The 62278-nt window shown below is 45.3% G+C and overlaps 9 protein-coding genes and 1 pseudogene across 13 annotated transcripts in view; 6 read left to right on the top strand and 4 right to left on the bottom strand.

Moving 5' to 3' along the window:
- The first annotated feature begins 1921 nt into the window (after window positions 1-1921).
- Window positions 1922-8587, top strand: LOC133913791 (26S proteasome non-ATPase regulatory subunit 12 homolog A-like). The gene is made up of 11 exons (XM_062357057.1): window positions 1922-2073; window positions 2256-2453; window positions 6098-6205; window positions 6293-6397; window positions 6515-6571; window positions 6655-6851; window positions 7232-7331; window positions 7397-7509; window positions 7607-7760; window positions 7848-7925; window positions 8109-8587. The coding sequence occupies exons 1-11, from the start codon at window positions 2071-2073 to the stop codon at window positions 8325-8327; spliced, it is 1332 nt and encodes a 443-aa protein (XP_062213041.1). The 5' UTR covers window positions 1922-2070; the 3' UTR covers window positions 8328-8587.
- A 519-nt stretch (window positions 8588-9106) lies between these two features.
- LOC133913792 (monothiol glutaredoxin-S7, chloroplastic-like) lies at window positions 9107-11389 on the bottom strand. Its single transcript, XM_062357058.1, has 2 exons — window positions 10794-11389; window positions 9107-9328 (listed from the first exon to the last, which is right to left on the bottom strand). The coding sequence occupies exons 1-2, from the start codon at window positions 11263-11265 to the stop codon at window positions 9273-9275; spliced, it is 528 nt and encodes a 175-aa protein (XP_062213042.1). The 5' UTR covers window positions 11266-11389; the 3' UTR covers window positions 9107-9272.
- Window positions 11390-11669: 280 nt separating this feature from the next.
- Window positions 11670-16079, top strand: LOC133913790 (elongation factor Tu, mitochondrial-like). The gene is made up of 12 exons (XM_062357056.1): window positions 11670-11943; window positions 12095-12170; window positions 12263-12355; window positions 12455-12529; window positions 12818-12922; window positions 13023-13113; window positions 13206-13411; window positions 14219-14302; window positions 14848-14913; window positions 15000-15062; window positions 15353-15593; window positions 15731-16079. Exons 1-12 carry the CDS (start codon window positions 11756-11758, stop codon window positions 15799-15801), a joined length of 1359 nt encoding a protein of 452 aa, XP_062213040.1. The 5' UTR covers window positions 11670-11755; the 3' UTR covers window positions 15802-16079.
- Window positions 16080-20073: 3994 nt separating this feature from the next.
- On the bottom strand, window positions 20074-22173 carry LOC133913789 (basic transcription factor 3-like). The gene is made up of 6 exons (XM_062357055.1): window positions 22035-22173; window positions 21768-21835; window positions 21529-21677; window positions 21378-21434; window positions 20842-20880; window positions 20074-20429 (listed from the first exon to the last, which is right to left on the bottom strand). Exons 2-6 carry the CDS (start codon window positions 21833-21835, stop codon window positions 20266-20268), a joined length of 477 nt encoding a protein of 158 aa, XP_062213039.1. The 5' UTR covers window positions 22035-22173; the 3' UTR covers window positions 20074-20265.
- A 2835-nt stretch (window positions 22174-25008) lies between these two features.
- LOC133913788 (chemocyanin-like) lies at window positions 25009-26067 on the bottom strand. The gene is made up of 2 exons (XM_062357053.1): window positions 25563-26067; window positions 25009-25393 (listed from the first exon to the last, which is right to left on the bottom strand). The coding sequence occupies exons 1-2, from the start codon at window positions 25735-25737 to the stop codon at window positions 25194-25196; spliced, it is 375 nt and encodes a 124-aa protein (XP_062213037.1). The 5' UTR covers window positions 25738-26067; the 3' UTR covers window positions 25009-25193.
- Window positions 26068-29878: 3811 nt separating this feature from the next.
- On the top strand, window positions 29879-32585 carry LOC133910841 (uncharacterized protein At4g14100-like; annotated as a pseudogene).
- A 2738-nt stretch (window positions 32586-35323) lies between these two features.
- Window positions 35324-39233, top strand: LOC133913787 (uncharacterized). Its single transcript, XM_062357052.1, has 6 exons — window positions 35324-35668; window positions 37771-38029; window positions 38123-38159; window positions 38267-38372; window positions 38559-38669; window positions 38788-39233. Exons 1-6 carry the CDS (start codon window positions 35552-35554, stop codon window positions 38902-38904), a joined length of 747 nt encoding a protein of 248 aa, XP_062213036.1. The 5' UTR covers window positions 35324-35551; the 3' UTR covers window positions 38905-39233.
- Window positions 39234-48907: 9674 nt separating this feature from the next.
- On the top strand, window positions 48908-50583 carry LOC133913786 (uncharacterized). Its single transcript, XM_062357051.1, has 5 exons — window positions 48908-49232; window positions 49305-49668; window positions 49973-50043; window positions 50151-50249; window positions 50353-50583. The coding sequence occupies exons 1-5, from the start codon at window positions 49005-49007 to the stop codon at window positions 50458-50460; spliced, it is 870 nt and encodes a 289-aa protein (XP_062213035.1). The 5' UTR covers window positions 48908-49004; the 3' UTR covers window positions 50461-50583.
- Window positions 50584-51148: 565 nt separating this feature from the next.
- On the bottom strand, window positions 51149-55789 carry LOC133913784 (aspartokinase 1, chloroplastic-like). Its single transcript, XM_062357050.1, has 13 exons — window positions 55313-55789; window positions 55142-55224; window positions 55008-55048; window positions 54262-54416; window positions 53816-53965; window positions 53640-53735; window positions 53391-53507; window positions 53002-53121; window positions 52797-52889; window positions 52593-52709; window positions 51974-52090; window positions 51683-51745; window positions 51149-51600 (listed from the first exon to the last, which is right to left on the bottom strand). Exons 1-13 carry the CDS (start codon window positions 55691-55693, stop codon window positions 51451-51453), a joined length of 1683 nt encoding a protein of 560 aa, XP_062213034.1. The 5' UTR covers window positions 55694-55789; the 3' UTR covers window positions 51149-51450.
- Window positions 55790-60024: 4235 nt separating this feature from the next.
- LOC133913783 (uncharacterized) overlaps window positions 60025-62278 on the top strand; it is a 4075-nt gene continuing 1821 nt past the window's right edge. Inside the window, exons 1-2 of one of the 5 annotated variants that reach the window (XR_009909090.1) lie at window positions 60025-60843; window positions 61860-62073. Coding sequence is in view for 3 of the 5 variants with exons in the window: in XM_062357049.1 (XP_062213033.1) it covers window positions 60102-60839 (738 nt within the window). In the remaining 2 variants the exon portion in view is untranslated. Of the gene's footprint in view, window positions 60844-60952; window positions 61042-61835; window positions 62074-62278 lie in introns of those variants that run through there. The other 4 variants (XR_009909091.1, XM_062357049.1, XM_062357048.1 and 1 more) reach the window with 4 other exon arrangements.

The following is a 62278-nucleotide window of genomic DNA, read 5'->3' as shown; positions in this document are numbered from 1 at the left end:
TAGGCCCGACTTTTATTGAACCAAGATCGTTCGCTTCTACAAACATGCAGTGGGAAAACCCCCATCTCAACCCCAGTGATACAAATTGCTGCCATTGCTTCGAGCATGTAAGCTCCCAGCGCTCCTACTGCCAGTCGGTTTCTCGATATCTAGAAATCAGAACCTTCACCGTCAACCGCTGATGTGTCGAACTAAGTTATAGCAGATTATACAACCAACCTAACATTTGTGCTCACCGCAACTCTCACATGCTATACAATTCTATGTCCACGTACTGAAAGTTACTTAAATCCACCTTACTATCACAAATGCATGACATATACATAGTCTAAAAAACCATAAACTCCACTTCAGTCGGCATCCCTAATTCAATATACAATATCAATATTCAGTCATCTAAATTAACTCTAATTACCTTACCCATTATATAAAATAACTATATAACGGTAAAAAATATTGTGTCCAGTTACCTAATTTCCAACCAACAAATCCAATTTTAAACACACTGTATATTCCTATGTACTCTCTATATTCTATATCTATAATTATCACCAACATCTAGTACCTATTACAAACATTCTCCTCTAGTTTTCTAAATTGTCCTAAATATTATAATCCTATCTTTCTACTAAATTGAAATGAAGTACTACTGCATAATACATTCTAAATAATTTCAATATTTTGAACATACTCCATTGCAATTATTCTACTTTACAGAGTCTATATTTCCTCTACCGTAAGTCTATGTCTCTATTCCTATCTTTATATCTAAATTTCTATAATCCTAATTTTTATATATATTTCCTAATCTAACAAAACCCATAGATCAATAATATATCAATGAATATTGACGTCGTATTCTAGAATCAATGCTACATAAAATTATCAAATCAAACAAAAACTATAAAGTAATAATAAATTGCACCTAATCAATAATGTCTCAAAAATGTTTTATCAAACACTACCAAATTTATCTAAACTCTTAAAATAAATATATGTAATTTACAAATTTTACATATCTTAAATGTATCGAATATTTCTATTATGAAGATATCAAAATTTCCTAAATTATATATTTATCCTATTTCCTATTCTACATGGACCGCAAAATTCTAAACATTATACTAAAAAGTGTATACATATTCTACCTACTAATTCTAGTCTAAAGATTCTTAACATTCAACTCTAAACATTTTATCTATATTGCAAAACATCATACTCTAAATTTTCTATCCATACCACGAAAATCCTAAGTCAAAATTTCTAACCACTTTAAATATCATACTCTAATTTTTCTATCAATTATTCTACTTAACTATGTGTCTAACCTAATTTTAATCTACCAAATTTGTCGCTATTATACCTTTTTTTATTCTAATCTAAATAAAAAAGAAAATAAAATCGACGAATGTAGCTATACGGCACCGTCGGTCCCTCCCTCGCTCGCCACAGCTCCCTCTCAAGCCACAACACTGTAGCTCACTACTGTGTGCTGCCCCTGCACGCCACCTTGCCGCTGGTGCTACGTGCCGCCTCGCCTCCACCTTGCACGCTCGTGCGTGTGGTGAAGATGGAACACCGAGAGGAAAATCAGCGACCGCCTAATTATTATAGATTTGTTGGTGTTTCATGTGCCGACAGACCTAAGCTATCACCTGTCGACACATGGAGCGCCAACATGCCACTACGCTGAAAAAAATCTACGTGGCACCTCTTCAACTGGACCCACTAACTGTCGGCTTACTGCGTGCTAACAGGTCCTCAGACCTAAGTACCAAGTATGATATCGGCATACGGAGTAACACCTGTTGGTACTCCGTATACCGATAGTTATCTATTTTTTAATTTTAAGAATTTAGATATTATTTTTTAATTTTCTAATAAAATAATATTATTAAAAAAATCGTGGCCGTCCAGATGTTCTAACCCAATTCGCATAACGTGGAGGGCGTCGTCGCAAAACGCCACCACACAAGCCCTACTACCTTCTTCCCCCCTCGCAAGTAATCGAAGCAGCCCTCGAACAGATCTCCTCGCCGCCGCCGCCGCCGCCTCCCCGTGATCCCGACCATGGTGAGTGCCCCGTCCGCTTCCACCCCACCATCCTCTCCCTCTCTGCCTCGTTGTCGGCGCGCCGCTCCGTCTCCTATGGTTCCGGCCGCCTGCTCGCTCGCGCTCCCCACCTAGGGTTTCGATCTCGCGCCGATTTACCTGTGGCTTCGCAGTCTGACTCTGCTGTTGCTGTATGGGTGCAGGAGGGCGATAGTACCAACCTCGACGCGGCCATAGAGTCGCTCCTGAACGTCGAGAAGCAGATGCGGCTGGCCGGCGAGGTCGCCGGCACGAGGAAGGCCGTCATCGACATCGTCGAGCTCTGTTACAAGGCCGGTGCATGGAAGACGCTCAACGACCAGATCGTGCTCCTCTCCAAGAGGAGGGGCCAGCTTAAGCAGGTCCGCCTTGCGAGAATTTACCACCCTTCTCTAGTTCTCTTACGTCTCGTGTTGGGTTATGCCTGTTAGACCTTTGGCTGTGGTTTAACAACTGAATTGATTTGTAGAAAACTATAGTTGTGTTCAAACCTCAAATTTGCCGCAAAGCACATGTGGTTGAAGCAACTAATAAAGAAGCACGCACCCACTGTCGCTGTGTTGTTTCATGCTATTGGTGTTAACTATATCTGTGAAGTTTAGGTATTGATCTGAACTTCCGTTAAATGCTTTGACTGTTCAAAGAAGTTGGAGATGAGGAAGCATTAGTGTGTTGTCAGGATTGAAGCTACCTGTTCAAACTATTTACGCTTGAAGGAAGTAGGTGGGAAGTACGGTTTAATTCATCTAAATAATATTAGCTGCATTTGTAAGGTTAGGAATATTAGGAAGACATGATACCTTCTTTATAACACTGTTACTCCTCGCAGCAATCATTGTTATTTCAGAACACCTGGTCTTTAGATGAGGTTAAATTTAACAATACTGACCGGTTTTCTTTGCACCCAACACGTACTACCATTTTTCCACATCATGACATCAAGCATGCATAAAATGTTTTTTCCTAGTGTTATTTTTGCTGTATATTCCTTATTGTTGCACTTTGTAGCCTGAATGCCTTTCTCCATGCTATCTGTACTGATGTTTAGCTGTATTTTATGCGATTCTTTGATGGTTTTTATTTGGTTATTTGTCAGGGTAATTATCATTCATAGCATCAGTGAAGAATTACACTTATAGTAGTATTTTCCTGGGAAGCACGGATACTTCTAAAAATCCACGTATCAATATCCGATACTGTAGGATCGAATATGCGCAAAATACCCAATCAGAGGGGGGGGGGGGTGAATGATTGCGGAGACCAAATTCAAAGATTAACTCACCCAAATCAAAACTCGATTAAAACTTGGTATTCTGCTCGAAACAGATTGCACAAGCTCTAGTAAAAACGATATAGAGAGATCCGCTGGTCGGATTGCTCTTAATTTTGGTCAGCAGAAACTAGATTCAAATACGAAACTAACCCAGCAAGAATCGAGTAAATCAGATATGTGGATCAAAAGTTATTCCCGGTCGAAGCAGACCGTGTCAATCAGAATCGAGTAGATCAAAATCTAGTCGAGTAAACAAAAAACTACTTGAGATCAAACCAAATCCATTCGAATTTTTCTCAGATCAAACACTAGATATTCTAGCAAAGCTTTGGATGGATTAAAACAAGATGAAACTTCATAGAAACATGAAATTAATTGAAAACCAAAACCGATCATGCAGAATATAGAACAGAGAGAAAATTTTGAATCAGCAACTCATCAACTTAAAAAACTTGATTTTCATTGCATAGTTGAGTTTACAAGATACCTCTCCAAAGGATCCAACAAGGATTTCCACGAAATCCCAAAACAGCTCTCTCTCGAGTTTCTCCATCTCTCTGCTACGTTGTGCTGCCCTGCTCTGCATTTTTTACCCAATACAACAGACCTCTCTATTTATAGGGTAGCCACACGCACAAACGTGACCAAATCGAATTATAACTCCCTGTCGTATTCAATCTGGTCTCTATCCTCCTTTAATCACAAAAGGACAAACAACTTTCGCTAATTAAGCTAATTAGTCAACAACTCTTACGTAATCATGCATGCACATCCCCCATGCATACATGCATATACGTAACCAACTCAGAGTCCGTCTCTGATACTAACTCTTGTCTCAAGTCCAGTCCCCACACGACTCCCTCGTTTCTGATCTGACTTGAACACGAATTAGTCTTCACGTCCTTTTACGATCAGGTCGCCTACTGCGTCCATCGCGAAGCCTTGTCTTCATATGCATTGTTTTCTCAGCTCGAACGTCCCGCATGACATCCTCGATCACCATGACCTTAGTTCCTCCTGAACCTAATCGCCGAACCTCAGTTCCTCCCTGAACTTAGTTTGTCGACCCGTCATCGACCACGTTTGCCTTCGAGCAACATCTGCTCATGAATCAAACAACAATCGAGTACGAGCACAAGTCCTTTCCAACTTGACTCAAGATCAGTTCACGCAACACCACGTAAACTCCAAGCAAAACCAACACGCTAACATAAGTATACCCGACTAATGATAGCGCATCAAACAACTATGCTATCCAAGCATATCTTAGCAACTCATGAACATCAACCAAATGTCATTATGTTAAATCGCTTTGCTCTGCCAATTTCATCAATCAAATCAATTTTTCATCACATGATCTCACAGATACTATATCAGATACAGAAACTCGGATTCGTATCCAAGGCGTACCAGTGATTTTTACGATTTTCAAATAAATAAAATAATTTTGATACCTCTCGGATATCTCTGGAATAAAATCCCTTCACATCAGCCCTGCTTCCCCCCCCCCCGCACACCTGCCTAGTGCGTCAGCGCCCCGCATGCCCCTATGCCTCCAGATCTTGTCGCCTCCACCTCCGCTTGTCGCCGCCGCCATCTCTGTCCGTCGCCGTCGGTTGCCTTCGCTCCTCACCAGGCCATCGCCCCTCCTCTGAAGGCCGCCGCCCCCTCCTCACAATGACATCGCCCGAGCACCCCTCCTCAGAAGGCCACCGCCACTCCGTTCCAAGTCCCCACCCCCTCCTCACAAGGTCGCCGCCGGGTCGCCCCTCTTCAGAAGGCCGGCGCCGCTCCTCAGTCCTCACCAAGCCGCCGCCCCTCCTCACTAGTCCATCGCCCCTCCTCACCAGTCCGCCGCTATGCCGACCCTCCTCATGGCTACTCTGTCGCCCCTCATGGCTGTTAGAAGTGCAATAATTTTATTAGTGTTTCTTGCAAGCAGATTTGCTTGTTCTTGTATTTCAAAATGTTTATTAGACTCTTTCTATCTCAAAAGAAAAACGAAGGTTGCTTAGACAGTCACACTTCACAAAATATTAGGTATTAGAAGTTTGTACACACTTTGCAACATTTGGGCATATCTGTTGCTTCTGATGAAACTTGGTTAAATGAAACATGGCTTATTTCCCCCCACTATTTTGTTATTCTTGAATATGTAAATCTGTTTTTTTTAATATATATATAGCCGTATCCCCGTATTGGCGTTTTTGAAAAAAATGGCATATCCAAGTATCGCCGTATCGTGTATCTGTATCACTGTATTTGTGCATTCTAGGTATTTGCATTGGTCCTATGCATTGTTGAACAACCACAGTTTTATTGTTTATATGCAGCATTTTTTTTCTTTATCAGTCTTTATGCCCATGTATTAAGTAGATTGTTAGTTGCTTGCACATACCCCAACCATGTAACAATGGCTTGGTAATCATACCATTGCCAGATTTCGAGTCTTATGCAAATTCACCACTGGACAATGTTTCACCCATGCTCATAATGTTTAGCTCATAAGGTTATATAGTTCCTTTGACACAAAAGGAAAAAGGTCTCATTATGGCAACAAAACAGTTAGAACTTTGCTTCACCCGAACCGGTATCTTGCCTTTCAGATTTATCTGCCATTTCTTATTTATGAATTGACGAATCTCTTAAGCAGTCCAAACTATATATACAATTGCTATTATTTTATTTTAATCTACTATGCACTTACCTCACTGTAACCGTCCTTTATTGCAGGCCATTACCGCCATGGTTCAGAAAGCAATGGAGTACATTGATTTGACGCCAGACATGGACACACGGATTGAACTAATTAAAACATTGAGCAGCGTTGCTGCTGGCAAAGTGAGAATCTTCTGCCTGATATTATTTTTGCTGCTCTAAAATTTATTGGCTTCATGTGTGTAATCTCACACTTGTGCATCACTGTAGATTTATGTAGAGATAGAGAGAGCAAGATTGATCAAATGGCTTGCAAAAATCAAAGAGGAGCAGGGACAAATTGATGAGGCTGCTGATTTGATGCAAGAAGTTGCTGTAAGTTGGCACTGCACTAGAATTGAGGACATTAATGTTCTGTAACGCTGTTTTTGTCATTCTCTGGTGTTGTTTCCCACCATCTATGACTTCATGGACTAACAAGTTGTTTCTCAGGTCGAAACATTTGGATCTATGGCGAAGACAGAGAAAATTGCTTTCATCCTTGGGCAGGTATGCTGCATATTTACGACAGTTAAACTTTGATTTGTTGCTGAATGTCGATTCATGGAAAGTTACTGTTATCATGATCACAGGTTCGGCTATGTCTGGATCGGCAAGATTATGTCCGAGCACAAATTTTATCCAGGAAAATCAGTCCTAGAGTATTTGACGCAGATCCATCAAAGGAAAAAAAGAAACCAAAAGAAGGTGACAACATTGTTCAGGATGCTCCTGCATCTATCCCTTCCCTCCAAGAATTGAAGCGCATCTACTATGAACTGATGATTCGGTATGTGATGCTTCTGCTTAGTGCTCAGTTAGATTAATATAAGGGCAATTCCTAATGCACCACTGGGTCGCTATTCAATTGCCATTGCCGCAGCCTGCATTACATGTGGAAATTCTCGTTCAATTCCTCCCTTTCCCCCATTATCTATCCAATATGTATATTGTCTATTTTTAATGCCAGAGTATTGTTAGTCCACTAGTCCCTGAATGCCATATTTATGGAGTGCATCAATCTATGATTTAGATTCTAAAGGCAAGCTATCGAATGCTGTAGTTTCCCTGTTTGAATAGCTGCATTTCTCATCTTACTTGCTAACATTATGGTTCACAATTATGTTTTGTATTGGAGTACGATCGTAACTTTACATTGTCTTTTTGCAGGTATTACTCACATAACAATGATTACCTGGAAATCTGCCGTTGTTACAAGGCGATCTACGATATTCCATCAATCAAAGAGGATCCAGCAAAGTGGACACCGGTACTCTCTCTCTCTCTCTCTCTCTCTCTCTCAGTAGTTATCTGACTGCCTGAATTCAATTGCAGGTTCTTAGAAAGATCTGTTGGTACTTGGTGCTATCACCTCATGACCCTATGCAATCAAGCCTTCTGAACGCTACGCTGGAGGATAAAAATCTCTCTGAGATCCCAAATTTCAGGTACAGTTGCATATCTTTCAGAATGGCAATCTCATAATTCTGGGCGGGCTTATCAAATATTCACTTACCTTTTCCTATTGGGATGGAAAAAAATTAGATTACTGCTGAAGCAGCTGGTTACCATGGAGGTGATTCAGTGGACCAGTCTGTGGGAATTCTTCAAGGACGAATATGAGAATGAGAAGAATTTTCTTGGAGGAGCTTTGGGTGCCAAAGCTGCAGAAGATTTGAAGCTGAGGATAATTGAACATGTATGGCTTACTTTTTGCTTGGTCTATATTTATTTAGTTATTTTGCTTTATGCTTGTCCATTGAATCTCAATTCTTGCTCTGTTCAGAACATCTTGGTTGTATCCAAGTACTATTCAAGGATTTCAATCAAGAGGCTTGCAGATCTTCTTTGCCTTAGTTTGCAGGTCTGTATTTTCCCACCTCCGTTATATTGTACCTTTCTTCATGTAACTCTAATTTTCTTTGAGAGCTGAACTATGGCATTTTATCGCTGATGTTCCTCTACACGACAAGCACCAAAAATTTGAGGCATTTTATTGATGCGGTGGTTGCTGAGATATCTAACTGGCCGTACATTACTCTCTCAGGAGGCAGAGAAGCATCTTTCAGACATGGTGAACTCAAAATCTCTGATTGCGAAGATTGACAGGCCGATGGGAGTTGTAAGCTTCCGGACAGCTCAAGATAGCAACGGCATACTAAACTCATGGGCCACGAACCTTGAGAAGCTTCTTGACCTTGTTGAGAAGAGCTGCCACCAAATACACAAGGAGACCATGATCCACAAGGCTGTGTTGAAAGCTTAACATGTAAACCGTTTTGGCGTTGGCTGGTTTGCTTTAGGTTCCCTTCGTGGCTTGCTGTGGCCAAATTTCACAAACTACAGGACATGCAGCTATTCTCTGCCCAAGCATCACCTGTTTGCTTTGGAAATTCGTGCGTGCATCGATCTTAAGATACTGTAACAACGGAACGATGCATACTATTTGATGTTGGGGCTTACTGTCCTATTTGCTTAACTCGTGTATCTACCTGAATACTAAATGAATTCTTAGATTTGCAATCAGATACATGCTCTTGAAATCCATATCCGGCTCATTGAATCGTTGGCAGATGATCAGGTGCCTATGTGAGTAAAGCGTTTTCTAAAGTGAAGCAGGTTCCAAGATTTAACAAGTCGTCTTTCAAAATTTAGAGTTGCAATTCGGTAGGCTTCATTCTTAAAAAAAAAGAACGACAATGTTGAACATTATGTAAGTTGAATCAGTGTTCTTTTAAAGCATATGCAACTCCAAGCACTCATATTTACAAAAGAAATTTTGTGATGCAAATTCACAAAATGTTCCAACTCGGCAATCTGAACTTGGTTGGGGGATCTCTAGCTGATTTCCAGGAAGAAGGTAGACCGTGAACAACAAACTATACAGATGCAATGCTTCATGAAGTTGTATGCGATCAATTACTTGCTCCACATACAATAGCAGGTGCGACAAATTTCTACCAAAATTGCCTACACATGCTGGTGGGAGTTCAGAGGAAACAATCTGGTACTAGTACATACTACATTGGGATGGATATAATATGATTGATCACAAATTGCAGAAAATTTATTCCAGTCAAAGTGCACTGAACATTTGGACATGAATTGTCTAGAGCTTAGCATCTCCAGTTCTTTAACATGACTGAATTGTACAGCAGATACTGCAACATTTTGGTTAACTGTATGTCGTGTACTCGGGGTTCAATGGTCTCTAAGAACACATCGCCTTCTCTAGTGTTTCCTGCAGCTCTCCGCTCTTGTATGCTTCTGCAAAATACATAGCAATGTAAGCATTAAGCCCGGCTCAAAATTGAGATAGAATCCATACTTAGGTTGTGTAGGAAACTACATTCACGAACATATCTCATGTATGGAATTCAGTTGTTAAAGCATCTGCAGGGTGTATGTGCACTTGTGCAGTGTGTTGTACTTGAATTGAGGATGCAATGATTGCTTTTGCATTGTAGTGCTTTTGCACATTGTTCTTCTGGTCAAGGTCAGTAGAGCACATTTTACACCACTCACCTTAATTTCAGTACATAAATATCATACATTTTTTTAACACTGACTCTCCCTCCCTCTCCTGAACGTTCAGTATTGTACATTGCCTATCTACATTTATAGAATATAAACATATAACATCAGCTCTACACAGTCTATCCAAGCTTAAAGGAACCTAACTATGCAAGTATCTGTGTTACGGAACAGCATGTTCATCAGCTCCATAGTCTAAAATATTAAACCAGAGGACGTCCAGATACTAACGATACAATGGTTTTGGAGATGGTATTGAGCAAGAGTATGCTACGGGAATGGGATTAGTGCTTATGAATCACTGAACCAGTGATAATTGTGCTGCTCTTATTTACTTATACAGCTGGGAAGGATATACGAATGGCTTGTCAACAATTTCAGTAATGGGATGGGAAATGTTCTTCCTTATGGAAAAACTTGAGGACAGGAACGGTCCTTGATTATCACAAAACATCAGACCATTCTAAAATTTCTGGTTTACAGAAAATTATTTGGTGTTCAGATAGTCAACCATCATAATGTTGGTTTATCCCAACGGTAGTCTTATTTATTGCCATTGGCACAGAGCCATAAAATATCTTCTCAAACGCGATGAACCTAACTGGTTCATGCTATGGCACACTCCAACATCTTTCAAAATAAACAACAGGGATGGCTGCCCTCCTATACAAAACAAATTATAATATACACACAAGAATGCAGTGAATATGGATATAAATGAGAATGTTGAATTGACGTTGAGCAAATAGCAAACACTAGCTGTTACTTTATTGTTTAGAGGATGCCCTAAATAGACTGCAATTAAGAAAGAGAAGGAAGGATTTATGCCAATGACTTTCTCTAGACCAGCTGCCAGAGTTTTCAATTGAATTGTCATTGTGATAGAATGCGTGCGTGTGAAACAACCAGACAGTACTCCCTAGTATGCCTTCAGCATCAGCAAATTATCATATGCTCGAAAATAGGTACACAGGTCTCGAGCTTCAACTGTTCATTTGTGAAATCTATCATCTTAGTGATAAACACCAAAATGTCCGATTAGTGGATTAGCACGTACTGATGCCAGACGAACGCAAATTCTTCATAAAACCGCTCAGATCCCCCATATCATGACATGACGAGTTCAGCAAAAGACTCGATTTTTCAAGCACGAGCGTTAGAGCTGCGGGAAGGTCGGCAAGTGAGAAAGCATCTATACCAACGGTGATGTCGCATCCACCGAAGAACTCGCCGTCGATGTAGAGCTGCGGGAAGGTGGGCCAGCTGGAGTACTCCTTGAGCCCCTGCCGGAACGCCTCGTTGGCGAGCACGTCGAGCGTCTCGAAGGGCACATCCAGCGAGCGCAGGATCTGCACCACAGTGTGGGAGAAGCCGCACTGCGGGAAGTCCTTGGTCCCCTTCATGAACAGCACCACCTTGTGCGACCCAACCACCTTATCCAGCGTCTCCCTCATCTCCGTGCTCAGAGCCGCCAGGCACCGCACCGATCGGCCGCGCCCCGAACCGGAGGAGAAGGAGGGGAGCTGCGCGGGGCGGCCGAGGCTGAGGCTGAGGCTGAGGCGCCGAGTCGGAGGAGAAACCGGGGGCAGCGCGTTGACCCTCGCGGGATGCGGCCACACGGAGATGGGGAGCGGGAGGGAGGCGCCGGCGGCCGGGGCGGAGGCGGCCATCGCGGTGCGGTGGCTTCTGGAGAGCACGCGCCGGCGGCTCGGAGTGGAGTCGTCGGCGGGACTGTACCGGAATTATTCGGCCGTGCCAACCAGTACCTGTTTTTCTTTTTTGTGGCCGTCGCCGTGGCCCGTGGACGAATTTTTTTATTTCTCTATTAAATATTTAAATAAATAGACTTGTAAAATTTGCAGAAATAAACTTCTATCTCATTCAGTAGATATCTATTTTTGTAAATTTTATTATTAGAAGTCTATTTATTTAAATATTTAATAGAAAAATATAAAAAACTCCGAAGCGAGGCGTGACAACAAGAAACCGACGGCCCACCGGATCATGAGCGGCAGTTGGCCGGGCCGCTGCCGTCGGCCCAAATCCCGCGGGGCGGCGCACAGTTGCTCTCACTGTCTCGCATACACATTCCCAGCCACAGGCGCCGCCTCCTAAAGCCCTAAACCCATCTCGCCTCCTCTCCTCTGCCGCCGCGACGCAATGGCCGCCGCCGCAGTGCTCCGGAGCGTCGGCTCCCGCCGCCACTTCTCCTACCCCATCCTCCGTGCCTCCGCGATCTCGGCACCCGCGGTGCTCCCGGATGCACCGGCGGCGGCGGCCGCGCCGACTCAGCCGCCGCCGCTGGCTGGGAGCCTCTGGGCGAGGTCCATGGCCACCTTCACCCGCACGTGAGTCATCCTCACCTCAGATCTGTTCCTGTTTCTCGCTTCAGATTCGTGTGATCCGTGTTTCCTCTATCGGCTCGTGTGATTCGTGCCCTTCGTGATTACTCTATCGGTTAGTGTGATTCGTGTTTTGAATTCGGGTGAATCGTGACAGGAAGCCTCATGTGAATGTCGGCACCATTGGGCACGTCGATCACGGCAAAACCACTCTCACTGCTGCAATTACTAAGGTTGGATGCGTTACATAGAATGATGGTTCAATACTCGCTTGGTTTCCGAATTATTTAGATGATTCGAGTGCGTTTTCCCATCCTCGCTGCAGGTTCTAGCCGAGGCTGGAAAAGCCAAAGCTGTTGCTTTTGATGAGATCGACAAGGCTCCGGAGGAGAAAGCGAGAGGAATCACCATTGCTACGGTTGGGTCTTAGCGCATGATTTATTGTTTGGGCCGGATGGTCTTGTGTTTATCTTCATTTTGCAGCTCAAATGGTAATCCTTTGGGATTGTTTGTGTAGGCTCATGTGGAGTATGAGACCACTAAAAGGCATTATGCTCATGTGGATTGTCCAGGACACGCTGATTATGTCAAGGTAAATAGCTCTGTTTTCTCTATGAAGTGTGAGCTGTTGAGATTGTATGTAGGAGTCTAGACATACTATTTGTTTGGCGTCAGAATGTGGTTGTGCATGTTGAGAATATCACACGTGGATTAATGAACTGAGGAAATTGCTGAGCATGCTTGGAGTAGGCACTTAGATTACTTGTTAGGGTAATATACACCTTGCTGTGCTAAGACACAAACTCATCAAGAGTTATTAGATTACTTATTGTCCAACATGTACATTGCTGTGAGAATTATAATTTTCTGTGAATTCCAGAACATGATCACAGGAGCTGCTCAAATGGATGGTGGTATTCTTGTCGTGTCAGCCCCTGATGGCCCGATGCCACAAACGAAGGAGCATATTCTTCTAGCCCGACAGGTTTCAAATTACTTTATATTCTTGCTTGTTTTCCCGTTCAATGTTCTTTCACATGCTGTTTATGCAGTTCTGTTCAGATGACCATTCCTCTGTTTTTTAGGTTGGCGTGCCATCACTTGTATGTTTCTTAAACAAAGTTGATGCTGTTGATGATCCAGAGCTACTAGAGCTTGTAGAGATGGAGCTTCGTGGTACGCTGGCACTCACCATTTCATTGCATTATTTTTAGATGGTTGTTTGTGCTCCCTGCTCTATTGTAATTTTTGCCTTCCTTTTTCTTCAGAGCTCCTCAGTTTCTACAAGTTTCCTGGTGACGAGATTCCGATCATCCGTGGATCGGCCTTGTCAGCCTTGCAGGGTACCAATGATGAGATTGGAAAGAATGCCATTTTGAAACTAATGGATGCAGTTGATGAGTACATCCCTGATCCAGTGAGGCAGCTTGATAAGCCTTTCTTGATGCCAATAGAAGATGTTTTCTCTATCCAGGTGATTAGATTTTCTACAACAGTACTATGATATACAATTATGATTTCTCATCTTCACTGATTTTTAACTGGTCGTATTTTAACTCGGATGATCTGTCTCTTGTGTTATATTACCAATAATCAACAATCACTAACCATGCAAATCAAATGGATGTAGCATATTATTAGGATGGAAGCTGAAGATTCAGTAACACAGAACTTTTCAACATCCATTTATATCCATTAGCTAATCAAGTTTATGGATGTGTCAATCGATAAGTGCCATGGAGACTAGAAAACCCAATAGCAATTTTCTGTGATAATTAAAACAATGCCTTGATTGTTCAGTCTGTGATATGAATGCACTTTGCAATCTGGTGCAACATCACATTTGGAAGTTATTTCATAGGCAGAGCCATATCTTTCGTCAATTAATATTATGTAATGATTTTCATGTTCAATTTAAGCTGTTCTCCATAATGTGCACTTGATGGGCATGCTGTGGATTGATTACCTATGCGATCCATATTCTGCTTGCCCTTGAGTTATTTCCCAGTTTTAGTCATGAGCAATTCTATACGTGTGGTTTGTGATGCTATTCATCTATCCATCTTGTGGCGTAGAATAGTTGATGGGGTTTTCAGTAAGCATCCTTTTACCAAACTATCTTGGGCTATTCATTGTTTCTTATGTAATCAGTAATCTTAGTACCCTTAGGGTTAATTGCTCCATAAACACATAGATGAAAAATCACACATTGCTCTTGCAAGAACTTTATCATTGTTATTTCATGATAATATAATATCGATTATTTGGGTTTGATGTACAGGGCCGTGGCACTGTTGTGACTGGCCGTGTTGAACAGGGGACAATTAAAACTGGTGAAGATGTTGAGATCTTAGGTTTGACGCAGGTGAGTTATAATCTGCCTTTTTTGTGAATTTATTCTGTCACATCACACAAAATCAGATATTTATCCTACTTTATAATTTTTGAAGTACGAATTTGGTGAATTGTTGGTTTGTAAACTCAGTATGTTAGCAGGACCAAGATGTCCAGAGTTCTAGACCTGTTCAAGGCTTCTTTTCTTCTTTCCTTTTTTTTGAGTCCATTTCATAGACCTGATGGTGCACGATGTGGAGGGAACACCAACATATTGGTTCCAACTCGTTGGAAATTATATTTCGCCAATACGGTGATACATGATTTTTAGAGACAGGACTATGGTAATATAGAGGAAGTATCCAATAGGGAGGTATCAGATACGGATATGCTGTGTTAGTGAAGTATCGGTGATATAGAGGTCAGGAATGCATGCACACATGAGTTGATGTAGGCTCTAGATGCAACACTTCTCAGAAACTGAGCGCGATACTTTCCTAGATTTCCTTTCGCAAATTTAGTACCCATCGCACTGATACTTAGATGTGTTCTGATGAAACATTTTTTTGGTCACAGAGTGGTCCCTTGAAGACTACGGTTACTGGTGTTGAGATGTTCAAAAAGATATTGGACCATGGAGAGGTAACGATGCTGAAAGTACACCATGCCAGGTTCTTTTTTATTGATGCAGAATGCAGAATCTCACGCGTGCAACTTCTTGTGTGCAGGCTGGTGATAATGTCGGTCTTCTTCTTCGTGGTCTTAAGCGTGGTGATGTAGAGCGTGGCCAGGTTAGCATTCCCTACTTTAAGTTTGAACCTAGAGAAGATTTTGCTAAATCAGTAAATCTACTAAACTGCTGAATCAGGAAATTGCCATACATCAATGATGCATACATGATCACCAGTTTATGATTTTGAATGCTTATATTGTTATGGGTCTTTACTTGATTTTATTCTGGCATTTTTTACCATTCAGTTTATCATCTATTGTGTTAAGTTCCACATCTGGTGGTTCTCCGGTAGTAAAATCCTTGTCACCTCTTCTATTGATGTTCTACTTTCATTTTCTACTCTTTCAGGTGGTGTGCAAACCTGGTAGTCTGAAGACATACAAAAGGTTTGAGGCAGAAATATACGTCCTTACCAAGGATGAAGGTGGTCGGCACACTGCCTTCTTCTCAAATTACAGTCCACAGTTCTACTTCAGGACTGCTGATATCACTGGAAAGGTTGAGTTGCCTGGAGAAGTAAAGATGGTCATGCCCGGTGACAATGTAACTGCAGTTTTTGAGTTGATATCACCTGTTCCACTTGAACCAGGTAGCAGCTATATTCTTACAAATCTAGCTTTCCTGATGTAAAGAATTTCGTTTGTTTGCACATTATGCATTTTTTTGGTTGTGTGATATAAAACTTTTTTTTTGTTTGCACATCACGGCTCCTTTCATGAAATGCAGGGCAAAGATTTGCGCTGAGGGAAGGAGGCAGAACTGTTGGTGCTGGAGTTGTCTCCAAAGTTCTGAGCTAATCTGTTACCATTTTTTCCCGTAGCAATTTAGTAAAGAAATGAATGTTGATATTTTTCCGACTGGGCTAGAAACGAGAGCAAAGAGTGAAGGAACCGGTATGCATTTTTCTTAGAATGCATGAGCGAAGGCAGGGCTGGCTGGTCTGGCCACCGTTCTGAACAATCTTTTGTTTCCGTGTTGAGTTGGTGCTGTATAACACTGCAGTTAGTTACATTAACACGGGCATAACTCAGTGATTGAATAAGACAGTATCATCAGCAGCATATTTTATGATTCATACTATTTGCCAAATTGGTCTTGAAGGCATTTTTTTTATCGAGTGTACTAAGTTGTTGTGTGGAACCATGCGTATGCAGCACTTGTACCGAATATCTCTGAGCGTTAGCAAGGGCGCCATGTGATCCCTCTCTTTGACTCTGTTGTGTAAGTGTGACCATCTGTCATTCATGAACTTCGCTGCGTTGATGGATGGATGATTGGTTCGGCCTCTGTGAACAAGTGAACCGGAGTAGAAGTTTGATGCATGCATTATAGGTGATAGGTCAGACGTAATTTAGTATACAATGAGATTATTTGTATGATGATGAATCTATGTCTTTTGTTGGTAGGCTTGGTTGGAGGTTCAGCCATTTTTGGGTTAAGCTGCCATGTCTACTCTGTTTCAAGTACTCCAGAGAAATAACTGGTCGGCGAAGAAGGTAGAAGTATGTGCAACGGTCAGGTGTATGTTGAGTCCTGAGCACTGCACCTGAATGGTGCCGAACTGCCACGGGTGTACGAGTCGACGATGGCGTAGCGACCTCTTTCGATCGCAGACGGAGTCATCGCTGAGGCGATCTTGATCATCGAGCAGACCAAACAGATTCCTACCTACGAGACCAAACAGATTGGGTGAACGTGCCTCCCAACGAGCAGCAGAAGCTCGACAAGAGTCGCAATACCACTGCTGCTGCTGAAGCAGAAAAGTTTGCAGGATCTGATCCGCAAAATTGACCTTTTTCCCCGTTTCCATGTATTTTCCGCGCGCTTGTACCGCCAGCAGTGGTGATCTCCATGGTCGGAGTTTGAGTCACCGAAGAGAACTAGGGAATGAATTCTCTGAAAAGTAGCAGCTGGAGGAATGGTGCATCAAGAAAGGCTCTCAAGAGGAAGATGAGCAGGAGGAGGCAGGAAATTTTAGTTCTAACGCAATGTATTTTCAGAGCTCGGCAGCTCGGTGGTAGGATTAGACAGTCGATTATATATGTTTATGATCATCGATCATCGTCGGTGTCAGGCCACCATACATGCAGGGGGCTCCCACTCCCCTATAGCCCCTCACCCCACTCCTCCCCTCCAATTTTTCAAGAGAAGGAGAAGGAGATGCAGTAGAGGAGGAGGAAGAAGAAGCTCAGCGCCCACCCCTACCCCTACCCCTCGCCTGCCCTACTGGATCTCGCTGCGCCCGCCACTGCATACATGCAGACGTTCTAATTCTCTACGGATAGGATACTCGTTCCCTGCAATCGATGCAGATGTAAACGAGCTGCCACGCCATGGCCTAATCAAGATAATGGCTTATCTCTCACCAAAAAAGGAAAAGGAATAAAATCGAGATCATTGCTGCTTGTGTTTCTAGGAGTCCTGCTATTTAGCGCGCGTAGGAAGCGAAGGAGGTATCACCATGATAGCCTCTGCTCTTTCTGTTTTTAGAAAAAATTCACTCCAATGTTTTTTCGTTTTTGAAAAATTTACACGAGAAAATTTTAATTTAAAAAAGTTTTGAGAAAAAGTTTACACAAGAAAAGTTTTTCTCAAAGTTTTAAAGAAAGTTTTCAGAAAAAAATTGTGTGAGCCTACGCTACAGTTGTTCACGACTTAGGTGTTAATGGGCACAAGCGGAACAAGATTTTCATTTTTTTAGCAATGATGAAACTATTTAACATCTTTGAATAGGGAGCTACTTTGCTAAGTTTATTTGGAGAGTATTTCACACTGTAGTGGGGGTATAAAAAACCCATCTAGTTAAGTGAGAGAATCTGCGGACCTAAGAAAAAAGATGGGTTTGGTATTAAAAACTTCAGAAAAATGAAGATGGCTCTCCGCCGCCAGGCCGCGCCCGCCGTGTTCCACCGTCGAGGTCGTTACGGCGCCCTCGACACCCGCCATCGCGTCGCCGGCCCAGAAGATGGCTCATCCGGCGCCGCAGTCACGCGTCCTGATGGCATCCTCCGCCACCAGGCCGCACCAGCCTTCGACGCCCGCCGTGCACCTCCAAGGTCACGGCGCCCTCGATGCCCGACATCGCGTTGGCTCCCGAAAAGATTGCTCGCTCAGTGGCGCCCTCCGCGGCCATTCGCCGCGACCGTCTTCGTCCAAGATGACAGCATCGACGACGCACGGAGCGAGGAAGCCTGCGGCGCGCCCGGGATCCGAGTTCATGGCGCCGCGCGGCGCCGAGAGCGTGCACCCGGCGAGGCGGCTTGCGCCCGGGACCGCCGTCTACGTGCGCACGAGGTTCTTGCAGTTCACCGAGAAGTGCTGCCTCATGATCTGGCTGCCGGCGAGGGTCGTCACTTCCGACGCTCACCACTGCACCGTCAAGTACTCCGCCGACCTCAACCCCATGTTCGCCGGCAAGATGGTCCGCATGCCCATCCGCAACATCCGCGAGGCGCCTCAGCGCGCCGCCAAGGCCGAGATAAAAGACCCCTCCTTGTGACGAGGTTGAGGATGACAATTCCATCAAGCTGTTCATCCATGGGTGCAGAGCTACCGACCTGATCGATTAATGCTCATCAGGCGCTACAGATGTTTCTTTGATCTTGTGAGGATTATTTGCCGTGCCCAAACTGGCACGCGAATTAATGTTGTCTGTGAGTACAGATTTTGTGTCCCATCTCAGATTATGTAGCATAGTAATTTTGTTGATCGGCACAATATACTCAGGGCTTCAGTTTTGATTTCCATGATCTTGCTGAAATATTCTTGCTCTTCATCCATTTCTGTTAAGCTGTGTTTTGAATTCCGGCCATGATTTTTTCACTCAGCATTGTGTTTTTTTTTCAGGTTCTCTGCGTTTAATTCTGCTCAAGTAGTAACTAGTAAAGTAACAATTTTGATTGTTATTTGTAATTCTGCGAATAATTGTCCAGAACTTCAGCTTATCTCCTAAAAGATTGCTTCATCTGTGTAGAGTATTAATAGATTGTTTACATCAAGTTGCATAGGATTTTTCGATGCAACCACTGTTTAGAATAATGCAATCATATGAGAGAAATAGCAACACAGCGAAATGTGAAGATGCAACCCCTCAAGAAAATGCAAGACATCAAAAATGTGAGAACCCGCAACCTCTTATGCCAAAAAATGCAACTTGCCAGCATTGCCATTTTAGGGCTATTTGGTTCTCACCCTCAGTATTGGTCATACCAAAATTTGGTCATGCCAAGTAATGTTTGATTTTAGGTCAAACTAAAATTTTGACGATCCAAAAATAGTGCAGTCATTTTAGACATCAAAATATTACATAACTTTGCTATAGAAAAATTTAGCCGTTTAAAATTTTCAAGATACAACCAAATTTTGACCTTAAATCAAACAAAATTCAAATTTTCTAAGTATGACCAAAATTTAGCTTGCCCAAGTAGCCTCCTTGTTTCCTGGCCAAAAGCGACGCAGAATATGGTAGCTGGTGCCAGGGAAGGAGGCAATGGAGGGCGAAGGCTAGGGAACAAGTTGACAAAGAGGTGGAAGTCTTGCTTGTGCAAGAGGAAGACAGCAGAGGGCAACAATGAAGCTTGGGAGGTGACGGAGAAGAGGTAGCGGCGAAGAAAAATAATATTAGTGAATTTGCATTTTACTAAAATACTTGTCAATGATATTAGTGAATTTGAACTGAATTACTTTCCGCTGGTATTTTGGCAAATTGCCCAAAAATGGATATGGAGAAACTCATGTAACTGTTTTTTTTCTTAAGAAAAAAAATCTTAAGAACACGAAACATTTTTTCTTGCAACTGATCAAGCCTGTGAATACTGATCTTCCAATCTTGCCACCACTCAAATTCTCAACAAGGAACGTAATTCAGTTCTATTTTGCTAGTTTTCAGATGACCTCGTGATCCCTGCATGTCAGAAATGGGAAGTGAACAAGGCGAGGCACAATTGCAGTATCCTTGCAAATAGCTACCTCACCAAATATCACACGTCAGCACAAAAAATAGGGATGAAGTGGAGAAACTCAGCAAAACCTTGACCTGGTGCTCATATGTTTTGAACTAACCAGAAATGTAACCAAAAAGCAGTTTAATGGATTCCATGGCATTTCAACATGCATAACCTTAGGTAAAAGCTTGGAGAAACTAGAAGTTTCCAACTGCAAATACAAACAGCGGCTGGCCTAAGAGGAGGGTGCAAAAGAGTGCCATCACTGAAAACCATGAGCTCATAACCGTGGTCAAGTAACATTTCACTATTGGAGTCTTATGCTTTTGTCTCCTGAGCTACTTCTTCGAAAGTCTCCCCAGGAACAAGCTCTGGAACGTCATCGTCATTATCTTCCTTTGCCTGTGCAGCAGCACCTGCTGCAGCTACCTGCTTCTGCATCTCTTCAGCAATCCTCTTCAAGTGCTCCATGTTGTCCGGACCTGTAAGAACGAAATGGGTCTTAGTCTTTCATATCCTTTGTAATCAGGTTACAAGAACGAATGCTTATACTTCTTTCGATATCATTATTTTTATGTTTGAAACTAATACAGAAATAGGGAGGCACAACAGGAAGTCAACAAGCATACCCACTACAAAGCAGGTAAAATTATCGCCAACTAGCAGACAGTAAACAGAACAGATACACTTATTTCCAGTGACATTCATTCTGGTGGCCGGTAACCAACAAGAAAATACAAGAGTGGAAAAGAGAATTTGAACATTGGAATTATTCTAACATTGAAAGATAGGGAGCTAAAATCAATGATGAAATAATTAACCAAGCAAATGCCAGATAGATAAAAAATAGAGTATTTAATGGATGATGTCATTAAGGCACAGGGAGTAACATACCCAGTTGGTTAATGATCTGAGGAAGAACATCTTGTAGCTCTGTCAAGTTACACAATATTAAACAATGTCCATAAGCCAACAAGATAAAACAATATTGACAATGCTAGATAAATAGAGAAATTCTAAGGCAGGGGTGAGGTTGACCATAAGTTGGCTTTTTTCTACAAAGCAGGAGCATATATCCATTGCTTAAGACCATCAACACTGGATGCATAAGTATGTAGAATGTGGAACTAGTGCCAGATTTGCAAGTGCTAGTTTGGATGGGATTTAAGCCAATCACTCCTGACAACGGAAAATGAACTAATTTTCTCTGCCAATCCAAAAGGCACTGGGCCTAATCCTACCCATTAAGATAAGGGTACAATTTTATTCAGACTAATGAGGTGCAGAAGTGTGCAAGTGTAAATGATAAACGTGTACTTGGATTCCCAACAAAGGCATAAGAAGAATTTCCACCGATCTAAGAAGTTTTTGTAACTAGTAGCATAAGCAAATGATTGTTCAATCAAATGGAGCAAAAAGACGAGAAATACTTTTCGTCTGTGGAGATCCACTGACCACCCATGTGTTTGCCGCGATGGATGCTTGCACTGCGTCGGTAGAGAAGAGAACGTCACATAAGCAAGTCAATTAATACTAGGCATTTTCAACTATATGTAACAGCAACTATCAACAACGAGAGACCTTTGGGACTCAAGAACTGAATGACGAGATCGTCCTTGAAGATGTTGACCTCCTCGATTGCAGGGATGGTGTTGACCCCCACTCTCTTGAGCGTGCTCTGCAGCCTCTTGTCGTCCGTGGTCGCCGTCTTGTGGACGGCCTTCTTCTTCCTGAACCAAAAGCTCAAGCTTTTACCATTGGCATCGACATAGATGAACAGCACATCAGTCAAGCCACGTGAGCGAGTTAACAGCACGTACCTGCGCATGGTGCCCTTCCCGCCCGTGCGGACGGCGCCCGCCATCTTCATGAGCCTCTCCTTGTTCATCTGCGCAACCAACGAAGCAGTCAAACACCGCAGGTCAAGGGAGGAACCACAAGAGCACGGATCTCTCGCGAGACTGGATCGGTTCTACGGCGACTGGCAATCGTAGTGGACTGATCTAAACCACGCGCAAGAGGAAACCATGCCAAATTCGCCGATTGGGTACGATGATCTCGGAGGACGAGTGGTAGAAAAGAATGACCTTGACGGTGGAGGGCGGCGGCGGCCGATGAGGGACGAGCGAGCAGGGAGGAGTGGAGGCAGACGGAGGAGGAGGCGGCGGCGGCGCAAGAATGGCGTAGGTTTTCGGAGAGGATTATAGGGTTTTCAGTTTTGCGCCCAGGACCCTGAGTTTTCTCCATTTCATGCACTCGTGCAAGCAGGTTTGGATGGGCCGGCCCATCCAAAACTCCTGGGCTCATTTTGAGGTGCATATCGAATCCACTCAACCCGGATAGTTCGAGTTAAACCCGGAGGATCCAGGTAATTCGCGATACTTTTAACTGAGCACTCTCGCTCAGAGCCTCACCTAGATAATCTGCTCAACCTGAATGGTTCGAGTTAATTCGATTTAGATTTAGCAGAGAGCCCCCGTCCGGAGTACAACCCGGAGGTTTCGAGTTCAACCCGGAGTCTTCGGCTTCCTGTTAGCTTTTCGAAGTTGTTTAGATCGCAGAGTTTGCTATTATTTCGTATTTCTTGCACTTTTAGCTTGTTGTTATACATATTATAGTATACATTGTTGCACCTTATTCATACTCATTATTGCATACGTTTTTCTTTAATGAACAAGGAACCGGAGCGTGACGCGGGTGTGGTTGAAGGTGACATCGAGCCACACATGTTTTGTGAATTCTGTGTGAATAGCATCAGACAGCCGTCTGAGCAGCAAGATAAGCATCTAAGCATGTTTCTTCCATTAATTTTGATCATATGTATCTAATGTGATAAAATATGTTTTATGTACGTTATGCATATTGTTGAGTCGACGTCGGGTCTTGTATTGGTAGAACCTATGTTGATACATTTACACCCCGTCTTGAGTCATTGGTGATCTATCTTCGTGTAACCGGGATTTAACTTGTTAATGGTATAGTTTAAAAGTTAATCGAAATACTTAGTCATACATAGATTCTTCGGTAGAAGCCGAGCGGTAGTTCAACTCCGTTCGCAAGCTATAGGATTTAATCACTGACACATTGATAACAATGTTGAGTTGATGATGTTGGTTGGTTGAGTAGTGAGGATGAGGTGAGATGTGAGTGGTGTTAGGGGTGTTTCTCTTGCCCCGATGTGGAGTTCTCCGGGGTAGGTCAGGAGAGGAACCAGATACCGTAGACCGCTTGTGTTGCTTAAGCACCTATCGTTGTTGTAATTGACTCTAGCACTTACTGTACTTAGCACATGTCGATCTAATGGTAAGATAGGTCGAATATCTTTGTAGCTGCGATCATTTGAGGTTGCACATCGACGGTGTGAGCAGACGGGTTTGTAAGAGTCACTTGAGGTTGCTCTGAGAGTTAATCTAAGTGGGCTCCGCACCGAGCAATGCCTGATTCAAACGGTTAGGACTTATTGGGAAATATTGACACGAGTATCCCTTGGGTGGACCTGTGTGGTCACTTAAGTCGTATGGTCCTCAAGTCTTGTGGGTAAAGTTGTACCCCCTGCAGTGTAAAAATATTTCGAAATGCTGTGCTCTCGGTCATGAGCATGCTTTTGTCGATTTGCAGCAGTCATATAGTTTCAAGTTTAGTTTGAGATGGTTGTTAGGTTGAGATGGTTCTTTACATATATTATTACTATAGTTCTTTTACATATATGTTCAACTGATGGTTAATGGTTAGATAGTTGTGTTAGTTAAGTCTAGATGTTTATACATGTTTTTATCAAATTGTACTTTCGCATATAAACTTACCTAATTATATGGTCGTATTCTTGTTAACATCCTAATTTATAATCCTTGGAGTCGGATTATCTATAAGTACATAATATAAATTAAGTTTTGTGAGTATCTTTATACTCACGCTGCTCTTTCAAGTGCTTTCGATCAGGAGGAGCTAGTCTTTAGCTAATTCATGCTCGCTACGGGTAATGGCGAATATGAGTAGTCAACTACTCAGAGTTCGTACTTTTGTGATGGAGCCTAAGGGTATATTATTACATCCTCTTTTTTAGTTTAACTTCTGCTGCATAGTTCTTTTTTCTCTATAAGTTGATTAGTTTCAGTCTTCTCCTAACTCTCTTTTATTGTAAATTATAACAAACTGTGGATGTTTAAGAACTTGTAATATAATTTAATTACTTATTTTTTTATTAAACTTTATTGCGATGTGATATGTTAGGAAGACATATGTTCCAATGTTAAATACAAACATGTGTCAGGACTACTAAAACGATATTTTAATTAATTATTGAAGTTAAATACTATTTTAATGATTTCTTACTGACTTTCGAGACTTTAGAGCGCATGGGCGTACTGCAAGAATCGGACGGCACCAATGGCATGGCCGCATGGGGCAGTCGATTGGTGGTATAAAGGCCATGACAACATACCATACAACACCATGACGTCACCCCAACATTATGCATGCATGCGTTACATTCATTCACATAGCCATTCTCAACACACACACAGTATTGTTCAATGGACTTATGCGTTTATTAATAGCACTTCTGCATTTTATAAAAATCTTTAATTCTATTGGGGCCACGGTAGCTACTTCGGTTCTAATGCTTGTCGGTGGCGGCGGATCTTTTAAGGGAGTAGGATGTGAATGAATGTGTGTAGTGAGAATGGCTATGCGAATGAATGTGACACTCGCATGCATAATGTTAGTGTGACGTCATGGTGATGGGTGCATGATGTGTCGTTATGGTCTTTATACCACCAGTCAATTGCCCCATGCGGATTCGGATTCGCGTACGGCAAAGTCAGAGATGCTACAGTAAATTGCAGTTGGTATTTTCTCGTCTGCCTTTCCGTGAATGAACAGTCATGATTTTAGTGCCACAGTACATTGCAGTTGGTATTTTTTATCGTGAATGAACAGTCATGATTTTAGTGCCACTGTACCACATCTGCCTTTGCCGAAGCAATCCGAATCCCGCAGATTCATATATGCATTCTCAACGTACACAATATTATTACTTTACACAAGCAGCCACAGCAGTCGTGTACACATGCCTTCTTTATTCACAACCATATAAAATTTGCATGAATCACGCACTGTGTACATGCATACATGCAGTGACCATGAAGCACACAACTCAAAACCAAACATTATATATGTAGAGATGATAACAACAGTAGGTGTATATCGATCAGATGTATAATTATGAGGTTCCGGCCGCCGGCCGGTCAGGCGGCGGTGACGGCGATCTTCATGCCGGACTGGCAGTGGCCGGGGATGCTGCAGATGAAGTAGTTGGTGCCGCGCGCGAGCGTGACGCGGTCGTTGCCGGACTTGTACACCTTGGCGCCGCGGGGCCTGGTGCAACCCTTGTACCCCGCTGCGTTCACCGCCACCACGTCGTGCGCCGTTGAGTCGTACTTGAACACTGCATGCACCGTCACAATCAGCAGCCCATACTGATGCATTCATTTGCTAGCTACTCTGGTTGGGGTATTAATGATCGATCGACCGTTAATAATCTGCTGGTGCTGTATCAAATCAACGTTTAGTTTGGTCAAAAATTAATTAAGCTCGCACTCTGACGTACTACTCACCTAGGACGTCGCCGGCCTTGAAGCGCTTGCCGTTGGTCCAGCTGTTGGTGTTGAAGGTCCAACCGCCGCGGTCGCCGACGGTGAACATGGCCGACTCGGCGACCTGGCTGTGGAGGAGCACGCAGAGGAGCAGCAGCGCAAGGACCGCAGCACCACTGCCTCTTCCCTGCGCCATTGCTCGATCTCTCACCACTGGCTACCTTACCCACCTGAATGTTCAGACACAGAAAGCAATTGCACTTGCACTTGCACTTGCTATCTATGTATGAGCGAGAAGAGTGAGTGGACTGGTGGTTAGCAATGGAGGGCGGGGGGTCTGGTTTTATAGGCTCCATGAAAGATGAAAGTGGAGGCGTGAAGGTAAGTAGGCCCGGCGGAGATGGAAAAGGAGAATGAAATGGGGTTCGGCCAACGACCCACAATGGAGGCGCGCCATTACTTTTGGACCGACGACGACGTCGACGCCGGTGGAGGAAGACGAAGACGAAGATGGTTTGGAGAGCCGACAACGTCAAGCAAGTGTGGAAAAACGTAAAAGCTAACGAGCGGATGCTACATATACAAATCACCCCTACAACAAGTCAACACAACATATATACATCTTCTTCGTCACACCGTTTCCCAGCTTGATTGGTACAGTGTATCCGCGTGCGATTACCTGTTCATAGAAGGTTGTGCTGCTCACGTCTACAAAGTATAGTAGCGTTGCCTTGACGTCAAAGCTAGCTAGAGCAATTCGGAGTGGTGCCCAAGACGAGCACATCTACGTCGATCAATATGTCAAGTCGCCGTCGATCGACCGGAACATTTGTGACTAGCTGGTACTCACATCTGATCATGTAGGGTGAAATCCGATCGAATACGAATAGATATTATTGATCTTATATTTTATACTATAACTTTTTTTCGGAGTAAGATCAGATACAGACAATATTAAATAGTGTCGGACACGAATACCAGTTAATTTATATTTGTTTTGAATCCCTTCGGAGTCAGATAGTTGGATTGATAGAATTTTTTACTTCATTTGCATCCTCACACATCACATTAAATAGTAGAGGGGTACAATTAAAATGAGCACAACGAGAGAGTGATCGATAATATATAAAAATAAGAGCATTCAATATTATTTATTTAAGAATGTATGACAGTCTACTTATATATTATCATATTTTAAAGTGAAATCGTACTAGATTTTCTCGTAACACCTAATATTCAGATAAAAATATCGGATTGAATACGGACGGATAATATTAAACACTATCAGACATAAATATCGATCATCTCATATTTAAACCGTGTCGAACGGTCGAAAAATGTCTGTACCATTTGCACCCCTAGTTCATCCATCTGCGACTCCACATTGTATCATTGTATGTATTCAGTACCAAACAGCGACTGTTAGCTGCTGGGTCGCTGCTCCCAACAGCAAGTCAGCAACATCCATCAGATAGATTAATGCACGGGTTAATCACGGGAATTAAATAAGAACATTGTTAAAGCATTAGCACTACTAGCTAAAGCATTGTTGAAACAAGCGTACTCTGCACTATCGCCATTATATTCAAGCTCAGGGTTTCCATCTACTAAGACTCCGACACGTACGACTGACCACTCTTTTCAGAGTCTTGATCACACCCTGGTTATTGCTACTGTAAATTACTAGTACAACTTTCAGTTCGGTCATTTTGAGCAGACTGCTGGAAATCTTTCGTTCCCAAACTCTTCTACTTTCAACCTGGTTGGGGAACCTCCATTGATTTGCCGAACTTTCAGGTTCAAATTTCACCTTATTTTGCAGGGAGTTTTCTCCCCCGAATCGCAGACTTCCGACAGTTGCCTTCGCCTTTGGGTTGGTGGCATCGTAACGCGTTAGCAGGGGCAGAGCTAGGGGTGCGCAGTGTGCCCGGTCACACCCAAATTTCAAAAGGTTTAACAGGTATCAATTCTTCTTTTTACTTCTAGGTCAACTCTTAGCAGTCTATTTGTGTAGCAAGTTGTTTTCGGTTATCTCCTTACAAACTCAAGAAGACCAGAACAAGAACCACTGTGATTAGAAAGGATTGACTGGTATTGTAGTAAATGATTTAGTATTCTTCGGTATACTATGTGTTGTTTTCAGTTATTATCTAAGAATTTTAGAAGTTTAAGGCATTTGCTGATCTCCGTATATCTTTCTAAGTTCCTTTAGGATAATTGTTGGATTGTTCCTTTCTCATTATGTAGTGCTATGTACTAGTATCTACTACTATCTATGATGATGTTGTATTATGCCACCAAAATAAAATTTTATAGAAATATTTTAGAGTTGTTATTACCTCATCAGATAATAACTTCAAGAAGCTGATATCTTAAGATGTTAAATTTGTTATAACTTTAGTTGGTATGGGTTCAGATAATGACAACTAATTAGCTGTAATTTTTCAAAGTAATATAAAAGTTTTGGCACTACTATAGTCAAATATTGACTTAGTTTTACTTGTAAATTTTTTAATATATTTATATTGTACTTTTAGTAAATTTTGTACTTGTATATTGAATTAATTTTTTTTCTACGAGCACATCTAGTGATGAAATTCTAGCTCCACCACTGCATATTAGGCAACTTTACTGACTAGTTTTTTTGAGAAAGAATAAATAAGAGAATTAAAAAAAGATATTACTACTTTGTTACATTAATTGTAAACAAACATCATTGTTCAAACGGTTTTCAAAGCACGCACACAGCTCGAGAGGAAATACGTTTGAAATTAAAAATTCAAACCCACTTCCTACCGACCCGTCCCTCCCCATACAACCACGGAGCGCCACGTGTTAGTGCGATTTGGAAGAAATTTGCAAGCGTGCGATGGAGTATATGGTTTCCACTAAAGCAGACGCTCATCAACTCCATAATCCACAAAGTTCCATGAAAATCCAGTTCAGTACCCCCGTTATGTTCGCTCCATTCGGTTGACTGCCACCACTCCAGTATGCACTTAGTCATACTTTCCAAATGATATTTAGTCGTGTTGTAATTTTACACGTAAAATCAATTTAGATATATTAATTTAAAAAGGTAAAAGGATATAACATATTAGAAGATATATTTTTATATATGAAATCTACAATATAATTATGTAATTTCAGAGGAGGATGGGGGAGAATTACGAGTACCTGGATAGCAGGATGAAAAGATCATATCATCTAGAGTTGATCGTCTGTAGCAACGATGCAACGAAGATCAAGATGATGACTGATTTGTGAGAAAATGAGAACAAATCTCGTATAGTATCTTGATGTAAAGACAGTGTAAGAGACGTGAACTTTATGGTAAATTGTGGTGGAGGCGATGTGCGAATGGTGAAACACTTTCTCCAAAATGTATATCTAGATATGAAGATATATAATGAAAGATTGAATATATTTTTAAAAGAAGGAATGAAATTTATTTTGATATGATAACTGTTTGATTAATTTATGTATTTTATAGGAATGTGTAAGTATAGATGAACAACTTTTTCCCTTTCACCTGACATTTTTTTATTATTTCCGACGCCCATGTGAAATATCCATTTCACTCTTTTTCTTTGTGACATTTCTTCCTCCTTCCACAGCCAGGATCGTGCAGGGGTCTGAGGGAGGAGAGGAGTAGAGTATAGGCAACAAAGGAGCGAGAGGCTGAGCCCAAGAAAGAAAAAGAGGGCATAAGGGTCAGTTTGCATCTGTTGCCATGTCACGAAAAAAAAAAATGCTCAAAGTGAAGTTTCGTAGAGATCCGATGGCATTTGGAGAAAGCACTGCCGTAGGATGGGCACTTGGAAAGTAGTTATCAGGAACTTCCCGGGTGGGAAAAAAAGCAAATTGTCTGCGTATGTTTTAGTTTTATGGTATGCATATTTTTTTTCTAAAAGTATACAAAATTACTTGTGAATTTAAACCAATTTATTTTATTTTTTTACAGTAAAATTGTTCACAAACTGTTCTTCTTTTTTATTAAAAAATATGTAGCAGCTAGATCTGATATAGCTTTCAAATTGTTTTAATTTATTTATAAATAGTTGAACACCCGATTTAAATTGTCTTTAACATATTCTTTAATTTGCTCACAGATCAATTAGAATTTACTTGTAATTTTTTACATAACTACGTTTAGAGCAGAAGAACAGATATATTTTTTTATCAAATATTTTCTTTTTTCATATATTAAAGTATGCCGTATATAAGTGTTACAAATCTAGATAAAAAAGTTTAAAAATAGAATAAAATGTTTATATTCAGATATTTTTGTGTGTAGTTTTTAGATGTGCCAATAAAAAATAATTAACCCCACTCCGACCGATGAGTACGCAGCAGTGCAGCACAACCACCACCGCGACGGAGATGTCGCCCTCCTTCTCCTCTGCCTCTCGGCGGCCCCACACGCCGCCGCCGGCGACCCGGCCCCGACGCCGTAGCCGCTGCAGTTCCACGCGACGCTGGTGATGGACTACCACGGCACTGTCCGACCTCTGGTACGACTGGCCGCGGGGCCGCAACCTGCACGTCACCCGCTACCCGCTCGCCGCCGACGCGCCCTTCTACGACGCCGAGTGGAACAACGGCACCTCCTTCTTCTACACCCCGGCGCGCCGATCCTGCCGCTCCGCCGCCGTCGGGGTCGGCATCCTCCGCCCCGACTGGCTTCAGCCCGGCGCGGCCTACCTCGGCCGCCGCGACGCCGACGGGTTCGACTGCCACGCGTGGGCCAAGGCCGACTTCATCACCCACTACGAGGATGTCCAAACCAAGCGACGCGTCAAGTGGGTCTTCTACACAGGTAATCCATCCAGTCCTCTAAGACCCTAGTTGCTTCAAGCTTAATTCCCTCCCTTCTTGAATTCTCGAATCGAATACGAATAGAAATAGAGAGGGGCATTCGCAATTGGCGTGCTAGGTTGAAGCCGACCAGTGTCAATGTCCAGAGTCCGACCTGCGACATTGGGCTAGACGTGATCTCTAGTTTGGTTTGGGATCTAGGACACGATGGTAAAATTGAGATCGAAAAATTAGATGGATATCATTGCCAAGATGTTTGTATTGAAAAATACCATCGGCCGTGAGGATGACCACATATCATGGAGACACTAATGATATTTTCCAACTTGAGTGATCGTTGCGATGGTATTTTCCAAATTCCCCCATTTGGTGCCAATCGAGTGAAGACAATCACTAACTGCTGCAAATTCTGTCATTCTGAAAGAATATAACTGACGAAATGCCTCCTTAGGTCTTAGGTCTCCACTTGAGTGATCCTTAGACATGCGAGCAAACGGCTCACTGGCAAGGCGCATGGGCGCATCCTTGCCGGTCCGAGGTTCGACCCCTGGGCATGCACCCCCATTTAAGACCTCCAATGTAGGCTCCGGGAAGGGGACCCGGCTGTAAAAAAAAAAGGTCTTATGTCTCCACTCCATATATCCTCCCATACTGATATGTAGTTTCCATTCTCGAACTTTGTTTAGGAACTTTGCCAACAGACCTTGATGATTTTTATGTGCCAATACTTTGGATAACCTCTACTATAGTCTCCCCTAGTTTCCTTCTTACCAGAGGCTGATGACCTATTAGATGTGTCATAAAGGTTGGAGTGGAACTGTAATACCTATCTCACATTGAATTTTTTAACAAGTTTCTACTACCTGAGCCATCATATTTGCTTCTGTGGGCATCCGTTCTTGCAAACATGCATTATCCCCATGAATAAAGGTTGCACCTGTGGGGAAATAAGCTCTTCTACTTCGAGGCCCATCTTTTTATTTTGGCGTCATCTTACCAAGGGTATACATAGGTAGATATAAGGTTTGGATATAAGACAGCACAGTGTATGTAAGGGCATCAACTATCTGTCGTTTCCTCGAATCTGCCACTTTGAGCCTATCAATGGTAAGAGGCAAGCCAGTATCTTTTACTAGAAAAAGTTCTAGCTTGGAGCCTAACATGTTTATGCTCCAGTTTGCTTGATCAAGTCAAGAATATATGTGACGAGCAAGATTATACGGATGCTAGTTGACAGTCCTTTGTTAGCTTCTACTTCTTTTAGTTGTCCCTTCAAGTAGAATACTTCTTACTGTATTGCTTAGTGTATCACATTCTTCTCTGCAAGTTAGCTTGATAAAGGTGGTGTGATTAAAGTGATTCAACTTGTGGATTCCATTAAGTTTGCCGTGCTCGGGAGTTAGGAACAGCTAAACCAATTAAGAATGTTGTTTAGTCGACGAGTACAAGTCAGGATTGCCACACTCCCTGTGTTGTTGCAGTTCCCAAATTAACAAACACTAACTTGCCTTGCAGTTTAGTAAGGTAGTGTTTGGTTGGGTGTACGGATATGGCTCTTTCCTGAAGTCACCATGAGATCAAACCAAGCCCTTGCTGAAAACCATAAATCCTACATACTTGGTGTGAACGGAACATAACAAATGGACACACTGGGGTTGCCAGATTACAGAACATACAACCACTCTTAAGACAAGCTACTACCGAACACATGGCTCAAATTAACAGTTTAACACATCAGTTCAGAGATTTACTTTCATTCACTTGAAGGTGGTTTCCACAAATTTCTACACCTGTCTTTGCACTTGCACTGCCATTTGGTCAACGAAAGCCCTGCCCCTCCACCTTGAGCCGCAACCTCCATTTCTGCAGAGATGATAGAGCTTTGTTTATTACCTGCCTCGGCAGGTTCAGAGAAGGGTTATTTTCTCTATGACTGTATCTGACGTTTAAACATGCTGCAATCTGCAGGGAGGACTACCCATGTGATGAGCTTTGAGGTGGGAGCAGTGCTGGAGGATGCGGGATGGCAGGCGCCTGAGTACTGCTTCACCAAGGATGGTGGGAATGCGGGATCGCCCACATCTCCGGTAGGCATGATGACACCTTTATCCCTAGGAGTGTTATGAGGATTTATCTTCCGCCCATGTGTCTCCGATGTAGCTTCGAGCATACAGGTGCCGTGTAACAGCATGACTACATGTAGCCCGTGTATGGTCTTCTTAGTCACATATGTGATTTTAGTAATTAATAATAATATAATTAATTAAACTAACATGTTTATCAAGTATATGATCTAGTAAGCCTTATAGATGTAACAAAAGAGAGGTCACTGAAGCTGGGATAAAAAGAGAAATTAATTGAACTTGTTCTATGAATTTTGATATGATTAAATGATATGGGTTTATATATAATTATGTAGAGTTACACATCGTTGCATTAAGAAGAGAAGTAGCTCAGTTTATAAGGGAAATCGGATCCAAAACCATAACAAGCAAAGTGATACAATCCGCGGAGCCCAGCTCACGTGCAACACAAGAGAAGAAGAGAAACTCAAACCCCTTGACAACCAGATGACTCGGCACGGAGAGTGACAAACAACTCGACGAACACAAAAAACTGTATACAACTATCCATACCCAACGATGCTATCCCGTCAACACTCGCCCAGCTAGCACCTCAACCAGAACTTCTCGACAACTCTGCAGGAGGAGTCCTGCTCCTATGCCTGACAACTCAACACGGTCGGTAGCCCCCATGTCGAACCACAAGCGCAAAGAAGGGGTCCTGGAATGTCAGAGCGCAACCATTGTCGCGAAGTGCCAAAAGGTGATGGAAGGCTCTATCTAGAAGGAGACAACGAAGGAGGATGGTGTACCCTGCAAGAAGTGGTGTTGATTGTAACAAAGAACATAAAGGTTCTCCAAAATGATGTCTTCAAGAAGGAAGCGGTAGAGGAACTATTATCGCTCGATCAGAAAGCTGGACAGGGTTTTCACCCGATGAAATCTCGTAGGGGAAGTATCGACACAACGCCTCCATAGAGGTTATGACATTCATTGGTGTCACCGTCGTTGGCAATGGCAAGACGCCTGTAAGGGCTTTCGCCCAAGATTCCACAAACCACGGCACAACCCGAGGAACGCTAAGGCTCAACGGATCGGCGAGAATAGCCACCTACAAAAGAGTAACCAGCAGCACACAGCACATGCACAACGCATCGATCAAGATGACCGGGGGTGGAGCCCCATCTAGCAGCAACGAAGACCGCCGGGCAACACCAAAGCAGGGTAGTGCAAATGACAGATCTTCTATCAGACACGCCGCACCGATGCCTAGAGGATGGTAGCGCCGGCCACCGAGCCAACCGGGCGAATCAGCCCACCAAGAGCAGCTAGCCAGGGGCCGGAAGCAGAGCCGGCATCTAAAGGTTGCGTAGAGGCCGCATGTCCACCACCCGCCACCGGAGCTATAGGAACAACATAACAGCAGCAAGGTGAGCAGACGCATGGACCCTCGTGCGGATCCGATCGAAAAGGGTAGATCCGGCGAAGGATAGCACAGATCTAGCCAAAGCAGCGACAAATCCGCCTTGAGCAAGCACAACAGAGGCAGGGGAGGGGAAGGAAGGAAGGGAGGGGGAAGAAGCCACGGCGCCCTGGCTTTGAGGCATCAGCTCACAGCGGAGAGGAGTTAGGCTGGAGGTGGCTATCGCTCCCCATGTCGCTTGAGCGGCCGACGCCGCGGGGATGTTCAAAGCCAAGTCTGTATTCCTGTATCTTCTTTTTATTTGCTTGGACTCGAATCATCGGCCTTTCATGATAGAGCTTTGAACATAGAGATGCTTCATGGTTTGAGCTGTGTCCATTTGGCCCGTGCACGCCACCACGCACCGCACGGCTTCGGCCGAGTTGGGTCCACGACCACCACCGCTCCCTCACTCTCCTGCCGGACGAGGAGTACGGCTTTGGCCGAGTTGGGTCCACGGCCACCATCACGCCAGGCGTCGCATTCATGGGTGGTTGGGCGTTGAGGCTGGATGGAAAACGGCACGAGGGAAATTCGATCGCTCGTGTCCTAATGACCTCGACTCCGAGCGATTACTGTCAGTCTTGCTGCTGTTGGGCCATTACTCGCCGGTCCTTGACAACTCCTTGTCGATGCTACTGAGCTTCGACACTGACGGTTTGGTTGACCTGGCCCCTTGCCCATGCCTGCAAAACGGCACGAGAGGAGAATTCCATCGGCGGCAGCGGCAGCGGCAAAACTCGGTCCATCCCGATCCCGATCTTGCTGCTGTTTGCACATAACTCGCTGGTCAATCGTCAACTGATGATCAATCAACGGCACTAGGCAATTACGGAGTACCAATTTTTTTTTTATCTTGATCTTGAATTCGATCGCCGGTCAATCCAATGAATTCGATGGCCGCGCTCTATCGATCCTGATCTTGCTGCTGCCTGCTGGTAGAGTACTCGCCGGTCAGTTGGGAACTGCTGCTTAACCAATACAGTACTAGCATTAGTGAGTGACCTTCAATTCCTACCCACCCACACTGACGATCTGATAGTGAGGTCCAAGGAGCACTCGAGGACACATGTTTTTTCGATAATGAAAGCTTTATTAGCTCATACTATTATATTATAGTAAGATGATTATAACTAATATAAGCTATTCTCGGCCCTCTGCATGTCGATGCTGCGCACAAACCAAAAAGGAAACCGAGGACATGCGTATGGTGCTTGCAAAGGCGCGCGCCTTTTTCCATGTCCTGTGGCTGTGCTGTTGCCTCCAGCAGATGCGCGAGGGTGACAGTGAAGTGTCAATGTTGAGCGGGAAACTCAAGGCGCTGCAACAGCGCGTTTGTTAGAGTAGCGCGCTGTTAGTGACTGACACTGACACACAGTGCCTGCCCGGCCTCGGCTGCTCCAAGCAATCAAGCTAGCGGTGCCATAAATAGCCGGCGTCCATTTCGCCCCCGGGAGCAGCCGAACAGCTCACCCCTCTCCCCTGGGCGAACCCAGCAATGCAGTGTTACCCCTCTCTCGGTGTCAGCTCGTCTCGGAGCTGGACCCCAGCCTCCTCCTATAAAACCTCCCGGCCGCACCCTCGCTTCCATTGCCAGCTACCAGAATTCTGAACCAACAAGCCACGAGAGAGAGAGAGAGATCCATCGATCGAGGAGGGAGGCGGCAATGGATTGTGAGCGAGTAATGAACAACCACCGCAACGGCCACGAGGGTGACGCCGCGGAGTGGAAGCAGGTGGCCGAGCTGAGGGCCGTCGCCGAGGTGCATGACCCCGCGTGCAAGGTTCGATCGATTCGTCTCCCTCCTCTCCTCCCTGCCTCCCCTGGTTTCGTATTATCACACTGTTTCCCTAAGTTGCAATGATATCAACAGAAGAACCCTGCAAATGATCAACATTTCCTTCTGTCCACAACTGTAGAACTCGTAGTTAGATTATTTACCTCAATTAACACTTGGTCAAAGCGTAACTAAGATCTCAAGCTACCGGAACACCATGTCCATGCCGCCTAGCTCAGAATTTGCACAAAATCAAGAGTGTTATATATGTACAGTGGAGGAACATATCAAATCAAATTCTAATGTCGGAACCTCTGATCGATCGATATGCTGATTGACAGACAAGAGCACCCTGACGAGTTACTACACATGGCATGCCATTTGGTCTAGTCCTCCTGAAAGTGGTTGGTTCCTGGTCATCGCTTTTGGAATTGATGGCCGGCCGGCCGGTCACACTTTCCTCATATGTTTAACTTAGGACGGGTGGTTCACCATCCGTGTCTAGGTAGTTAAAGGTCAGGCAGCAAGTAGTTAGCTGTTGAGCATTGCGTAATGAAGTACGTCGCCGTCCATCCCGGATTTTCCAGTGCAGTTGGACTGCTTGCTGATTCTGCATTGAAATTTGAATCGACTTGTTGCCGTGTATGCAGCTGTGCAACAGTCAGTTCAACCTGGTCGAGATCGGCACCCGCCACCAGAGTTTTAGTTACCGTTTTGCAAACGGTTACCGGTCTTGCACAGTAATTCGGTAGAATTCGGTAGAAATTGGTCAAATTTTATTAAATTTTTGAATTTTTTGAATTTTAAATTTAAGTTTGGTAGTTAACCGTTCGATTTATAAAAATGGTACAGATCGAATCGTTCAATAACCACAATAAATAAGCGATTTTCAATGATATTTATAGCTGTATCCGCCACCAACCACGTTCTGCACCAAAACCCAGGCAAAGGTTATGCGTTGGCACGTCGTTTCCCTAATCAAACATAGGGAAAACAGAGAGCTTTAAGACTAGCTTTCTTGAGAAATCTCCAGTTTCATTAGCCTAAACAAAGGAGATTTCTCAAAAAAAAAAATCTACAAGTTAGCATGCGTGTGATAGTATGGTATGAATTGTGCATGTCTACGAGTTATTATTGGCGAAGATAATTCACACAACTGATTGATTGATTTTATAAGTTATAAGAGATTACACATATATATATATATATATAGCAAGCTAGGACTAATAAAAATTATGACTAATGTGAACACTAGTGGGAATGCATGACTAATGTGAATATTAAGCTGGTGCGGACACAAGGTGTGAACATGATATTTGTCTAACACGTTCCCGCAGTCTGAGTGTCTATTCACAGACGTTCAGACTGGACCGAGACAGACATAGACAATCCCTTGGTGAAGACGTAGGCAATCTCGAACATCCCCCACAGTCGTAGCGTAAGCCCTCTCATACTAGAGTGTAAGCCGATGATTAGCTCAAGATGATGATAGTCCTTTTATTGTCGAGGTAGCCAAGAGCGAGGTGATCGTGGTCGAAACGTGGAGGAGGATGCAAGCCTAAAGCACCAACACGAGCACACGCGTGCACAAAGTCAGGTTGATCCGTTCGTGGACCTCGACTGGCGGCGGCGGCGGCCTCTATGGGGTGGCGGCGGCGGCGGCGGCATGGAGGTGTTGGAGGAAGGCGTTAACTCAGAGCGGTAGTTAGCGTGGTGACAAAAAAAAACATGGGACGAGGACCCCAATGATGATGGCGTGATCATGAGCACCGGCGCTGCATCGACAAACTTATTTTCGGTGGTGTGACGGGCTCGTGCTTGCGGATGATGAGCCGACGGCGATGATCCGACTCTGAAATCTCTATTGTTTCTATAAAAACGATAGAGATTTCAGAATAGATAGGCATTTATGATGACAGGGACAGTGAGTTGTAGCATGATTAGGAGTGTCTGATGGAAAATGTGATTAAAAAGCTGTACAGTAGATAGAGTGGATGGTATCACTCGTGGTGCTGAAAATCCCGCGCATAATGCTGATCAGACCGCCAAATTATTCGAGCTAACAAAACAGATTAATTATCTTGACTGGCTTGATCAACTGAGTGCAGGAGGAGGAGGACTTGATGCTGCGCCGCTTCCTGCGCGCCCGCGACCACAACATCGGCAAGGCGTCGGCTATGCTGCTCAAGTACCTCAAGTGGAAGCCGGCGGCGAAGCCCAACGGGTTCATCTCCGAGGAGGAGGTGGCGAACGAGCTCGCCCAGGACAAGCTCTACCTGCAGGGCTACGACAAGCTGGGCCGCCCCATGATCTACGGCTTCGGCGCCAGGCATTTCCCCTCCAGGCGCGACCTCGACGAGTTCAAGCGTACGCCAACATTTTCAATCGATCCGTCCGTCCTTGCTCGATTAGTTTGCCTTTTGCTAAAAACATTTACTCGGTTCTTGTTTGGTCCTGCAGGCTATGTGATATACGTGCTCGACAAGACCGTCTCCAGGTGCTTGATTTAGCACTGCAACACTTGCTTCCTCCTCTGTTTCGCATCGAAATGTTTGTTCGTCTTTTTCGCGGTGCTGATGAATTCAACGCGCAACTGCTGGGCAGGCTGCCGAGGGACCAAGAGAAGTTTGCAGCCGTGGCGGACCTCAAAGGCTGGGGCTACTCCAACTGCGACATCCGGGCCTACCTTGCAGGGCTGGAGATCATGCAGGTCCGTGCCGTGCATGCACTGCACCTAGTCGATAGAGAGAGCTCGGCCGGCGGGCCAGATGCATCTATCTGACGACGACCCAGCCTGAACAAAATCATTTCAGCCTGTCAGTTGAAAGCTTTGTTGTGTGCTGCTGCTGCTAATGGCTAGGTGAATGCTGTCTGTATGAATTGGTCTGTGTTGCAGAATTACTACCCGGAGAGGCTGGGGCGAGTGTTCCTGATCCACGTCCCGTACGTGTTCATGGCGGCCTGGAAGATCGTCTACCCCTTCATCGACGACAACACCAAGAATAAGGTAGTTAACTGACGTCCACTGACCATCATCCACCTTGTAAATTACAGAAAGGCTCAAGAAAGAAACAGCTTGCGCTTGCAAAGCACTAACACTTTGTTGCTGCTGCTGCGTCCTGCAGTTCGTGTTCGTGTCAGACAAGGAGCTGGACAAGACGCTCCGAGAGGCCATTGACGAGAGCCAGCTGCCGGAGATGTACGGCGGGAAGCTAAGGTTCGTGTCAGCAGCAGCCAACTGAGAAGAGAGAGACCCAGTGAAGGGGTTCAAGAGCTACCCCTATCGAGTAGTACGTGTTATAGTAGACGCTCGAGTGTCAGAGCACTACCGGCAGCTAAGCAAATTAGCAATTGATCGATGTGAACCACCACTCTTCTTCTTCGTTTTTTCCATCTCCGTGGCCGATCGACTACATCATGATGTAGAGTAGAAGACACGGAGAGATGGTTTCTGTGTATCCCCTCCCTGTATTTTAAAGCGTCTAGTGTATTCAGACGGCGCCAATAAGGAAGGTTACTGGTAGCCGCCGGCTAACTGCAGCATCATGGAAGCCTGTGATTTGAATGTACACGCATGGCTTTGGCTCTGAATGATCTGCAAAGAGGAGGAGCAATTCATCGCTCTGCACGGTGCAAAGGGAATTTAATTTAGCATCGACAGTGCCGCTGGTGGTCCGGTCCGCTGGTGAATATACTTAATACGCAGCAGCAGCAGCAGGAGGACGAAGCGACATTCACTTCCGGGACCTTGCTACGTTGTCGGTCAGTGTAGACTGTAGAGGGCGTAGCCCTGCCCGCAGAATCGCGCAAACCGGCACTGCTTCCTGGCATGGCGATTGTCACGGGGCTCACCCATCTAGTTGCCCAAGTTGGGACCGGACAATGCCGACGGATTTGAGTCCCATGTAACAGTCCTGAAGAGGATAATAACTAAGTAATATATTGTCATGGGTCGACATAAATCTAAAAAAACTGAATTAGTAATTTATTCTCATCTAATTAAATTAAAGAAATAATAACTAAGTAGTTGATGAGAAAACGTCTAGTCATGGGATATTTAGACGACATACGGTGACATTATATTAAGTATAGTCCCAGCTATCACCTCACATGTAAATGGGTGAAATATCGAAAATATCTTCCTATACACATGGTTATAACATAATACTTTAGAGTTAGACTAGTAATTTTCCCTACCCCTTTCTCTCTATAAATTATAAGCCTCATAGGGATATGCAAGGGGACTCTAGTTTTTCATCTTCATACATACACAAACTCCCTCCCTGAACTCAGTGATATTACATTATTCCTGCTTCTTCCTCTTTTTAAGCCTATTAGCCATTTTCAAGCTTGAGTCCTCCTTAGTGAGTAAGATTCTCGTATTGTTCTGTTGGGGCACTTTCGTGCTTCAATAGATGGCGTCGTTCGTGGGGATCCTAAGCAAGAAACCCACACGAGGGAAAAAGCGAGAAGGGAGAAGAACGGCCCGCTACCACATGCTACCGGCGGGCACCTTCGTGTCCAGCGTCAGCTTCGGTCATACGGTGGCAGGTGTGACGCCCGACACATCATGCATCGTTGTCACCGGAGTCCGACGACGCACCATCAGGCGCGGGAAAACCATGGCTGTGGGAGCCGCCATCGGACCATTCAAGGTGCACGGATTCGCTCGCACCTCCCAGGAGCGCCACCACGATGGGTGTTGCCACAGCGGCGTCTACCTGCGTTGCTACGCAAAACCACCGTTGTTGCACTCTGTGATGCACCGTCACCAAGCTTGGCAACAGCGAGTGCGTCGGCACTGAGCGTGGTTTCCCCGCACCCCCTCCAGCTTAGGCAACAGGCATGCTCTCAGCTCATGTCACATGTTTTGTCTTTTAAGCCACATTGAATATCATGACCATAGTGGTCCGTCAGGCCGCCATGCCTTTGTCGTTGCGTAGCGCAGTCTGGCACGTTAAATGGCTTTATGTCCTGCCATGTTACAGCGGTAGCTGATTACAGTCACATCGTGCACACGTGCCAAAGGGATAGGAAACAACAAGTTTGTGTACGCATGAACCTGGTCTGGTCTGATGGCTAGTACTCCGCATCATGACTATGGTGGCCCCTTTAAAGGCGTAAACAATGCTAGGTAGATAGACATGTTGTCTCAAAAGCTCGTCGTACCGGCGTGGGCATTGCTGCATGCTTTGAGAGAATAGATCCAATTAAAGAATTAGGGAAAAGGATTGCAACTAGCTCACCCTATTCATAGGATAGAAAAACAATAACCAGGTCGGGACAACACGGTCAAGCAAATAGGCACATACACATGAAAGACATGGAACCCCATAAAAGACCCACTTGGGCTGTCACACGTAATGTGATAGGTAACTATAGAAAAGGCATATGCTAGCTGCTTCATACGTGTGGCCGCCGTGCTGCTAGCATTTTCTGCAGCATCTCGCTTTGAAGTCCAGAGGCATACCATCTCAGTTGAAAGTACAAGCCGCAGCTGGATGTACACACATAAGACACCACTCGACCGGTGGCCAAGCCTGCAAAGGATGAAGAAGCCAACAAGTCCGCTCGATGGCTAGAGCCCCTCTGCTCCGCAGCCAAAGCCCATCAGTTCTGCGGCTGGAGCCCCTCTGCTCTGAGGCCAAAGCCTAACGGTTCCATGGCAGGAGCCCATCCATCCAGCGGCTGGAGCCTCTCCGTGTTCTCCAACCTAAGCCCATTGGTTCCACGGCCGGAGCCCATCCACACCATGGCTAGAGCCCATCCGTCCACGGACTGGAGCCCCTTCCGTGTTCTTCGATAGGAGCCCCTCCGTGTTATGCAACTGGAGCCCATCGGTTCCGCGGCCGGAGCCCATCCACACTATGGCTAGAGCTCCCCTGTCCAGCTGCTGGAGCCCCTTCACTATGCTGCTGAAGCCCCTTCACTATGCTGCTAAAGCCCATCTGTTCCGCAGCCGGAGCTCCTCAGTTTCGCGGCTGGAGTCCCTCCGCTCCGTAGTCGAAGCCCATCGGTTCCACGGCTAGAGACCCTCCGCTCTGAGGCCGGAGCCCATCGTTTATGCGGCTAGAGCCCATCCACAGCGTGGCTGGAACCCCTCCTTCCAGCTGTAGAGTCCCTCCACTCTGCTGTTGGAGCCCCTCTGTTTCGCGACTGGAGCTCCTCAATTTCGCAGCTGGAGCTCCTTCGCTCTGCGACTGAAGCCCATCATTTCTGCGACAGGAGCCCCTCCATCTACCGGATGAAGCCCCTCCACGTTGCCCAACCGAAGCCCCTCTGCTCTGCAATTGGAGCCCATTGGTTCCATGGCCAAAGTCATCCACATTGTGGCTAGAGCCCCTACGTCCAATGGTTGGAGCCCCTCCGTGTTCGCCAATAGGATCCCCTATTCGCTCCGCGGCTGGAGCCCATTAGTTTCGTGGCAGGAGCCCCTCCACACCATGATGAATCCCCTCCATCCAGCTAACGGAGCCCCTCTGCGGTTGGAGCTCCTCAGTTCTGCAGCCAGAACCCTTCCACTCCTCAACAAGAACCCCTCTGTTTCGTAATCGGATCTCCTCCAGCTCACCTCTGCGACGGAGCTCCTCTGGCTCACCTTCCCACTCGGGCCGCCCACACGTCAAGTCCCTTAAGTACAACTTTCAGACCAGCACCGACGGTGGGGAGGCTCGACATGATCCTAATGACGCTCCTCGCTAGCTTCTGTCTCTGCACCTCACACGCGCTCATTGTCGACCACGTCGTCGGGGGGTCAGTGTGATCCATCTTGCCGAGCGCTGGCCTGTACAGCTCCTGGGCAACCAACATGACATTCCTCGTTGGCAACAACCTTGTTTTCATGTTCAAGGGGGGAGGGGGTCCTACGATGTGGTGCAGGTGCCTAGGAGGGGGTATGAGGACTGCATCGATGATGGCCCCATTAGGATTGTCGGAGGATTAACTCCAGTCGCAGGGATCCCGAGAGACTCCTTTTTAGTGATTCGGCCGGGAGGATGATCCTGAATATGTTCGTCGGAGAAATAAATGGAAATGAATGCAACTGCCGGTGGTGGTGGAGTGACCTAGTGCAAGAAGAAGTAAATGCCCTGGAATTTAGACAGGTTCAGAACGCACGGGGGCGTAACACCCTACTCCTGTATGGATACTATAAATGCCCTGAGGAAGTCCCTCAAGGATGTTGCTGGTTACAAGAATGTTGGTCTATCTCAGAGCCTGGGGCTCTAAGTTCTTCGGTCTGTCTCGTGCTGCTCACTTCTCAGATCTCAGATGTTCTCTGATCTTCGTTCTCCGTTTTCTGGGTGTTCCTTTCTTTCTTCTGCGCCACCGGCTGCTTTAAATACCCGCCGGGAGCAACGTGCCCCGAACGGGAGGGGGGCACAAGTTCCGAGAAGCCATAAATGGAAAGGGCGTCATTATTTCCTCTGGTTGACGTGACTAGGGGTGGAAAATACGTCGCACGCCCGGTCGTCCGTCACAATAAATGTCCTGGCAATGGGCGCCGTGGAGTGGGCCCACCGGGTAGCCGCAGAGCGGCCCGGCGTGCCCGCCCTGTCTTGTTCCCCTGCCACAGCAGCGCGGCAGACGGAACGCCTCGGCCCTTACGACGCTATCCTGAGACGGGCCGGATGGCACGGGACGTGACCTGTGCAATTAATAACCCCACGCCTCTCTGCCAGAACGTGGCAGGAACTGACGCTGAGTGCGGCGGGAGCAGTTGGAGGGGACAGGCCATGCACACTCTTTAAATGCGGCCTCAGGCCTTTGACCCGCTGACACCTCATCGGTGGGCCCCTCAGGGGCGTTTCTGGGTGGTCGGGGTACCGAGTGCTCGGGGGTACTGTTCGCCTCCCCGAGCACTCTCTCCCGAGAATGCCCTTTCTTGTCCTCGGGGAACCGAGTGCTCGGGGGTACTATTCACCTCCCCAAGCACTCTCTCCCGGGCACTCTTGTACGGATCCTCGGGGAACCGAGTGCTCGGGGGCTACTGCACGCAACCCCGAGCACTCTCTCCCGGAACTTCCTTCGGTGGGTCCTCGGGATACTTGGGTGCCCAGGGGTCACCGCTAGCGACCCCGGGCTCGCTCCTCCCGGCACTTAGCTCTCCTGGTCACCGGGGGACTAGGGTGCTCGGGGGTCGCCGTACACCTCCCCGAGCACTCTCTTCCCGGGACTCAATCTCTTTCACCCTTGGGGAGAGACTTCGCGGAATGGTGCCACGTGGCGGATTATTGGCTTGGCCTCGGGATTCGGGGACCCTCGGTTCCTGAAACACCGACAGCGACCTTTCACGTTTGTCCCTGCAAGAACCTGGGTCTCGCCACCATCGGCCTCTAGGTACATGTTGTTTGCACGGTGCTCAGTACCGGCCCGTTTAGCGTGGCCAAGGCATGGCCGAGTGCCCGGAATAGAGTCGTAGGCGCGTGCAGGCTTGTCATCTTCCTCAGCGAGCTCAACATTGGTGTTGTCAGCAAGCCATGGCTCTCCTTCGCGGGCTCAATGACACCATCGCTGGCTCACCACGCACTGTAATGCGTGCAGAGCAAACACCATGGTGGCCAAGTTGGACGACACGGGTGGTGTCAGCCACGAGCGTGTAGACTCCAATACGTACCAATGAAGTGTGTACCCATCGCTAACTTCGCATATGGGTCGTCACACCGTCCAGGCCTCCACGGACCTCCACATCAATGTGGCCTTCGTAGGCCTCCTAACCGACGTGCCTCGGGAGCTAGCCTATCTCCTCTGAAGGGCCTCCTTCGCGATGGACCCTTTTGGAGTGAGGCCGCCTCCGTAGATAGGACGCCTCTACAATGCCCCCCCCTTCAGGTCGTTGCATCCTGGTACTCCTATTGTACTCCTTACCTTAGCAAAAAGAGTTAAGGAGGTAGCGCCTTTCTATCAGGAAGAATCTGGATTTGATCCTACATGGGTTAGCTGGATGGCAATATGCTAACACTATCATCACATAAACACATGATGCAAGTAGACCAGGACCGACTGAGCAGTACCACATTGCTTAAGTCCTTAAGCAGGACCATTTGCAAGTAGAATACACATGACCAGCGTGTCTTGGAAATACACATGTCTAAGCATAGTCTGTGTTACCTCCCTGTTGCACAAAGCATATACTGTCTCAACGACCCTGCACCTCGGCAAAAGCCTATGATGATGGCCTAAGCCCATCACAGTGGCATTACCTCCGCACCTCAAAGGCTATAGCCTCAGTCGCATTGAGAAGATTCCCTACACACCTTGAAGGTTATAGCCTCGGTCATGTCGAGAAGATTCCCTCCGTATCTTGAAGGCTAAAGCCTCGAGCACGTTGAGAGGATTCCCTCTGCACCACGAAGGCTATAGCCTCGGTCGCGTCGGGAACTCCCTCTGCACCTCAAAGGCTATAGCCTTGGTCGCATCGAGAAGATTATGTCCGCACCTCGAAGGCTATAGCCTCGATAGCGTTGCGAAAACTCCCTCTGCACCTCGAAGGCAAAAGCTTCGGTTGCGTTCGACCGAGAAGACTCCCTCCGCACCTCGAAGGCTATAGCCTCGGTAACGTCGAGAAGACTCCCTCCGCACCTTGAAGGCTAAAGCATTGGTCATGTCGAGAAGATTCCTCACCTCTACCGAGCATAAGTTCCTTCACCACCTCAAAGTTCGTATACCATGGTAGCGGGTTGAGTCACAGCTCCAAGGGTCGTAGGCCTCGGACCAAGAACCTCATAGTGAGTTACTATTGTGTCGTATTGTCGCTCTAATCGCACCTAAGGGTCCCTACAGATGCGCCCTCTGCTTGCTCGTAACTAAAAGATGCGAGGGGGTTGAGGATGATGCGTCACGTGCCACATACGACACATAAGGTGTAGGACGTGTCCTCCGCTCGCTCGCAACTAAAAGATGCGAGGGGTTTGGGGATGATGCTCTGCGCAGTACACACTGCATGTATGTTGCAGGACGTGCCCACCACTTGCTCACGACCGAGATGCAAGGGGAGCCGAGGGGTCAGGAAGCCCACGATAGCGGGCACCGCGCAACACTAGATTAGGAAAAATGCAAGGGTCGAGATCCTAAGAAACTTGAGTGGGACTCAGAGTAGGTTTGCCCCAGGGCTCGCCATCATCATGATGACCCCTTGGTCAGGGGTTGTGGACTGCCTCCCTCGGCTTCGTCGTCGACTTCGCCTCTGGCCACCGCCACGGGGCTTCGGACCGCCTTGCCACGTCTACCACTAAGGGGGTAGCAGACTGCCTCCCTTAGCCTCGCTGTTAACTTCATCATGACTCTCCAACCGGCCTCACCTCCGTCGAGCATCGCCGAGACAACATGATGAGGGGGTAGCAGACTGCGTCCCTCGGCCTCATCGTCAACTTTATCTCCGGCCACCACCACAGGGCTCCAGATGGCCTTGCCTCTTTGGAGCCACGCCGCATCCACCACTGAGGGGTAGTGGACTGCCTCCCTCAGCCTCGCCGTTGACTTCATCTCTGACTTCATCGTGACACTTTGGCCAGCCTCACCTCTGTCAAACATTGTTACGACAACATGTTGATGGGGTAGCAGACTACCTCCCTCAGCCTCTCCGTTGACTTCATCTTCGTCTTTGCCGCGACGCACCGGCCGACCTCGCCTCCATCAAGCATCACCGCGACAACATGTCGATGGGGTAGTGGATTGCCTCCCTCATCCTCTCCATCGACTTCGCCTCTGGCCACCATCGTGGGGCTCCCGACGGCACTGCCTCCATTGAGCCTCGCCGCATCCACCGTTGAGGGGTACTGGATTGCCTCCCTTAGCCTCACCGTCGACTTCATCTTTGGCTTTGCCGAGATGCTCTAGCCGGCCTTGCCTCCGTCAAGCCTCGCCGCCACAGGGCTCCGGATGGCCCTGCCTTTATCGAGCCTCGTCACGTCTACCACTAAGGGGTAGCATACTGTCTCCCTCAGCCTCGCTGTCGACTTTATCTCTAACTTTTCCATGACGTTTCGACCGGCCTTGTCTCCGTCGAGCCTCATCGTGTCCATCGCTGAGAGGGTAGCGGACTACCGCCCTCAGCCTCGCCATTAACTTCACCTCCAGCTTCACCGTAACACTCCGGCCGACCATGCCTTCGTCGAACCTCGCCGCCACGGGGTTCCAGACGGCCTGACCTCCGTCAAGGCTCACTGCGACTTCATGTTGAGGGGGTAGCGAACTGCCTTGCTCAGCCTCACTGTCGACTTCACCTCTAGCTTCACCGCGACGCTCCGACCGGCCCTGCCTCCATCGAGCCTCGCCGCCACGGGGCTCCGGACTGCCTCGCCTCCATTGAGGCTCGTTGTGACTACATGCTGAGAGGGTAGCGGACTACCTCCCTCAGCCTCACTGTTGACATCGCTCGGGCCACCATCGTAGGGCTCCAGATGGCCCTGCCTCCATCAAGCCTCACTGCCACGGGGTTCCGAATGACCTCACCTCCGTCGAGCCTCGCCGCATCTACCGCTGAGGGTGTAGAGGACTACCTCCCTAAGCCTTGCCATAAACTTCATCTCTAGCTTTGTCGCGATGCTCTGGCCAACCTCGCCTCCGTCGAGCATCACCGTAACTACTTACTGAGGGCGTTGCGGACTGCCTCTCTCGACCTCACCCTCGATATCGCCTCGGGCTACTGTCGCAGGGCTCTGGACGGCTCTGCCTTCGTCGAGCCTCACCACCACGGGGCTTCGAACAGCCTCAACTCTATCAAGCCTCGCCACATCTACAACTAAGGGCGTAACAGACTGCCTCCATCAGCTTCGCCATCGACTTCTTCTTCGGCTTCGCCGCGACGCTTCGGCCGGCCTTGCCTCCATCGAGCATCGCCGTAACTACATGCTAAGGGGGTAGCGGACTGCCTCCCTCAGCCTTGCTTCGACTTCACCTCCGGCTTCGCCGCGACACTCCGTCCGACCTCGCCTCTATCGAGCATCACCGCCACCGCTTTGTGGTCATCGCTGAGTGATTTTACAAGGACAGGAAGTTGTTCAGGATATCCTGACTATAAGGTGTGGCCAAAGATACTTCTATGTTAATTTGCTCACCCCTCAAAACCTCGGAGCCAACTAATGAGAGGATGCTACTGGGGAAACGTTCCAGCCCTGAGATATTTAGACGATGTGCGGTTGCATTATTATAGCAAGTATAGTTTGAGCTACCACCTCACATGTAAAGTGGTGAAAGATTGAAAATACTCTCGTATGCATATGATTGTAACATAATATATTAGAAGTAGAATTGTAATTTTTATTGCCCTTTCTCTCTATAAAACAAGCCTCAAAGGGACAGGCAAGGGGTCTCTAGTTTTTCCTCTTCATACAATGCACAACCCCCCCCCCCCCTCTGAACTCGTGATATTACACTATTCCGGCTTCTTCCTCTCCTTAAGGTTATTAGCTATTTTCAAGCTTGAGTTCTCTTTAGTAAATAAGATTCTCACCGTATTCTGTTGGAGCATATTTTCGTGCTCTAACAGTAATGATCTAGAATTACTTATTAGGTGCCCACCTACGTCCCTAATCCTAAAGCACAAATTCATATTTAAGTCCACAAATCCATCTACCGTTTTTCAAAAAAAACACACCATCTTCAGCTTCTTCCTTTTCTTTTCAAATGGAATACATATTCTATTAAATTGAAGATGTTGCTAACTCGTTGGCAACCAAAACCTAAATACAATCTAGTAGATTGATCAAGAGGGGCTCAGTTGCCGCGAGACACACTAGGGCAAATCGATCTTCAGTTCTTTTCTCAATCCTTCGATGGTTTTTTAGACTTTAGCTCATGGTTTTACGATGTTGTACATAGGGTGACGCTAAGGCTTATCTATTCGATCGGGATCCTCTGTAGTAAACATTGGCAACTGTAGAGAGCTATAGTGGAGTGCATTAGGGATACTCCATAGCCGTTGATTTGGAGATAGATGTATTGGATCAACTGATACAACATTGCTACAGTACAAATCCGTGATATAGTAAAATCAAACAATGTGATACAGTAATCCACAGTAAACAATAATTAATTAATACTGAGAACTGCAGGAATAAACTCATATTACTGTATGAAACAGTAATCATCATTAATGCAGAGGATCCGTGTCTTGTTTACTACGGCTGAAGATTAGTCACGCCGGTGAGAAGCGAAGCACCCAGCTGACGCTGCAGAGACCGTTGGATCCGCACGATTCGGCGACGCAAGCGAATCCTCACCGTCCGCGGCGTTTGCGGCTCACAGGTCTCTACTCTCTCCGCGCCGCCTGCTCCAGACCTCACCGGAAGCGGAACACCCGGAAATATCGAAGCGGACGCAGAAAACCTCCAGAGTCGCGACCATGGCCGCCGCCGCCCTCCTCCTCCCGCCGCAGCTCGTGTCGCTAGCACGTCACCCCAAGCTTGCCCCCAGGTACAAGAATCAACTTCTCCCGCTCGCTCCCATCGGCCGCCGTGGCGCGAGGCTCAGGGCCGTCGGCAACCGCCCCGGCGCCGGGCTCGCCGACCAGACCACCGTCTACAACGGCGTCTACGGCCCCTGGACCGTCGAGGAGTCCGACGTCCGCGAGGTGCAGATTTCACACACGATCACTCCCTGTCGTGATGATTGACCGCAATGTCTGTAACGGCTCTTAGCGCAGGTCTTGCTGTACCGCTCCGGGCTGGTCACCGCCGCCGCTTCCTTCGTGGCCGCGGCCTCCGCCGCGTTCCTTCCGGAGGGGAACGCCGCGGGCGATGTCATCAGGCAAAGCATCGACCTTTTCTACGCCGCCGGCGCCGCGGGGCTGGGGCTGTCGCTGGTCCTGATTCACATCTACGTCACGCCAATCAAGCGCTTCCTCCAGGCGCTGTGGGCGATCGGAGTTCTTGGGTCGATTGGGACTTACGTCGTCGGCGCGCAGCCTCTGGACGAGAGCTTGGTTCAGTACGTGCTGTTGCATCCGGCCGCGCTGTGGTTCGTTGGGCCGACGTTTGCTGCACTAACAGGCCTCGTCTTTAAGGAAGGTATGCGATTGTTGTGCTGCTTATCAATGGTGGAAATGTGGAATCAATCGATCTTGCTTTGGTAATCAGTATAGGTTCTACTGGTTACATTTCAGCTGTTCAATTGCATTTCAGTTAATTTGTTTCCCGCCCGAGCACAACACAATGAAGATTAAAGTGCCTTTTTTGCTTTCTTTAGGACAAAGATTAAATTGCCTTTGTCATGCTCATTGCACATTCTGGTTGACTAATTGATTTGCTGATGGAGTATGTTGCAATGTATAGTTCAGTGTGTCGATAATATTTGACAGTAATGCACCCACAGGTTTGTGCTATGGAAAATTAGAAGCTGGCATCTTAACTTTTGTTATCCCTGGGCTTCTTCTTGGACACCTGGTAAATCAAAGCACACTTCAATATGTTGATAGCCGTCTTACTCCTTAAGAAATGAACAAGAGCTCAACCGTTGCACTTATCTTACACTCTTGTGGTCACATATACAGTCTGGTTTAATGAATGATGGAACAAAATCAGTCCTTTTAGGAGTGTGGATGCTTCTTTTCACTGTATTCGCTGCAAGAAAATTCCAACAGCCCATCAAGGTAAAATCCCTTCCAATGATGATTTCTATTTAGCTTCATTTCTAGCTAGTATTTTGCTTCCTCAATCGAATCTGATAATTTCATTCTTTTCCTGACCATTAAGGACGACATAGGTGACAAATCTGTTTTCATGTTCAATGCGCTCCCTGAAGAGGAAAAGAATGCTTTGATTCAGAAGCTCGAGAGGCAAACTGAACAGAAGTTTGAGTAGACACGGTAGACAGTCCAGGTGCACCCAATAGGTTATCCATGGAAGTTTGTAACTGATGTATATGATAGTCCCGAAAATTTGGACATGCATCAATACATAGATGAAGATGAGAAAATTGCATTCCATATGTAGTAGCATATGTGTTTGATTCTGGGCATTTGATTTTTTACCACCTTGCTATCCAGTAGAGTGATAAATTTCACTGAACCTACTATCATTGACTCAGAAGTACCCATTTATCATCCTCAGCGAGGAATTGTTACTCAGTGGCAAAAAGTTAAATATTCTTTACAAGTGAGACAATAATCAGATGCTGTGGATGGCCTCTAGGCACAAAGATGCAGCAATGTCTATGTGTACTTTGGTTGGCATCATTGTTGTGTATATTTGAGTTTGATTGGTCTATTGGGTAGATACAATATTCATGTGTATGAATAAAATGCACAAAAGTGAAGAAAACAGATAATGAAAGTAATTCAATCACATCTGAGGTAATTGCGAATCTTTGTTCACACTTGTTGGAACATTTGAAAGAGTGACGTAGGAGGATTTTCAGCGCAGACGGTCAAACAGGTCAGAATCCTGTGGTGAAGTCTCACAAGATCGAAGATCACATTCGCTCACAACAGATCAAAGAAAACAAGATCTGGTAATGGTCAATCTACAGAGTTAAGCAGCACACGCTTAATCACCACCCAGAGGGTGCAATATACTTCTCTTATTTTCTCTGGCACACGATACAGATTTCTGATACATAAGCTCGGGAATGCTTTCAACAAGTAGCATATCACCTGGACACCGGTAACTTGTTACTTGGTGGCACCCAATAGCATGGTAAACAATGGCATACCATGCAAACTGTAACACTAAGCCGTACCCCTGGGTAGGCTCTTACAAATTAATAACATCAAGGAATTAGCTCACATTACCTAAATAAATAGCTATGAATCACCTTTTTACCTATCAATGGTACACCAATTGCAGAGTCGACTAATTCCATTTCGAATTCAGAGAAGAGCCGTTCTGTGGAACATCTGCTCCCTCTACTTCTGACAAGAAGCCGTTCTCAAAAAATGCTGAATGGAGGGCTTGTACACACTGTTTTGCCTCACTATCATTGACTACCAATGAAATGTTCACCTGTTTCCGTACACAATTAGCATTATTACACCCTTCGCCATGTTCATAAAAACTTATTTTCTTTTTCGGGAAGAGGGATTACCTTGGACGCCCCTTGTGAGATCATCTGGACGTTAACACCATTTCTTCGTAGGACATTGAACGCCTGGCATACAGCAAGTGGCAGAATGCAAAATCATCAGTCACAGACCAGCAAAAGAAGAAGAAAATTGTACACGGCAAATTTCATGTTGTGGCGTGCACTCTTGCGTAATTCAAGCACAATTCTAGCATGTGCATCGTCACAGCAGTCCAGAATCGCAAGTAATCTTCTAATTTAATAATGTCCCAGCAAAAACTTACAGTTGCTAATAGTATCACACGAAGCTCTAACCTTTTCAAGAATCAATGACGACCTCTGTACATTCCCAATTAAGGAGATGATTGATCTGCGCTGCAGCAGATGAACAACTGCAATTTTTTCAAGCTCTTCAACAACATGATCAAGCTCCTGCCACATCAGCACAACAAAGAAATGAACCAGTCTCACAAGAAAAAAGAATCAGGAGCGCAGTAAGAAACCATTTAGTAAAAAAAATTATAAACATAAATCAGAATTTGGAAGCAATGCAGTCTTCACTCATTACTGAAACATACTAGACTAAACATGTAAATCAAAATAACTAAAAGCTAATCCCACAAAACTGCTTCAGCAAGAATCTGTATTGATTAAAGCACAGGGTCAGAGTTAAAAAAAAATGTGTATTCAAATTTTCTTAAGCAATTCAAAATTTTGGCTTTAATGCGACATTTTGTTCATACCTATGGTTGACACATATGGTATGATAGGTTAGGCCACGATATAAATAACACTGTTTGAAGGAACTAGATCATAACTACCAAAATTGAGACGGTAATTCATGAAGATTAAATTGTAGCTTGACATTAAATTAGTATTGGTTGTATTGTTTGCGGAGAATTGAACCACAACAAATTTTAATTCAAATGCTTACCTGCTGGATCAATTCACGACTCCATACTTTTGACGGATCTAGTGTCAATGATATGCTAACTTCACTAGTTGCCACACAATCAACAGATATGCTCAAATCTTCAAATATTGAGAAGACCTGCACGAGTACATAAATAATACAATCAAGCTAACAATACATACAACCAAAAGAAAATCAAATCTGTTGCTAATCTGCTATGTTTACCTTTGCTAGAAAACCATACTGGCCAAGCATACGTGTGCTCACTATATCCAGCATTGTAACATTTGATTTCAACACAATGCTGGTCAATATACTCTGAAAATATAATGTACAATCAAGCTCTACTCAAGTCAGCTTCGGAATGCCTTTAGAGAGCAGCAGCAAGTAATCACACATGGAAGAATCACAATATACTAATACAACAAACCTTTCTCATATCTCTTGATTGAGTGATGACAGTACCAGGTGCATGTCGGTTGTACGAGTTCTTAACTCTAACTGGTATATCACCTTCCCTAGCTGGTCGCATTGATTGGGGATGCAAAACCTAAAATTTGGCACGAGTATTTCTGTAAATGCATTAAACAATACTGCACTTTATTTCTAAACCTCCAAGTATCACAAATTATTCCATCAACACATATAACAACAAAGTTATCAGTTCTGTGAAGTCTCTGCCTAGTGCTTACTCAGTAAAAGGAAAAAAGAAAGACAAAAAAAATGACCATGTAAACTAAAACCTTCCAGATTAAGATTGGAGGTGCAAAAGGCAACATATTATTCATCAAACAAATAGTAATAAACAACAAGACATACTTGTGCACCAAAGTAGGCAAGTTCAGCTGCCTCGTCAAAAGTCAAGTAGGGTACAGGTATCGCGTTTGCATAAATATTAGGATCACACGTCAACACACCATCTACATCCTTCCAGACCTATCAAAAATCAGGAAAGGAGTTACAACGAACTGCAACTTTCAGTTTATTTGATTAAACATCTGAACATACAAAGCTTCCCTATGGATAAATCCAAGAATATGTGATTTATCACCAATTTAGAAAACAAACCTGGATTTCTCTTAAACCCAAGGCTTTGCCAATGGCCGTAGCTGTTAAGTCACTACCACCCCTACCTAAAGTGGTGACAGCACATGATTTCCATCCCTGAAATTTGTGTGCATCATTATGAATCCAAACATAATAAACTTGATGCCCTTAAACAAGAACTATGTAAAAATACATACCTTCCCAAGAAAACCAGTTACTATAGGAATAGCAGGGTCATCAATCCAGTCTCCCTGTAGCCTCTTTGCAACAGCAGGATAAGTGGCTTCAAGAATATCCGCATTTGTGAAATCATCAGTAGTTATAAAGCCAATATCAAATGCATCATACTGCAAAAGGCAAGAATTAGTTTAATAAATTGCTGGGATGAATATACTGATTATACTTGCGAAGCATGTCTAATATCAAAGATGATGTGAAATTCATTAGGTCTTAAACCATGAATATCTAGTTATGGTTTCATGTTATGATCAAAATAAATATTTCCTGAAATTGTAGGTATCCACATGCAGTAATGCATAGCCAGGACAGATTTTAAGTACGGTGTTATATGGACAGGGCAGATTTACTCTCAATTTTGGGCGAAATTTCATAAGAAAAAAGAGGGGAAGCTCAAAGTATATACCTGCCGTGCCTTTTTCCCAAGTTTATTAATGTATGCAGCAAATATTCTTGTAGACATGCATTCACCAAAGGAAACAAGGTAGTCTCGTGTCCTAAGAGTCAGCTCTTTCATCATAGCAATGCCTTTAAGAAGTTGTTCCAATTCATCCAACAAACCTGTTGAAAAAGAAGGCATAGTTCGAAGTGTTACAGAAAGGTACTTCCATGGAAGATGAAGGAATGGCAAAACAAACGTTAAAATACTAAAGAATTGAGTAGCCACGGTCTGCCGTAATGCGATGAATTAGGATCTAGCCTATCTCATTTCTGTAGCCTCCAAAATTTCAATTTTGAATTTGCCAGTCACAATAACAGGTCCAGAGACTGACAGGTCTAAATTACTAAACAAGTATAGAAACTAACAAATAGTTAAACCGACAAGGGTGGAAGAGCTGCCATAAGATAAACAAGCTGTCCCTGTTGCACACACAATAGAAAAGTAATCTGCCAAAAATTGTCTGCATGGATGACAACGAGATTAAGGCTTGTCACCGCCATACACAATTTAAAATAAATCTTGATGCGCTAACATTCAACTTCCACCAGAAATTATTGTTCAAATTGTGCAAAGGAAACCTTTCTGCATCCAGAGAACGAGTAATATTTGCGGAGCTGACAAACATTCCAAGCTCGAGTAATAGAGCAAGAGGATAGCTGAGAACCTAGTGTTTATGGTACTGACTACTGAGCACAGAAGAAACAACATACCTAAAACAACAGACCTATCTAATCCAAGCTCATCAATCGTCCTGACCAGAGAAAATCAACGAATTGTCAGCAGTGAACGCTCGAAATGATGCCAACCCAATCATAGATTACCGAGGTGCAAAAACGAAACGCACCTAAGATGCAGCTCCTTGATAACAGAGAGCTCGGGGATTCCTGATGCTTTCTGGGCGCCGCAGCTCACGGCCTTCTCTCCGGCCTACATAAATAAATTAAACAGCTGCATACATTTAGCTAGAAGCTAAGCAAGTGACAAGAATTTCACACCAAGCTAAAAATGGTAGTACCAGCAGGAGGTTGTTGGTTGTCTTCCCCATGGCGGAGAGAACGATCACGGGCGTCTCCTCGGGGAAGCTGAGGATAAGGTCGGCCACTTCCCTCATCCTCTCGGCCGACGACACCGACGAGCCGCCGAACTTCATGACGACGGTAAACCCCGTCTCGGCCTTCTCCGCGGCCGCGGCCGCGGCGTCCTTCTTCAGGATAGCCGCCCCCGTCTGGCACCGGACCACCAGTCCCCTCCTCCGGCAGCATTGCCCTCCCGGCCTAGCAGCTCCGCAGACGAAATACTGCTCCCTCCCGAGCTTGGAGGAGGCGGTGGCGGCGCGGAGGGCGAGCGCGGCCGGAGACTCCCGCGCGACCCCCGGGAACCGCAGCGCCACCGCCATCCCGGAACGAGGCGGCTGGCGCGGGATCCAGAAGGAGCGCGCGGCGAAGAGAGGATCGAAGAGAAGAACCGGAGGCGCGGGTGGTGGCGGCGGGGAGGGGGAGCGCTTTATATAGCGGGAGAGGAAACGGACGGCGGGGAGGGGTCGGGCCGTTGGGTTTGGCGCCCATGGACGGCGCGGATCAAACTCCGGGGGCTCCGACGCAGAAGATTGAAGAACCAAGCGGCGGAAGGAAACAAACGAGCGGACGCCGCGGCCCGTGGGTGGGAAGGGGGCCCACATGGAAGCGAGGTTGGTGGTGCTCGCCCTTTTGGATTCTTGCTTGTCGCAGTTCCGTGGGTGACGTTGATGGTAAAATGGTTTTTCGATAAAGGAAGTTTCTATTGAACTCAATTAATTGTATTAAATTGATATAATTAGGTTAAAAACACTTCAGTCTCTGTATATCTGAGATTCACACAGCTAAAATAAAGGAAAGAAAACACCATATAAAATGACATCGGTTGAAACAGGAGTTGCTAAAGCGCGCCAAGTCGTCGACTAGACCGCCAACCATTTTATCTGTCGGTACAAATCAGCTAATAGTCCAACAAAAATAAAAATATTCAGTTCCCAAGATTTCCGGCAATCCTTGAAACTCTGTTATGCAAACGCACCATTGTGCATTTTGCTTTTCATATTATCATGTGTCTCAGAGAAGCATTTTGAATCATGTTCGTACATGCTCATAGCCCCATACCGTAATCGTCTCTGAGTGAACTTCCACTGCGATAGTTTTGTGGTACAGTGAAACAGGTTTTTCGATAAAGGAAGTTTCTATTGAACTCAATCAATTGTATTAAATTGATATAATTAGGTTAAAAACACTTCGGTCTTTGTATATCTGAGATTCACACAGCTAAAATAAAGGAAAGAAAACACCATATAAAATGACATCGGTTGAAACAGGAGTTGCTAAAGCGCGCCAAGTCGTCGACTAGACCGCCAACCATTTTATCTGTCGGTACAAATCAACTAATAGTCCAACAAAAATAGAAATATTCAGTTCCCAAGATTTCCGGCAATCCTTGAAACTCTGTTATGCAAATGCACCATTGTGCATTTTGCTTTTCGGATTATCATTTGTCTCAGAGAAGCATTTGGAATCATGTTCGTACACGCCCATAGCCCCATACCGTAATCGCCTCTGAGTGAACTTCCACTGCGATAGTTTCGTGGTATAGTGAAACAGGTTTTTCGATAAAGGAAGTTTCTATTGAACTCAATTAATTGTATTAAATTGATATAATTAGGTTAAGAACACTTCAGTCTCTGTATAGCTGAGATGCACACAACTAAAATAAGAGAAAGAAAACACCATATAAAATGACATCGGTTGAAACAGGAGTTGCTAAAGCGCGCCAAGTCGTTGACTAGACCGTCACCCATTTTATCTGTCGGTACAAATCAGCTAATAGTCCAACAAAAATAGAAATATTCAGTTCCTAAGATTTCCAGCAATCCTTGAAACTCTGTTATGCAAATGCACCATTGTGCATTTTGCTTTTCGGATTATCATGTGTCTCAAAGAAGCATTTTGAATCATGTTCGTACACGCCCATAGCCCCATACCGTAATCGCCTCTGAGTGAACTTACACTGCGATAGGGGTGGTACAGTGAAACAGTTTTTTCGATAAAGGAAGTTTCTATTGAACTCAATTAATTGTATTAAATTGATATAATTAGGTTAAGAGCACTTCAATCTTTGTATAGCTGAGATGCACATAACTAAAATAAGAGAAAGAAAACATCATATAAAATGATATCGGTTGAAACAGGAGTTGCTAAAGCGCGCCCAGTCGTCGACTAGACCACCACCCATTTTATCTGTCGGTACAAATCAGCTAATAGTCCAACAAAAATAGAAATATTCAGTTCCTAAGATTTCCAACAATCCTTGAAACTCTGTCATGCAAATGCACCATTGTGCATTTTGCTTTTCAAATTATCATGTGTCTCAGAGAAGCATTTTGAATCATGTTCATACACGCCCATAGCCCCATACCGTAATCGCCTCTGAGTGAACTTCCACTGTGATAGTTTTGTGGTACAGTGAAACAGGTTTTTCGATAAAGGAAGTTTCTATTGAACTTAATTAATTGTATTAAATTGATATAATTAGGTTAAGAACACTTCAGTCTCTGTATATCTGAGATGCACACAACTAAAATAAGAGAAAGAAAACACCATATAAAATGACATCGGTTGAAACAGGAGTTGCTAAAGCGCGCCAAGTCGTCGACTAGACCGCCACCCATTTTATTTGTCGGTACAAATCAGCTAATAGTCCAACAAAAATAGAAATATTCAGTTCCCAAGATTTCCGTCAATCCTTGAAACTCTGTTATGCAAATGCACTATTGTGCATTTTGCTTTTTGGATTATCATGTGTCTCAGAGAAGCATTTGGAATCATGTTCGTACACGCGCATAGCCTCATACCGTAATCGCCTCTGAGTGAACTTCTACTGCGATAGTTTTGTGGAATAGTGAAACAGGCATCCTCCCAAAAATGCAATAGGTACCTAATCTAGCTTGTTGTTGTTTGGTGTTGACATGATATCAGCAATGGTCCACATGTTTCCTCCTTTTCCTCAATCAAATGCTCACTCTGTCTAAAACATGTCCGGCAATCATGCTTGTAGGTGTACCATCTCGTCATAATCTGAATAGTAATAGAAGAAGCATAGAACACCTGTAGCTGCATCAGAAGAGAACTAGTTTGATAGAATGCAAACCCTTGAGGCAATCTCATAAATCATCATAAAGAAGAACACTATCCTACTTTGAATCTAGATATGCCAAGGATTTTAGCTCTACCATTATCTCCAGCTAAGCTGTAAACAAATCGCCTGCTTCATATTGTTACATAGGATTATATGTTAACCTTGGACTTAGATATGCTAGAATGGTTTTGCTCGAGACAACCAATTGCAGTTGGAATTCTGTACCTGTGGTCAAATTTCTTTTGCTCACTGTTGGACCTGACCAGCATAGAACGTGCCAATTGCCCATAGCTTTCATGCAAATGGGCACTGTCTTTTGCATTATGCAAGTTGGTAAAGACTGGAGACTCTTGTTGTCTTGCTAAGACCTGCTTATGTAATCTCTATGATTCTGCATTCAGAGATACACACATATTAAACAGACAGTGAGCCATGGATTCAGAAAAAGGACAGCTAGAGAAAGCGACTTGCCTGGAAGGGGACTGATAGATAAATTACCCTATGGACCTTTTGATATCGGCAGGGGCCGCGCCAACTGCATCACGAATTCGCATACATGAATTCGTCGCACCATGGGCAGAGAAAATCAACAAATTTTAGCCGTGTGATGCGAGTAATGTTGAGAGATATTCTCCTGCATCCAAACAGCAAGGCAATGACCAACCACTCACCCAGATTTCCCATGTTCCAATTCAACCTCATTCAGATTTCCATGTTCCACTCTCGTTCAGAATTTCAGACGACGACCACAGAATGAATAGGTCTGAAGAGATGACGCGTTGAACAGGATAGGCAATTCAGATCTGAGGACAACTTGGCTACGGATTGCTACTGGTAGGCCCCTCACCGTAGAAAAAAAGGTCTAATACTACTAGGAGAGGTTTGCAAACTGTTCAACTGAAAATTTACGCAGTCAAGAATGTTACAATTGTTGTAGGTGAAAGTTTAGTAATAGAATTTGTGCTGCAGATTTAGTTTCCATGGTTGTACTCTCAAATAATTTTTTGTTGGCCTATGGTCAGAACGTTGTGCCTTTGTGCATCGTTATAAAAATAATTGAATGAGAAATTTCTTTGATTTTAAAAATATAAAAATGTATGCTACCATGCTTGCCCACGCTGGCACACCATATCGACCCGTCGCTCTTCCAACGGATAGATATATTTGCAATTTTTTAAATTAAAAATATTTCAATTTGTATTTTTTTTCCAAATATGTACGTTCGTTTTGAAATATTTTGAGGAAGAGATAAACATACTTGTTCACGCTGGCACACTACCTCAACCTTCCACTTCCAATGGACGACAGGAATATAGGTTTGCAGTTTTTCAAAACGGTCACATATATTTACAATTTTCAAGGTCCATGGGCCGTAGCCCATCCATAAAACATGGTCTCCCCGGCCCGTGGGTGGCGGAGCCCCTTCCTTATCCGCCACCTCACCGTCAACCCAGTCAACACCGGGCGACTTCCGCATCGAGTACCCAACTCCTCATCTCCACCGCCCAGAGCACCACGTGTCGCGATCCTACTCACCCGCAACACGCCGAGTACGACCCTCCCGAAGCACGCTCGTGTTGCTGCAGTTCCCACTTCCGCTGAGCCGCACCTGCCCGCCCGCGGATTACGCATCTCGCCGCCCCATGGCCGATCTCCACCCGCCGGAGTCAGGCACCAACGGCTTGGGTGCCGGAGCGGTCGCGGGCGCCGCCGTGTTGCCTACCGGGGAAGCCGCCGCCGTCGCCGAGGCCGCAGTCGCTGGAGGAGCGCAGGCACTGGCCCCGCCCTACTCCAAGCGGCGCCGCCGCCCCAGCGTCCGCCTCGGGGAAATCGACGCCCCGCCCCCGCGCCGCAACCACAAGACCTCCTCCTCCGCCCACCCCCGCCCGCCGCGCCGCGCGCACCCGGAGGACGGCGGCCATGACCCGCACCACCGCCGGGGCCCACCGAAGCCGCCCGCTCAGCGACGCCCGCGCACCGCGTGGACTCCGGCGGCTCCCTCTGGCGCAGAGGGCTACGAGGAAGATGAAGAGCACTACTACGACGACGCAGACCAGTCGGATTCCGCCGCCGCCGCAGCTAGGGCTAGGGTTTCCGGCAGCCGCGAGGGCAGCGGCGACGAGTCGGACGGCGTGGCGGACTGGGGTCTCCCGAACGGCCGGCTCCCCTCCGCGACGGGCTACAGCGGCGTGAAGGCGTGGCTGGATGGGCTAGGGCTTGCCCGGTACGCTCCCGTGTTCGAGATCCATGAGGTGGACGATGAGGTACTCCCTCTGCTAACATTGGAGGATCTCAAGGACATGGGCATCGGGGCTGTTGGGTCCAGGAGGAAGATGTATGCCGCCATCCAGAAGCTCCGGAGGAGCGACGGTATCTCCTGAGTTGGTGAGCTTCCTAGCTTCTAAGAATATCATTTTGTTTCCTTCCCATAGAGAGCCAGTAGTGATGAGGGAAATAACTAATTGTGCGTTTTGCCGGTCGAGTGTGTATATAGGTTTGATGATCGCCTCCTATTTGTCATGTTATGCCGCTGTTGAGTAGCTGTTCAAAAGGAATTGTTTGAGAAAACATTGACAAGGCAAACTACTTGTGTTAACATTATGGCACTGTTTTGTCGTGTTCTCGCTCATAAAAAATGCAACGAATGTGCGCTTTTTAATTACTTGCTTGATGTTGTCATCCTGCATTCTGTCCAGACTCCTTTGCTGTACTTCAAGCTTTTAATTCTAGTCTAATTCTACTATAACTAATAGTACTGAAAGCGTGTAGAATGATAATGGAAAAGGGGAAGAGGTGACTTTCACGTAACACTTTAACAAGTTGTGCTTCCATAACCAGACGCTCCGTGCATTTGCTGCATTACTTGCCTTACCAATTGGCATAATAATGTGAAAGCACATGATAGAATAGGATGAACCAGTACTATTGTAGGCGTCTATTAGTACAAGTAAGAAATATTGCTGTTGATTTCTTATTTGTTCAAGGTATGTGAGAGGAAAAATGGAGTGTGCCCCTACGTCCACATGCACCCCATATCCACACCAGAGACAAAGAAAATGCAGGTGTACCCAAGGGGCACATCCACACTAATGCGGCAATCCCACACAGCTCACTGATTATGGCAAACACGTCTGCTGTGTGATGCCCAGCACCTTGGTTTTTCCTTGGTTGCTGCCTTATAGAACATTGTCTTAGATCATGCAAGACTTCCTTATCTAATCCTCTGGTTCCTTCCTTATGTTCTTATTATTTATAGTGTGCAAAGGAGCAGATATGGTAGATGCGTAAAGAAAATACAAATCAACATGTCATCCATATTTTCGTTCATGGCACATCAGCCCACTTTTTTCCTCTGAATCTTTTCTTAATAATGGTAGGTATATATTCTCCAAATCATGCAGGGACCGGGCTCTTTATTTTGACCTTACCCATCGTCTCAGAAATCACCCGAAAGATGATTTGTATGAAATATGTGCACCTCTTGAGCCTCCCTTAAGGCCATTGCTTGACGCATATAGGAAAGTCAACGAGTGACCCCTATCAGGAATTATTCCATGCCAAATGGGTGCAGCTATTCTTCGCCAAATTCGCTTCCAATAGAAAAGTCAACATCAGGTGCCCTCACATAGCATGATTGTTTATCATACAATTTTGTCTTCCTATTTCGACCTACTTGCATTAATGATCCATTCCTGCCATAGTGCCATGCTTCCGTAGCTACTAAAGAAAGCTTTTACTTAATTATCTTAAGCCTGAATGCCGTGGCAGATCACCCATAAATGGGTTTCCCATCAATATGGTGCTTTTATGTGAAAAATAA

Source organism: Phragmites australis, chromosome 3 (genome assembly GCF_958298935.1).
Source record: "Phragmites australis chromosome 3, lpPhrAust1.1, whole genome shotgun sequence".
Lineage (NCBI taxonomy): Eukaryota > Viridiplantae > Streptophyta > Magnoliopsida > Poales > Poaceae > Phragmites > Phragmites australis.
This window is presented reverse-complemented; position numbering and strand designations above follow the sequence as displayed.

Bases quoted from the DNA above. Each gene is read 5' to 3' on its own strand.
- LOC133913791 (XM_062357057.1), top strand. The intron at 6,572-6,654 runs GTATGCTGCATA...TCATGATCACAG, and splicing joins TTGCTTTCATCCTTGGGCAG to GTTCGGCTATGTCTGGATCG. The intron at 7,332-7,396 runs GTACTCTCTCTC...ATTCAATTGCAG, and splicing joins ATCCAGCAAAGTGGACACCG to GTTCTTAGAAAGATCTGTTG.
- LOC133913792 (XM_062357058.1), bottom strand. From the start codon at position 11,265: ATGGCCGCCTCCGCCCCGGCCGCCGGCGCCTCCCTCCCGCTCCCCATC. The intron at 9,329-10,793 runs GTATAGATGCTT...TGTATTTTGCAG, and splicing joins TGGATGCGACATCACCGTTG to AAGCATACAAGAGCGGAGAG.
- LOC133913790 (XM_062357056.1), top strand. From the start codon at position 11,756: ATGGCCGCCGCCGCAGTGCTCCGGAGCGTCGGCTCCCGCCGCCACTTC. The intron at 12,923-13,022 runs GTTTCAAATTAC...TCTGTTTTTTAG, and splicing joins ATATTCTTCTAGCCCGACAG to GTTGGCGTGCCATCACTTGT. The intron at 13,412-14,218 runs GTGATTAGATTT...TTTGATGTACAG, and splicing joins AAGATGTTTTCTCTATCCAG to GGCCGTGGCACTGTTGTGAC.
- LOC133913789 (XM_062357055.1), bottom strand. From the start codon at position 21,835: ATGAACAAGGAGAGGCTCATGAAGATGGCGGGCGCCGTCCGCACGGGC. The intron at 20,881-21,377 runs GTATTTCTCGTC...GTAACTTGACAG, and splicing joins TGGATCTCCACAGACGAAAA to AGCTACAAGATGTTCTTCCT. The intron at 20,430-20,841 runs GTATGTTACTCC...TCGTTCTTACAG, and splicing joins TCAGATCATTAACCAACTGG to GTCCGGACAACATGGAGCAC.
- LOC133913788 (XM_062357053.1), bottom strand. From the start codon at position 25,737: ATGGCGCAGGGAAGAGGCAGTGGTGCTGCGGTCCTTGCGCTGCTGCTC. The intron at 25,394-25,562 runs GTGAGTAGTACG...CGGTGCATGCAG, and splicing joins CAAGGCCGGCGACGTCCTAG to TGTTCAAGTACGACTCAACG.
- LOC133913787 (XM_062357052.1), top strand. From the start codon at position 35,552: ATGGATTGTGAGCGAGTAATGAACAACCACCGCAACGGCCACGAGGGT. The intron at 38,160-38,266 runs GTGCTTGATTTA...ACTGCTGGGCAG, and splicing joins CTCGACAAGACCGTCTCCAG to GCTGCCGAGGGACCAAGAGA. The intron at 38,670-38,787 runs GTAGTTAACTGA...TGCGTCCTGCAG, and splicing joins ACGACAACACCAAGAATAAG to TTCGTGTTCGTGTCAGACAA.
- LOC133913786 (XM_062357051.1), top strand. From the start codon at position 49,005: ATGGCCGCCGCCGCCCTCCTCCTCCCGCCGCAGCTCGTGTCGCTAGCA. The intron at 49,233-49,304 runs GTGCAGATTTCA...CTCTTAGCGCAG, and splicing joins AGGAGTCCGACGTCCGCGAG to GTCTTGCTGTACCGCTCCGG. The intron at 50,250-50,352 runs GTAAAATCCCTT...CTGACCATTAAG, and splicing joins AATTCCAACAGCCCATCAAG to GACGACATAGGTGACAAATC.
- LOC133913784 (XM_062357050.1), bottom strand. From the start codon at position 55,693: ATGGCGGTGGCGCTGCGGTTCCCGGGGGTCGCGCGGGAGTCTCCGGCC. The intron at 54,417-55,007 runs GTATGTTGTTTC...CTTTTTCAACAG, and splicing joins AGATAGGTCTGTTGTTTTAG to GTTTGTTGGATGAATTGGAA. The intron at 53,508-53,639 runs GTTTGTTTTCTA...GATTTTTGATAG, and splicing joins TGGGTTTAAGAGAAATCCAG to GTCTGGAAGGATGTAGATGG.